This window comes from Mastigoproctus giganteus, unplaced genomic scaffold (genome assembly GCF_048544385.1).
Source record: "Mastigoproctus giganteus isolate SK-2022 unplaced genomic scaffold, ASM4854438v1 scaffold_15, whole genome shotgun sequence".
NCBI classification, from domain to species: Eukaryota; Metazoa; Arthropoda; class Arachnida; order Uropygi; family Thelyphonidae; genus Mastigoproctus; species Mastigoproctus giganteus.
In genome coordinates, this window is record NW_028328292.1 from 6,101,168 (window position 1) to 6,162,115 (window position 60,948).

Here is a 60,948-nt window from a genome sequence, read left to right on the forward strand (position 1 = left end):
CTTCGGTGGGTGGGCAGATACTCTCGTTGTGAGGTATTCACAAAATGATACAGTATAATTAAAATTATGCTAATTCATCTACCTGGTTAGATAAAAATTATGCAAATTGCACTAACCTATATGTCAGTAAATTAATTCGCAGTATAGGCAAAAATATCTTTTAATTTTCGAATATTATGCAATCACATGCGCAATATTACTGACAAAAAGAACTGTGTAGTACTACAGAGCTTTGATTTCTTATTTTTACGTGCTTTAACATGTATATTTAAAAAATGTACATGTAAAAGTAAGAATGAAAATGATTTATGAACAGCTTGATCGCTCATAAATTTCTGCTAAATTCTACAATAGTTATTATTAATGATTACTAAACACTTGCGTGGCGGATATTCTACATGGCCAGTGCATTCAAAGGTCTCCATGAACTGTCACAGTCTCTGAGATGAAGTTTATACAGAATGGTGGATTTTGAGCACGTTGGATAAAAGGAGTACTGCTGAGGTTCCAAATCCTTTAAAAATGTATTTGTAGGTTTGCGGTTATGCATCGTATTTAGGACAGTCACGGTATTACTTGGAAATACCCGATTTAGGCATTTGAGATGGATTCCACATACATATTCATAATTTGCAAAAGCGAATTATGAATTTGTATGTGGTAAATGAAAAATTGTAAAGCGGCGTCTTTTCTTAAACTTAAAGGAACGCCGACAAAGGGGAGATAAATTCATAATTTACTTTTGAAATTCTGCTCCGCTTTTAAACTTGGCAATCTCACCCATTACGAAGAGACGAAAGTAGAATTGATTTGAATTTGGCGCGTTATACGTAGTTCATGTCATACCCTTTTGGCGCTGTTGTTTCTCGGATGGTAATTCTCTTCTGTATCTTTATGGGCGTCATTTATTTTTATATTTCGGCTACCTGGTTGCACTGTTACCTGGTGCAGTTGGCATAGTGTTCATTTTTCTGTTTTAGACGGACATTTCAGTTTATATAAAAATTGTGGATTTGAGAATCAAACAACAAAGATCACATCGATTCAGCAACCCCAGCCTGAAACCGAATAACTGAACCACGTTGTGCAAAAGTGGATATAAGTTCCTGGCATCATTGCCTGCCGCGGATTCGAACCCTGACCTTTTCCACATCATTATCTGTGAGGTATGTGGTGTCTCAAGTGTTCATGCATGGCGAGCCGACAGACTTTATTCCGGTGGATTGTTTCCAAGAAGTTATTTTTTGGGCCGCTTAAAGGGAGAGTTCTGGAGATAAATGGCGGATTATTTGCACATTTATTCAGTTACATCAAAATCCCGTATTTAATTAAAAAAAAAAAAGGATGAATTGCGTTGGAGTACACACAGGCAGATTTCCAAGGAACAGAAACCGACTGGGTAAACATCTCTGAACCTACTGGGTCGGGAGTTTTGAATTTGAGAAATAAGTTAATGTTGAGCCGGCCAGAGAGCTGATAGGTTTTTTTGATCATGTTTCTTTGAAGCGTTGCTTAAATGGAGGTAGTCTCAGAGATTTATAGAGTTGCGGTCCCTAGCTATAATAATAGGGCGTGAGAGCAGCTGTGAATAGAAGACTGGTGGACGGAGATTGGGAAGATAGAAGAAAAAAATAAAAAGATTTGTTTGTAATCAATCGGCATCTATGGCCATAGTGCGCCAAAAAATAAAGGAATGACTTCGATGTTAGGTTGAGGAGAACCGCTGTAATAACGGAATAAATCCTAAGAAGATAATAATATATATATATTTTTTTTTATTCCCGAGGGTTCTGATCAATGTTATATTTTCATCCCGTACAACACCTAAATCGATGTGGAATTTCAAACACGTGAATTTTGAGCTTATAAACTGATTTCGTCTTTCTCTCTCGCCTCTTGTGTTGAAGTTTTTGGAGGTAATCTGTGAGATAGGAAAAAGTGCGTCATTGCTGTTACTCCACTGGGGGTGTCTTTACGTTTGTCTTATTCAATTGAATAACTTCGGAAATAATTATATTTCTGCGTATCCATTCGAATGGACTTTGCGTACCACCAATTGATTACCAGTAACCTAGAGCAGTGGTTCCCAAACTACTGAGATCTACGTACCCTTTCAAAAAAAATAAAAAAAAATTTCCCGCTGACCATATATACTGTATATGCATATGTTTCTCTGAGAGTGTGTGTGTGTGTGTGTGTGTGTGTGTGTGAACACTGCATTTTCTGAAAGAAAAATTCAAACTTTTCTTTTTAAAACAACTCAACTTTATAAATAACTATTTATCATCGATTTGCTATACATAGAACAAATAATTTTACCAGTTCCAGCAGAGGCTTTATTTCGCGGACCCCCTGGAACTTGTCTACGGACTCCCAGGGGTTCGCGTGCCCCAGTTTGGGAAACACTGACTTAGAGGATTTTCGCTTCTTTACCTAGTGAAAAATCTATCAGGTTATAACAAGGCATACTAGTACAAAACTAAAAAAAAACAAAGCTGCTTATTTTAGTTTTAAATTAAATTAATTTGCAAAACACCTCCATATACAGTAGGTATTTTACGACCAGTCTGCAGCTTAGCATTGAAGGAAAAACATACGCGACACCCGCAGGAAACTATCTTCACGCTTACACACAAATTGGAACAATCTTCACATTACAATGGACTTTCGAAACAAAGTGATTACAGCCTGCTGGGCAATGAGTCTGCTGGGAAGTCATCTGCGACTTCCCCGAAGAGACGCCTGTGGCAGAAAAAGCTTGCTATTGAAATACAAACAAATAACAACAAATGGATGCCTCCTTTGTTGTGTTTTGTGTGTACGCACGCGCGAGCGTGGTTTTTGGCTAGACAAAACCAAACATATATATACACACACACAAAGAAAGGGGTAGAGAAAATTTTTTGTCAATTTAATTTTAATGTCAATTTACTTTAAGCGAGGGCTACAACAGAATAGCGTTTGAGTTTACTGTACATAACCCACGTGAGTGCTCAATACGGTGGTGGTGTTCTATTCTTATTCTTTCTATCTTGACCTTATGTGGTCGTCCCGGAGTATAAAAGAATTTATTTTATTAATATTTTCGACTACTCTTCTCACTACCAACAGTTCGCAAAAGTCCCGATTTTAAAATTCTGTACCCCTTTCACATTTTGCTGTTGGGTTTTAGGCTCATCGGCGACTCGGACCATATTGCACCATTATGTGCTATGTTTACTAGCGTGTGTTCGCGTGCCGATTTTAATGTTTTTTGGGATGAAAACCCTTCTTCCGCCATGGATCGATTAATTAAGCCTCGACTGAAGAGGAGTTTGAGAAATTCCTCCAATTATTGAGGAATGGAACCGAGACCTCTCTAAAGGGGTAACAAGTAGGGGAACCACTGTACGGCGCTTTTTACTGAAGTCCCTTCTTCATTCTTCTTCGGTTCTTTTGTTTCTCATAAAACTGTGCAGTCTTAATGAATGATTTAACTAGGTTCGGCTACAGATTGCGTTGTTCCGTGGGGTCGATTGAGTGGTGTCCAGTGATGCTTATTTTGTTCCACAGATACATTTTTTAGTGTATTTATACCAGGAATTAATGCTGCTATTTAACGCATCATTTCTATGATGAATAAAATTTGGAACTACCGAAACGTCACAAAGTGGAAAAAGTAAAAATCATCACAGACTTCAGATTTTATATCTATAAAAGCAAGACACCGTTATAAAACCAGAAGACCTGGTCAGCATATGCCCTCTCTTTCTATGCCAGGCTAATTACGGTAACAATATAAGGGTGGGTTGCAACCATGAATATCCTCCAGTTATCATTCTGAGGAAGGAATTATGTAATCATTCCCGATACAGTCAGTGATAATAAATAATTATTATTTTTAACAGCGTAGTATACTTCATCTTAACATTTAGTGTTTATGTAATGTTTTAGAATAGTTGTCAGATGTTTAATTTTTATTCTTTTATAAGAATTACTACTGTATTTGATGGAATCATTATTACCTCATTTTCAAGTAAACATGTGCTATATTTTTATTAAAAAGTTACTTTCACAATGCAAAGTGAATGATCTTTATCAGTGTGTTTAAAAAGTATGATACATCTCATGTAGTCCATGATATGTATCATGGAATACGCTGGAAGCAATAGACGCTAAGCTTCGTTCTCATTTCATCCTTTTGGTGAATGAAACACTATATTTTCTTCGCAAGATTCTATCAGTACATTATCCATACAGTCAGATTAGCCGAGGTTCAAGCGATCAGTGTTTGTGCAACAAAGTGTTACATATGCCTCGTGTTCAAATACACGTGATACCACAAAACAAATACTTGGTATCTATTTTGTAAATACCTCTTCTGATTCCATGTGGCTTTCCAGGACTATACAGTAAACAGAAAAAAAAATTTTACATGCCCTAATTTGCGAGATTATTGGCAAGTTTGTGGGGATGAGCATAGAAACTCAATCGACAATTCATTTCAATGATTGACAACAGAGGAAATAACCTAAGTACGTATTTGAAACCTTCATAGGGGCAGAAACATAACAACAAACACTGTCGACATATGAAAATAAATTAGTTAGAATTTAAAATATTAAATTAATAAAACTGCCAAAGATCTTATTTTCACGCATTCGGCGATCCTTCTAACTGAAACCCATAAATGCATTTTCTGATGGTTTAAAACCTATTTTCAGTTCTTATATTGTCTATCCTTTTTATGGCTTTTTAGTGGATTAACGTCAGGGATTTAATAATAAATAATGATTCCATCAAGGTCGAAATGTATCTAGCACATTATAATACAATAAACATTAGTTACTTCTAATGTTTATTTGGATGTTCTGTTGTTTAGTGATTCAGCTGCTGGAAATTTCTCTGCTGAACCAGTACACAAAACAAAGAATCACGTCTAACCGATGAGAGACCGTTACAACAGACGCCGAGGAATTATCTACGCGTCAAATACAATTGGTTTGTCCCAAAAAGGAAATGTTTCCGCAGTGAACCAGTCCACCACAGAAGACGCATGACATCTAGCCTTCATAATCCCTTTAAAACTTGTAGCTATGCCTTTGTCGTATTGGGATGGAATGTTAAGTTTATCTCTCATAAGAGTTTGGGGTTACTTTGATCTGAACCACGCGAAGGTCACATTGTCTCTAAGTAAACGTGTTGCAAACACTCAGATTCCACAAACACAATAGCAGTTGCGAAGAGGAGAAAACGAAACAGGATTTAGCTCTTTCGGTACCCGTTGTGATACTTTGTTCACCCCGAATGAATATAAACAAAGATAGTCTGAAACAAAAGTAGCACGTGACACTTACTGCTATAGGCGGGTCAAGAAATATCGGGTGATTTCTGATTTCATGGCTAACAAAAGAAATTCCTCTCCTCCTCTTTCTTATTGGCAAGTCAGAAAAATATAACGCATCAAAATGCGTAGTATAGTTTACCACTCACAGGTTTCTAATGAATTTGGTCGTGTATATTAGGAAAATGCAGCCCGACACAAACTTTTACGCGATCAAGGGAGAAATACTGGTACAATCCTCAATAGCAGTTGCGAAGAGGAGAAAACGAAACAGGATTTAGCTCTTTCGGTACCTGTTGTGATACTTTGTTCACCCCGAATGAATATAAACAAAGATAGTCTGAAACAGAAGTAGCACTAAGGCCTTGGGTACCTGCGTGTATCTTTGCACCTTACAAAGAAAGGGCTTAGGTAAACAAAAAGTGGAGGGGGGGGGGGAAAGATGAGTTTCTACTTTGCAAGCAGTGTGGAATCCAGAGTGTTTACATCGGGGGGAGGGGTTGTAAACTTCGAGGGTACATGTAAGGGGAATATATATTTTTATTATTATATGTAAATGTTACAAACAACTGTATATTTATTAATATTATAATAAGGTAATAGAAAACAAAAGGAAATAATTATTATATAACATTTAAATACTAACAGTAAACAATCAGTTCACGAAAACATTACTGAAAATATCAAAATCGCACTTTAAAATTCGCAAAAATCATACAAATTATAATCAAACGTTTAAGTATTATAATATTCTTATTCTTTTGCTTTTTCTTTGCATATGTATCAATCACGTTATTAATTTTTCTGCTTTATGCTTATCTTCATGCAATATTAAAATAAAAATTACTATTTTTCGCGGGGAGGGGGAAATTTTATTCCACCGGAGGTGAAACTCATCCCCTGGATTCAACATGTTTGCAAGTTATTTCTGTATAAAATATCTTAGTATCACAGTACTTTGTCGTATTGTATTCCATACTAATACGATAAACTAAGTGTAAGTTTATTGCTAATTTATTAAAGGAAGGCATGTAATAGCTCTGTAAATCTATTTGCTCTGTTTGAAAATCCTGGAACACCTCACGGAGGGAAGACAGTCTTACGTTTGCTCAGACCTACTCTTTACATCCTCGAATGAAAAGGTCTTTTTAAAAGTTCTTTGTTTTAAATCCCTGTACGCGTTACAGGTATTTAAATCCAAATCTTTGCTGTATGGGAAAATTTCCGTAATTCGAAGTAACTATGACTTTATAATATTTATCTTTATGATAATGGGAAGAGAACACCTTAATTCGAAAACACAGGTTATTATTATTAGCCAAATGGTGCAAGGAAACCTAAGGCTTATGCTGCACCAGCCAAAAAAAAAATTCCCAAGTTACCCTTAGAGAGAGAGAGAGAGAGAGAGAGAGAGAGAAGTAGAAAGGAATCAGAAAGAAAGAGAAGAATGATGATATTCAGTTCAGGACCCTGGGTGTGCCACGCCGATACTCACCAGATGTGAGCCCCTAGGGTGTTATCGGCCTAACTGCATGAAGAAAGCACCGTGATGATCTGCCCACAATTCACGCAAATTGTGGACAGACCATTAAACTATTTGGTTTAATGAATCCAGAACAACTACTATATATCGAAAGTGGACATAGTGTTGAGGGTCAAGCGGCACCGATGGTTGCCCACAACTCCGCTGTCTGTTCTCTTGTGTTGTCATACAGTTCACTATAAAAGCCAGAAAGTGTGAGTGATGTAATACAGTACGTGTAATGTACAGTGGCGAACAAAAAAAACTGCATCACCTTAAAAAAAAAAGTAACATTTGTAGTGAAACGTATAAGATATTGTTTGATTAGCCATTTTGTTTGTCACAAAGCATCAAATAACGCTTCTATTGTATCAGACAGTAATTGCAAAGTATTGCATCAGCCGTTTCTATAAATACGGCGTTGGAATGGTATTATACACGCTCATTAGTATCCTGTTTTGCGGAGGTGTAAGCATGGTCCCATATGATTAGTTGACACCAAGAAAAAAAAAAGTGTAGCTGTTGCTCTGTCCCAGGAAGGGTTTTCTACGCGTGCTATCGCTGATAAAATAGGCTGTCAACAGTAAGTACCCCTAGTGCTGAAATGAAAGCGTGAAACCGGCGACGTGAAGAGACCTGCATCAGGCCGTAAGAGAGTGACTACGCCTTCCCAAGATTGATATTTGAAACTGCTATGGCTTCGTAATCGCCATGCTAGTGCTCCTGATCTAAAACTAAACTTTGAGATGGCCTCTGGTGTTGAAACAAGTGCACGAACTGTCCAAAGACGGCTTTCGGAATGTGGTTTGTATGCTTATCGGCAGAAAGAAGCCTTTGTTGATCCAACAAATGAGGAAGAAGCGACTTGCTTGGGCTGAAACGCATGTGTCATGGACAAAAGAGCAAATGGGACACCGTCATCTTTTCTGACAAATTGATATTCAACCTGCATAACTCGGATTGGAAGCGATATATCAGAAGACGAAAATCGGAGGAATACCATCCCGACTGCATAACACCGACTGTAAAGTTCCGTGCCAGTCCGATGGTCAGGGGATGCATAACAAGCAAATTAAGTTTATTAACGGAACGGTGAATGCAGAAATCTACACTCTTATCTTGGAGGAGTGCCTGAAACCCGTTATTAGGGATCACCACACAGACGTCCAAAACTGCATTTTTCAACAGGACTCAGCACCTTGCCACACAGAAAAATTGGTAAATTTTATGCTATTTAGATTTAATGATGAGTTTGTCTTGTCTCACAAGGCTTAAAACGTACTTACACCAATATTTTCCCTCGTTTAAAGGTGCAGTCATACCTCAGAAATGCTGGCATTACAGTGTTGGACTGGCCCGAGAACAGTACAGATTTGTACCCTATTGAAAATTGCTGGTACATGACGCCGTCTAAAATTGCTCAGAAGAAGCCAACAAGTAAGATTCAGCTGCAGGAGATCATTGTAAGGGTGTGGTACCACGAAATTGGGCAACCGTATACCAAGAAGTTGATTAACTCTATGCCAGATCGTTGCAAGGCTGTAATTGCAGCTCGAGGAAGAACAACAAAATATTGAGGACTTATTTTGCTGATTTACAGTACAGGGTTCTTAAAATTAAAGTACCCCTATGTAGAGGGCTTTGGAGCGAGTTCTAAGGCTCGTACTGAAGATAAATTTGGACAACAGGTACAAAATGCGCATAAATTTGGACAACAGGTAAAGAATGCGCTCGCCATTCATTGGAAAAAAATAATAATAATAACAAAATTTGTCACTATATGGCGCTGCCATCCAATTCAAATCACTTGAACAGCGCTACAATTGTTCAATGTGTCCTCCATTTTGGTCAACAATTTCCATTCGAAGAACAGCATTTTTTACAGCAGAACTTAAAGTCAAATGGAATAGCCAGCACATGAAGTCTAATGCTCTCCTTCAGATCTGCCAGAGTTTGGCATCCTTCCCGATACACCTGGTTCTTCGAAAAAACCCACAACCAGAAGTCGCGAGGTCCGGTGATTGAGATGGCCAAGATGTCTGGAAACAACGGCTGACGACCCGTTCGTCTATAAAGTGTTCCCTTAGCAATCTTTGGACACAAAGGTGGATGTGGGGTGGCCCACCACCTTGCATGAATATGGTATCCTGAAGGCACCCACGTTGTTGCAGCTCTGGTATTGCGAAATTTGCCAACATTTCATAATATCTGTCCAGCGACGGAACAGGTGCGGGGTCCAGTCGGTATTACCTGTTCAAAAAAAAAATATATATGGCCCAATCATGAATGTGGTCGTAAATCCACACCACACTGTCAATTTTGGAGAATTGCAACTGGACTTCTTGGATAACTCGAGGGTTTTCTGTTGCGCAAATGCGACAGTTGTGCGTATTCACTTGTCCATTTAAGCAGAAGTGGACTTCATCACTCCAAAGGATGTTCCGTGAATGACAGTGGATATCATGGTCAAGTGATATCCACTGTCATTCACGCCAGAAACTGAAGCGCGTATGTAAAACGAATATCTGCATCACCATGCTTTAGCTGCTGTAGCATGTGCATCTTGTAAGGACAGTACCGCTATACCTGACGCATTAGTAGAGGAATACGACATGTCTACTTCACAAGAAACAGCTGACACACTTGCGCTACAACATGGAAATTGACTTCATAAATCCACGACACCCATAGCCACATCTTGAACACGAGACGAGTCCACTCGTTTTCGACCTCTACTTGGTTGAACACCAAGATATCCTGTCGCTTCAAATTTCGCAATCATTTTCCGGACAGCACAAACAGTCATAGGTCCACGCCTTATGCGCGTCTGAAGCCGGAATTCTGATAGCCACAGCTTCATTGTTGCTGTTCTGATAGTACAGCTTCACTAATAGCGCCTTTTCCTGCAACGTTGTTGGCATTGCTGCTGTAGTGCAGGCAAACATCTACTGTATGATTTTGAGGAGACTGCTTTGCTTTTATACAGTACAGTAGAGTTGCTGAGTAGTGGCGCTGCGGCAATAACTTGCGTTATTTGCATAATCGTAACTAAGATAGTTACGCGCCATACAGTGACACAGCGCCATACAGTGACATATTTTGTAACTATTTTTCCCCCAATAAATGGCTAGCGCATTCTTTATTGTACCTGTTGTTCCAAATTTCTCTTCAGTACTAGCCTTAGAACTCGCTCCAGAGCCCTCTACATAGGGATACTTTAATTTTAACAACCCTGTAACATAATACTATTTTGCGTTAACACGTTTGTACACGTAAATGCAATAAAATTGTATGTTTGGTTGTCGTGATTCCATTTGCATGATTTCTCATATTTCCATTAATTACGCATTTTATTCTTTCGGAAGATATTTATGGCATTTAGATATATTATGTGGAGTCTTTATTGAATTCATTACTCTGTCTATGCCGCCCCTGGGGCCGTCAGTTTTCCAGGGAGGGCTCACACACACACACACACACACACACACACGAGGAAAAAAAAAAAAAAAAAAAAAAGCCTTAATTCTAGGTAATGGCCTACATAATAAAACTAGTGTTCATATAAAAAAATTAATAATAATAAAATTTTGATAGTAGGTTAAGTGCTGGCTGACTGAAAAACCGGCATACCTTTGGATTTCGAAGTAATACACGATTTTTAATATTTTCATTAATTTACTGAAACATTAAAACAATTCTACACGAAATGTTGGCTCGGCTGTACATGTAAATCAGCTAAACTTGAGAATTAAGATATTGCATGTATTCTAAAATTAGGCGAACAAAAAATTTATTCATACATGCACCACTTTGCAAAATATCCTACCGGCGCCCACGACTAGGTGGAGTACCAAGTTAAGGTTAGATGCTTATCAAAATAAATACAGGCTGACATACTAAATTAGACTTCAATTTAATTAAGTTAACTGTAAGGGAAGGGGAACGTAATTAAGTACCAGGTGGAGTACTGCATTAGAGTTACATAATTATCTAAATAAAAACTGGTCGACATTAAATTAGAATTAATTAAACTAATTAGTAAAGTTAAATAAGAAAGAAACAAATAAAAAAAAAAAAAAGAAGCTGATTATGTACTAAGTGGTGTCCTGGGTAGGGATTGTAGTTCAAAACCCTTCATGTATATCTTATTGACTACCTAGCCACATAGGTAAGCTCAATGTTTAAATGTAATACTTAAATCATTTTATCAGGAATTAGGCACCATACATACAATACCCTTTTGTTGTTAAGCTTGCTTTTGGTATCATATTTTCAGGCGAATCACCATTTACAGTTTTTTCAACATAAGGGAGTGTTTACGATTGGTGAATGCCAAAGGAAGCACATCATCCTGACTGTCTTGTTTCAACTGTCAAACATTGAGGAGGATCAAAAATTGTTTGGGCAGAAATATCTTCGTATTCTTTAGATCCTATCATCACCCTGAACGGGCGAATTACTTTGAGTGACCAGGTTCATCCCATGATGCAAACAGTTTCCCACAAACGATGCCGTGCTTCAAGATGACAATGTTCCAATACACACAGCCAGATGCGTCCAATCTTGTTTTGAGAAGCATGCAACCGAGGCTAAGCATCTCCCATGGCCTGCACAATCACCAGAGTTAAAAACGTTATTGAGCCACCATGAGCATATTTGTAGAGGAGAGCGAGAAGTAAATTTCCTCCGCCTTCATCACTCAAGGAGATTGAAACTTTCCTCTACGAAGAATGGTCCAATATTCCTCTTAAGACAGTTCAAGATTTATTTAAATCTATTTCGTCTAGAATACGTGGAATAGATTCACATATGTAGAATACGTTTTAAAAGCAAAGGTCGCTCAATACCCTATTAGTGCGCGCCTGCAATTCTTATTATAGGTGTTGCATTATTTTGTCCACCTCTTGTATGTATCTCTTCACAAGCGACACCACGTTCACGAGTCTTACACAATAATAAATGCGAAGCATGCACAGTGTCTAAAGCTACCAATACTGCATTAAAACTACATTTAATCTATCTATGAATTTTGTTTTTCTAACGTAAATTGTATGGAAAAAAGAAATAATTGCCGTCTTTTTATTGTTCAGATTTTAATGAAATTTAGAAAGGCCAGACAAATAGTTTTAAAAAGGTTAAAATATATAAAATTTCATGTACACTGGGAATCCCTGTTACATGCGGACTTGGTAAAGACAATAAGGCACATATGCATGGATATATGCGAACGCGCCTAACCAAACCTGTCACTGGAAAAGGAATTACTGATTAAATAAATTAACCACGGAACGTTAGACTTTATCTTTACTTTTCACCTTTATAACCAACTTTCACGACATTCTGTGAACCCCTTGAATCTCAACTATGGCAGGCAATTCCACCATAGAATCTGGTAGACCTCCAGATAATGTGAAATGACTACTTTGCATATTAGTTGTAGAAGTATTCTTAATGTATAATCAGAGTACGAACTCTTAATTTAAAAAAAAACACATTTAATTTTAAATTGAAGTATTGCACAACAGCTGAACAGAATCGTCACAAAGAAAAAACCGACAATGAGGGAGAAAATTTAAAACCAACAACCTTATAATTCTAAAACTTTTTTTTTTGTTCGTTTCAATCTCATTCTTTTTTAAGTTTCTCCCTAAAAAGTACTCTCCACAATTTCCCATAATATTTGATTAGGCTGATATCTAAGGGATTGGCTGGCTAAGGATGGGGTATATAGCCTCCTATCCCTCAATATACATCCCTTATATTTCTAGTTAGTGGCATTGTGTATACCCTACTAGAAAGCCTCATTATTAGGGGAAGGGGGAGGATTACTAACTGATTTTCCCTGATTTGTAACAATATTTATGCTGACATACTAGATGGTCCGTGCAGCCAATATACAACTGAGGCATCCTCGGTCCGAGATGTAATCTTTAATTTATTCTTTAGGTTAGAGAGAGAGAGAGAGAGAGAGAGAGAGAAAGAAAGAAAAGAAAAGAAAAGGAAAGGGAAAAAAAAGGCGAAGAACAGCATGAATTTACAAATTATAAATTAAACAGCTACGTAGCTGTTAGAAATGAAATAAATGGTGGCTGATCGCTTAGACATGACGATCACTGCGATATCACTGTGGAGTATGTGGAATGATAGATTATAAATATTCATAAATTCACCAATCAGTATTCGCTGATTGCGTTAATAATTAATAAAAAATCAAATTTCTCAAAAAAAATCCCCCCCCTCCCACAGTTAATGCACTTATTACTATTACAACTGACTAGATTTTGCTAAAATGTGTATAGTATAAATAATAATAAAATAACAAGAATAAAAAAAAAAGAAGAAGAGACGAGAAAATACGAAACAACTCATTAAAATCAAGTCTGCGTACTATCACTAAAAATTCCTAAAAAAAATATTGAATATTCGCACTAATGTACTCACAAAAACTCAACCACAACGAAGCGAAGAGTACAAACAGCGATAAATCTGCAGTGAGTTGGGGGCGGCAATGTAAATATATCGAGTTGACGCATGCGTTTCTTTTTTTTTTTTTTTTCTTATAATAATAATAATGCTCGGGGCATTATTATTATTATTATAAGAAATGCTCAAAAACAGAAAGTATGCATACACCCTCAAAGAAGGAAGGAAAATCCTCTACACAGAGAAGGGCAACAAGATTGGTGAGGGGAATGAAGTGACCCTCTTACCAAGAGAGGCTTAAGTTCTGCAAATTGCAATGGGTGGAGACTAGGCACCTGCGCGGTGATCTGATTGTGGTGTATAAGGCCTTGAATGGGTTGAGCACGCTAAATTCTGATGGGATTCTTCCACTTGTTCAGATTACGAACCTAAGGGGGCATAAATTCAAATTAAGGAAAGACAGATGTAGAATAGATGTGCGGAAATTTGCCTTTAGCCAGCGGGTGGTTAATTGCTGGAACAAAATTCCATCTGTCGTTGTGGAAGTTGATAGGTTAAATAAATTTAAAGAGGAACTGGACAAACATTTAGAGGGAATGGTTATGTGAATTTTTTTTTTTTTTTTGACTGGTGCTGCATAAGCTCATACACTGCTTTCTTGCATCACATGCCACTACTAATACTACTACTACTATTACTACCTCTCACTGATGTTCATGGATGACGTCAAGCTCTATGCGACAACTCTAGTAGCTACTCAGGATCACCGAAGAATTCGGCAATGATATCAGAATGAAATTTGGACTAAACATATGTAAGACCCACCAAATGCATCAGGGGAAATTAGTCACCTGAAACTACCAGCTGCAGACTGGTAAAGAGATCGTAGCCATGACAGGGCGAAAGACCTAGAAATACTTGGAGACAATGTAGGCTCAGCAATTAGAGCACAAAGAGATCAAGACCTCCCTGATCGAAAAATACGATCAGAGACTCAGAAAACTGCTCAAAGCAAAGCTGAACGTAAGGAACACAGTTAAAGCTATAAACACCTATTGGTTCCCAGTGCTAAGATACTCATTCGGGATCATAGATTGGACATTGGATCATGATCATAGATCATGAGAAAGACAAGGATAATGATGAGTAAAAGCTGCCAACACACCCGAAGTTGGCAGTGGAGAGACTGACCATAACGCGAAGGAAGGGGCTTGATAGACCTCATCGAGCAACAGAAGAAAGCAATAACGAACCTGAAGAATTACTTCCAGAAAACACAGTGCCACTCTACCAGGCCATAAGGAAGATGGACAAGCGGCATACCCCACTCAACCTAAGAGAGGACCCCCCCCTCCTTCCAGAAGGCACAAACGAAACTAGAAAGATGGGCAAAACAGGCACTCCATGGTGGACACTGCATTGACCTCTATCAAGATCATACAGATAAAACAGCTTCCAATGTATGGATATCTAGTGGAACGCTTTTCTCTGAAAATGAAAGATTCATGCACACCATCCAGGACCAGGTAATCAATACCAGGAACTATAAAAATACATCGTCAAGGAGCCCGGAGTGACAGATAACACGTCGACGATGCTACCTGCCATCAGAAACGATCCAACATATCACCAGGATGCAAACGGATCACTCAGATAGAGTACACTCCTTGACAATACCAGGTAATAAGGATATATTTGTATAGCCGACGCTAGCGAGGGAAGTAGCAGATCGTTAAAGAAAGCATACTGCATTACAAGAACACCAATGAGCCAAAACATTATGACCACCAAGTCGTAATGCAAATTGAAGAAACTGCAGGTGAACTACGGAGCGTGCGCGGGGTCAGGATACTGTATAAAAAACATCTGATACTGAGCTCCGTTAATCAGTGTTACTCTTGTTCTTCAGATGGGAAAGGCAGGGGGATATAAACAAGTTTGACAAAGGCCAAATTGTAATGGCCAGACGACTGGATCAAAGCATATCCGAAACGACACTGCTGGTGGGATGCTCATGGTCAGCCGTGGTTAGTACCTACCGAAAGTGGTCCGAGGGGGGGAAACCCACGAACCTCTGGCGAGGTGTTGGATGACCATTGCTCATTGATGCTCAAGGTGAGCAAAGACTCTCCCGGATGGTACGTTGCAACAGAAGGGCGACTGTGGCGCAACTCGCCGGTAATTGGAATGCTGGTGATCGGAGTAATGTGTCACAACACACAGTACATCAAACCCTGATGAAAATGGGGCTGTGTAGCCGCAGGCCGCTCCGAGTGCTCATGCTTACCACGGTTCACTGGCGACAGCGCGTACAATGGACATGCGAACATCGAAACTGAACCTTGAGTGATTGGAAGAAGGTCGTCTGGTTCAATGAATCACGTTTCCTGTTGCACCATGTGGACGGCCGGGTACGTGTGCGTCGTTTACCTGGGGAATTGATGGCGCCTAGATGCACCATGGGACAAAAACATGCCGGTGGCTGTGGTGTCATGCTTTGGGCAATGTTCTGCTGAGATACCCTGGGTTCAGTCATCCATCCATGTGCCAGGCACTCTGATGTCTACCACCTACCTAAACTTCATTGCTGATCAGGTACACCCTTTCATGGCAACAGTCGTACCCTCTGGTGGTGCTGTCTTTCAGCAGGATAATGTGCCATGCCACACCGTGCCGATTGTCGAGTATGGTTCGCGGAACATGAGGAAGGCTTCAAAGTATTAACCTGGCCTCCAAACTCCCGAGACATCAATCCCATCGAGCAGCTGTGGTTTCTGTTGGAACAGCAACTCCGATCTGCACTCTCAACCATGGACCTTACAGGAGTAAAAGTATCTGCTGGTTATGTGCTGGTACCAGATATCAAAAGACACATTTAGGAATCTTGTAGCGTACCGTCTGGTACGAGTTGTTTTGGCTGCATGTGGAGGACCAACGTCATATTAGGTAGGTGGCCATAATGTTTTGGCTCATTGGTGTATGAACCTAAAGGCCATACTAGAAACAACTACCCACAAGCTGTACTTGTACCACGTTAGAATAATGGGCAAACCAATCCCGCACTATTGATCGGACATAATCCTTGTCGACAAGAAGGAAAAAGCTACCTATCTGATTGACTTAGCAGTGCCCAACACTGGCAACTTCCAGAAAATCCACGATGAAAAGATTAGAAAGTATACAGTCTTAAGACAGGCGATCTGAGGTATATGGCATATTCAACAAATATGGGCGTTCTGGACGATTTGTTGTTTGTTTGTTTATTTGTTAGAGGATTTTATGCGCATCAGCGACATTGGCTTTATTCGGCCGTATATATTGTATGTAATTTGCATATGCTCTGTGGTCCATTTTTCTGTTTGCTGAACAAAAAACAAGGGTTTCCAGGAAAAAATCCAGCTGTCCCCACCTGAAACTAACTCAGCCACGTTGTGAAAGAGGCCCATAAATAAATATGAAAAAGGCCCACATATATATACACTGAGTCATCACTGAATTATGACCACCTACCTAATGCTCCACAGTTCCTCCTTCTGTCCTGAGTAAAGCAGCTATCTGACGTGGCATAGATTCAACAATATGTCGGAAGCGTTCGGGACGTATGGTCAACCAAGCTGTGTGTAATGCTGCTAGCAATTCAGGTATGGAGGTGATTGGTGTATCCAGACGCCCGATATGCCTTTCCATAGTGTCCCACAAGTGCTCTGTGTGATTGATATCGGCCGAGTTCGGAGGCCAACCGATATGCTGGAATTCAGAACTGTGTTCCGCAAACCATTCATGCACAACAAGTGCCCGATGGCTCGTCGCATTGTCATCTTGGAAGACACCATCGCCATTCTGGAAAAAGTGTAGCCTAGCGGGGTATACACAGTCAGCAAGCAGTTGACGATAGCGGAGACCAGTGATACATTGTTCTACAAGCACCAGAGGTTCAAGTTCCTGCTAGTGAAACATGCCCCACACCATACAACACTTCCACCGGCCTGCACTTTTGATACCATGCATGATAGATCAAGAACCTCATGTTGTTGACGCCAAATCCGTACACGACCATCCACGGTGTGGAGTAAATAACGTGACTCATCCGACCATGGTATCAAAATAACTTGCAAGCTCTTTGTACCAAGCGAGTCTTTTACACCGATGAACCTTAGTTAGGAGAGAATGCCGTAGGGGTCGTCTGCTGATATAGCCCATATGTGCGAGGGTGCTACGCATGGTCATTCCAGATATTGTTCCAGGTTGGCCCATGTTATTTTCGGTAGTCAACTCTTGAACAGTGCTGCGCCTGTTCGCCTGTACGAGTCTTCGGATCTGGTGCTCACCTCTAACATCGACCTTTCGTTGACCTTTGCAGTTTTGCCGTCGGGTTGTTGTTTGACCATTTTGATGCCAGTCCTGGTACACTTTAACTACGGCGGCTCTCGAACACCCTCACCAGTTCAGCCGTTTGGGAAATCGAGGCATCAGCGCTTCTAGCTCCCGCTAGAAGCGCTGATGATAGATAAGGTGTAAGAGCTCTTCCACTCTTAACACCTTATCTATGCTAAGTAGTTCGACTAACTGCGTATTCTCTTACTTCACGTGGTCAACGGGTCGCATTCAGTTTTCATAGGGGTGGTCACAATTGATGAGTCATACAATGAACACCTTTGAACACCTACGCTTGTGAATCTTAACTGATGCAATCTGTAAGAAATATTGCCATATACTTACGTTATTCGGACGACAATTGCAATTTTAACGGGCGATGCAGTTTCTTTTAACAACAGTATATACAGTATATATATAATTTTTAACCACTAAATTCAGTCTTTTATCACTGTGATGGAAAACTTTCATGTTAATGTAGTGTTAATCTATTGCTGGTTTAACAATTATACATTATAGGCACATTAATAGTATTCTGTATTAATTTTATTTGATTTATGGTTTTATTTAGTGCCGGAGGCATTTCAGTCATTAAGGCCTGACTGTCTGCCTAACAATTGATGTGCTAGCGGTGGTGGGTTAGCCTATTGTTACACGTTGAATTTAAATTTAAATTGCTAAAAGAATCATTACAAGACAATAATAGATTAGTGGAAATAATAATAAGGTAAAGTTAGGAGAAATTAAGATAATTTAAGGAAAAAGATTAAGGAAATATTAGGGAACAGAATTACATTCTCTCACATTGTCATCTCTCTGCTACTGCCGCAGGGGCTTTGATATATATATATATAAAACAATAAAAATAAATTAGAATAGAAAAAAATAATGCCAGCAGCATGGAAGACAGAAGAGCGAAAATTGTCTGTAATATATCGCTGATGACCTAAAACCCTACAGTAATAACCTTTATCTGGAGATTTTTAATAGATGAAGAATCATCGCTGATAATTCAAATCAACAGTAGTCGTTTATCTTGTAGTGTCTCTAACATGCTGGTATTGAAAACAATCATTTAATAAATTCAGTGAAGTTCTGCTGCTGTGTGAGTGGTAGTTTAAAAATACCCTCAGAGTACTCGAGAGCTGTTCAGAGCGTGAAGAGCCCTCAAGTATTTTGGCTTGATTTTCATATTACATTAGCTGAGGCATATGATGCAAGAAAGCAAGCTTATACAGCATCAGCCAAAAAAACCCCTTCCCATTTCACCCTTCCGCTCCCTCCAAATGTTTGTCTAGTTCAGCCATAAAATTATTTAAGCTATCAACTTCCACAACAACAGATGGAAGTCTGTTTGAGCAATTAACTACCTGCTGGCTAAAGGTAAACTTCTGCACATCTATTCTAAAACTGTCTTTCCTCAATTTGAATCTACGCCCCCTCAGGTTCTTAATCTGAGCAAGCAGAAGTTTCCCATTAGCATTGCGCTCCTCAGACCATTCAAGGCTTTATACACCTTAATTAGATCACCTCGCAGGTGCCTAGTCTCCAGATGCTGCAACTTGCAGAACTTAAGCCTTTCTTCGCAAGTGTACCCCTTTGTTCCTATCACCAATCTTGTTGTCCTTCTCTGTACTCGTTCCAACAACTCTACATCCTTCCTAAAATGTGGTCTTCAGGCCTGTATGCAGTACTCAAGCTGTGGCCCGACCATTGCTTTATACAAAGGGATAATCACCTCCTTGTCTCTGCTAGCAAAATTCCTATATATCATTGACAAAACTCCATGACCTGCTCTGGGAGCCCAGCTGCACTGCTTACAAAACTTTATATCTAACTGCACAATTCCTCCCCAGGTCTTTTTCATTTTCTACCTCCCTGAGTGTAGTAGCTTTCTCTTGGGTTACTGCTACCCATATGCAGTGCTTTGCATTTGTCATTGTTAAACTTCAGTCGCCACTTCTCAGCCGTCTGCCTAACACTTCCTAACTGCATAACTTTTCTTAACTGCCTAACATATGATACCTTATTGATGTCAACAAAGCTCAGTACTGCTAGCCTGGACTATCACTCTGCCAGAGGTGTTAGACTTCGAAAGCCGGATCTGCTGAAGTGCAGTGGTGTGGTTGCTCCAGGGTCCCCAACGTAGCTGGAACTCCAGAACAATGAAATCATTGTTGGTTCATTGACCCTACCTGACCTATTTTTAGGTCCTTTAAAATGTGTTCTAGAGGTGATGAAGGAAAATCTTGGCTCTCTTCCACTCTTTACAATATGAATCTTGCAAAGTTTTTTAATAGTGGTTTTGTTTAGTTTCTTCCTAAGAGCAGGAACTGTAAATACAACTTAGGACAATATTTCAGCATAGAGTTAATTGAATTGCCATAATAAGAGAGAAAGAAATGTTTTCTATGTTATTTCGGTTTTTCTATCTGATTCTTATACAGTCCCGTAAAGCATAGGGAACTCCTCAGCAGCTGTGAATTAATCTGTCTTATTGCTAATTAAAGTATTTTAGCACTGATTAATAAATTGAAGCTGTTCCATCACTGGATCCCGTACAGATGTAGTGCACTGATTCAGTGGGGCTTTACGTTATTTCCTGTTTTGTTGAGGTCTATTAAATCGAGGGTTTACTGTAATGTTTTTATGCATTAACCACGATGATCTTTGTTTTCTGTTTTCTGCTGTGTTGTACACGAAGAATCACGATCGATAATGAAATGAAGGGTATTGTTTTTTCTATGTTGCTCCTCTAGTGGTAAAAAAGTGAACCATACAAACTTTTTTGGAGCCTGACTACTCTGTGCACAAGAGGGAGAGAATAAAGCGAGAGTAGAGAATTGTGACCTTGGGTGTCGATTCCGTTCGTTATAATGGGTCGACTCCCATGCTTCACATTGATAAGTTGATTTGTTCACGAAAGACGCATCACTTTTGTATTCGAATGGCGCAAAATGGGAAGTTGTGTGAACCAGCTAAAGAAATTGATATATATCGTGATACTCCTATTCGTCTCCTCGGTAAGAGAGCAGTATCGGCCAGTTCGTTTCAAGTTAGTTGAGATGAATCGTTCAAATTCAGAATGTCTTTTAAATATTTTTGCCACCATTCCGGTAAAATTATAAGATCGTGTAACATTAAACAATAACGTTAGACTAGCTTATTGCATCCTTGCTGGCCTTCGTGAAAAGCTAATACAAGAGCACGAAATAATCTTTACTCTGAGAGCAAAAACGGAAAACATCGTTTCCAAAGTGATTACCGTCCAAGAACAGATTCAGTTCGTTCTTGAATGTTATACTAATGATTAGACATGGGAATAGTAACAGGTAGCAACGTATTAGAATTACTCTTGTGAATAGAATAATTCTAATATATTATCCCCTTCCCCAAGAATTGCTTTTCCATGTTTTTTTACACTTGCTCTTTTTTCCCCCCCAAAATTGAAAGCTGAAAATGCCCTGGCCCCGTCCTCTTGTTCCCTTCGTGTTGCGTCACCGAACATCTATAATTTAAGTACTATTGCTGCAGTTTTCAGCTGGCCCTTGGGGCAGCACTGAAAACGGGATATGTGATTGAAAATTACGCTCGAATTTATAACTAGCCATTATATAGCATGCATGCATAGTACTACCTGCTACTATGCAACTTAACATCATAAAAAACAGTATTTCAGTTTGCTCAAGCTCTACACAGCACTTACCCCTCCAGATTCCCCACTGTTGTGAAGTTCGATTACACCGGAACATTCATAAATTATGTAGCGCTATTTTCATAACTACAACATTTTTTTATTGCCATCTATGTTATTAAATTATAAATTACCCTAGGTAAAGTTACATTAATATTCAGGAAAAAAATGTGTTGCAGCAGAATTCAGGTAACCATTCACTCCCATCCGTAATATGCTGTAATATTTTGTTTACTAGCACCAATTATTTGCAGATGGGCCCCTAATTTAGGGTTACCTGACGTCCTAGTTTTTAGGGCGGCCTCACGGATTTTACACTTGCGTTCTGGTTTTTTTTTTTTTTTTTTTTGTAATTTAAAAACATCTCATCATAAAATGAATTTTCATTAAATATTCTTTCATTAAACATTCTTGAAAATAAATTTCAAATATAATTTGAAAATGGATTGTAAAACATTTAATTACTTACTTTGTAATCCAAACTTACTGAAAATGATTGGCAGTAAAGATAAATATGTATTGTAATTTTTTAATAATAAATATAATTTTTAAAATGTTCTCGTTTTGTCCTCCTTTTTTTAAAACTAAAAATGTCCCAGTTTTTTCCTATTTTGTATGAACTTATAACATGCATATTAATTTATTAATTGAAATGCACTCTATAACATCAGGAATATGTGACTAATCAAACAAAAAAAATACCACCCAGATCAGTTTGCCAATAAATAAATTTTTTGTTATACTCCTAGATAGAGGAGTTTACATAGTATAGAGAGAATACAAAAGCATCATATATTATTGTGGATTATTGTGTGTGACAGAGCGAAACGGAAGACAGAATAAATAATGACAAGTTTAATACTAATTGTAAAACATATATTAAATACAAGTTGTATTTAATAATACTAACTATATACATACAAGTTGTATATTAAATACATAGAACTTGTACACATTTAATAAATGTGTGTTTTACAATTAGTATTAAACTTGTCATTATTTATTCTGTCTTCCGTTTCGCTCTGTCACACACAATAATCCACAATAATAATGAATCCAGAGCGCACAGGCCTCTTTAATCATATCATCATACATCTTGGGCTAGAACCACAGTTACTTGAAATGTGGGTACTACTGTACTGTTGCATTTGGCCACTTCTAGTTCCTAAACTATGATGCAGCATTGCAGGATCACTGCAATATGTGGGGCTGCTGGTGTAAGGAAGAAATTTGCAGCCCTCCCTCATTAAAAAAAGTTGGCTATTTTTGGTGAATTGAATGTAGTCCTCTTACAACACCCTTTATAAATTAGCTTTGCTTTGGCAACAATGTTTCATTTTATTAGTGGATGATTTATATATATATATATATATATATATATATATATATATATATATATATATATATATATATAAAATCAATTTTACCCTTTGTTTAAGCAAATATTGCAATTGATAATGTCAATTTTCAATAAATTAACCCTAAAATGGCAAGATAATGTTCATGTCAAGCAAAAGAAACAATGCAGGATGAAATAATTTTGAATGGACTTCAGTGGCAAGCTAACAGTGGGAATTATTTGATTCATCTTTAATGCATGAAGTGTTTTTTTTATTCAGTGTTAATTGCAGAAGCTATCTCACCAGGTCTGGAATGATATTCCGGAATGCACTAGACTGTCATTCCAGTTTGTCATACGTATCAGTAATGTCATGTACTGTATTATTAAAAATAAGGTATTTTATTAACAAGTGTTCATTTGATTCCTGGCCATTGGGTATCTTCCCTACCAAAATGACTGGCTGTAGTGGCATGCTTGCAAGAAGTCATGTGAATTGTGTGTTCAAATTTGTGTAACAGTCCAATAAAACAAAAATTACAGTAAAGTTATCAGTTCTTGTGTAGCTTCTGTTTTGTGTTAATATTAGTTATATAATGCAAGGAAGCAACAGGCTTTTTCTGCACCTGCCAAAAAAAAAAAAGATAATAATGAATAAATAAAATATATAAAAGAAGAAAAACTATGTATTTCTGTCCTCATGTTGGTGACTATCTAGCTGACCTTTGAATTTACCCAAGCTGTCAGCCTCAAATATCCATGGAGGTAACTTGGAGGGGCATTTTAAAAGTTCATGGCCCGAGTATGAAGGGTTTATATAGTGTCTGGTAATGTTACTTTTCAACATAGTTCCCTTTGGAGCCAATATACTTTAGCCACTGGTGCTGCAGTGTGTTAATCCAGTTGCAAGAATGTTTTCTCTTGGGCTTCGAGGAATACATCCGCTGCTACAATGACATCACTATCAGTGGGAAAGTGGATGCTAACCAGGTATTTTTTTCTATAGTTAGGAAGGAGGTGAAGGGCCTTTGGTGATAGATCTGATGAATATAAGGGAAGGTCTAAGATTTCAATGCAGGGTGAACAGGCACATTTTACTGGTGCAAGAAGACTCCTTTGCTGAGTTTTCTTCTTCTTCACCCTTTGCTGGGGTTTTTATTGTACAGCTCTGAAATCCATATGGATGTAACAATCTTAATGTTGAATCTGAAGGCTGAATATGAAAAAAATTAAATAAAACAGGTTTTAAAAACACACCTTATATTAACAATATGATGCACTAAAAAGTTGAAAATAAATATATATATATATATATATATATACACACACTGGTGTTCAAAGAAAGTGCATCACCCAGGAATTTCAAATTTCTAACCCTTTTTTGTGATGGTATGTTACATTAATGACTAGCATCACAAATAGAAATATAAACAAAAGATATTTATGAATAGTTAAGGCAAAGCTAAGTAATATTTGACAGGTGCTCTCAAAATATTCCAAAATGAGCATTTGAAACCTTTTATACGATAGTTTTGGGAAACACTACAATTATGGTTGAAAGTTTATCAGAAGCCCTGTTTGCTTCAGTTTATCATTTTAAGTGGAAAACAAAATTAAAAGTTCACCAGGTGCAAACTAATATTTAGTTGAACTGCCTCTGGCCCTAATGACAGTAGCACACCATCGAGGCATTGACAAGATCAATTTCTGAAGATAATCAACTGATAGTTTGTGGTTCCAAACATGAATTATGGCATCCTGAAGTTCATGAAGGGTCTTTGGTTTCTTTCTGGCAACTGCAGATTCCACACGATGCCAACAGTTCTCTATAGGATTCAAGTCCGGGCTAAGATTCAAGTTTCCAGCTAAGAGTTGTTTATTTGGTTTTTAGGAGCATTAGCAGCTAAGGCCATATTGCTTCGGGATATGCGGTGGTCATTCCCTGACCTTTCCGCATCTTCTGTGTTTGGTGGTGACGGGCTTGAATCCTGGTCTAATCAAGAAGCGTGTGCTACGCACTGCTGCTCCTTCCCACCTGACTACGGAGGCGCCTACCTAAGAATTGTAATGAACCGTTCTTCCAACCATTTTTTCACCTGTAACAAATGTAAACACATTACTGTCAAACCTCTAATGCAGAAACGAAGCTAAAGTAACTACAGAAGTGCCTATTTACACTTTTCGCCTGATGACAAGGAGCAGAGTCGTTCTGGAAGATGCAGTTACTTGTCAGGTTTAAATGGTCTCTAATGGTTGGCAGCAATTTGCCTTCGAATATAGCCAGGTATCCATTGGCATTTACAGAACCTTTTATAAACTGAAGGTGACCTACTCCGCGATATGAAAGGCACCCCCATAACATTTGGCTGGTAGGGAATTTCACTGTAGACACGATACAGTCTGTGGATGGTATTCTTCACCACATCTATGGCGAATCGTGTCTCCCATCAGAGCTATGCAGGTTGAATTTCTTCTCATCCGAGAAAATTACTGACTTCACTGCTCGGGGGTTCCATTTGGCATGCTCCTTACACCAAATTAATTGGGCCTTTTTCATTTTTTGTGTAGAATGACTGGCTACAAGTCCATTTTTGAAGAGGTGTCTTCTGACTGTTACTGCACTTGCTACCACTCCTGTATGTTCTTTCCATTCTCTTTTCAGCTCAGATGAAGCTTTACGGTTTTTAAGGCATAAGCGCTTCAAAATGCGGTCATGTTTTGGCGTAGAGAGTCGTTTACATCTGGTTCTTTTTTTTTTTTCCTATCGGCAGAACAAGTATTCTTGAGTTTGGAAAGAAATCTACTCACTGTCAACTGATTACAAGACCCTCTAGAAGTAGTGTAGGAAGAACATCCTTCCTCACGTAAAGCAACAATAGCACTCTCTTCGTGGTGTCAACTGCATGTAATTTGCCATCCTCACATAGTCAGGGAATGACTGGAACTCTTGCAGAGTGTGCTTATATAGCTGAAAGTAACAGCTGATGCAATATTATGTCATCACCTACGCTTGTGAATCTTATCTGATGCAATCTGTAAGAAATATTGCCATATACTTACGTTATTTGGACGACAATTACAATTTTAAGGGGTGATGCACTTTCTTTGAACACCAGTGCAGATATATAGAGTTCAAGTGCAGTTAATAAGTTTTCAAAAAATATCTATCTCATGAAGACAGAAACCGTACCGTTTTGTGTTTGTCTTCTGCACTCTAATGACAAAACCTGAACCAGATACACAAGTTACCACACTCATTGCATTTGAGACATGAGTGAAGAGAGAATAAATTTGAATTTAACCAGTGACAATGAATCCACCGAGAAACAGAGTTGGTTTAAAGGAGTATTTTCAGAAACAAAAAAAGAAAATGATGAGGACAAAAGTGAACATGAAAATAAAAAAATTTTAACTTCAGGATATACATATATATATATTTTGTTCTTTTTATTATTTTTCTTTTTTAAAATTTCTTCACTTAAATTATTGTAATGTGTGTGTGTGTGTATTAATAATTTATATATACAATAATTGAAACATAATATAACCGTATGATTTTATTTTCCTCCTCAATTTTCCTACTTGCACTTGCTTGTGCAGTTCTAAATTTTTCTTAAAATAACCCCTGACTGTCTGGCCTTTTTGAAGGTAATCCACTAGCAACACTCCATCAGCATCCCAAAAAACTGATACCGTCATCTTGCCAGCAGAATGAATCAACATGGCTTTCTCTGGAGGGGTGAAGAGCTGCGCTTCCACTTTGGACTGTTCCTTTGTAGCTGGCTGAAAGTGATGGACTTACATGTTATCCATGGTCACGTTCCTTGCACGGAAATTTGCTGGATCTGTTTGAAAATAAAACAGATGTTCGCTTGAGTTGACAACCCTTGTGTGTTTTTGATCTGCTGTCAGCAACTTTGAACCCATCATGCAGCGAGTGACCCAACGAGTGAGAATCTGTTGTTACGTGGTACACATGTTCAGACAAGATGTCCAAGATACTGGGAATGTACCAAACTCTCACTCATTGATCGCTCATCACCAGATTGTGCACACTGCCAACTTTTTTAAAAACCCCCAGCACAAAAGGTATTAGAATCTATAGTACTCAGTACAATGCGCCTGTTTGAAGGTAAAGAAGATGAAAGAACTGGAGTGATTAAGGTTGCAAGTCTTACTTCCACAGCATTGGTCATTTTCTAGACTCTCCCTTCCTCATTTAAATTCTGCTGCCCACTTCTTAACTATGGAATAGGAAGTGGCTTCCTTCCCAATGTTTTAACCATATCCTCATGAAATGCCTTTGGTGTTAGTCTCATTTTTCTCAAATATTAGATGACTGCAGGGTGACTGATTTTATCCACCTTCTTTTTCTTTCACACAACTTTGTTGACTTCAAGACCTGTAATTAAAAAAAAAATAAACTGCATGAAACTTGTTTGATTACTATTTGAAGTGTATACAGTAAGTACAGGAAATTTTAACAGTGTACCACTACCTATTCATACTCAGGCCACAAACTTTTCAAATGCCCCTCATATTTCAGTAATTAACAACTTCTGGACTACACTGTTGGCATTCTTAGTGAGAGGACGTGTTTTCATAGTGCTCCTAAGTCTAAAGTGCAGAGAGAGCATAGAGATTAGAGAGGTTAGATAATTGCTTTTAATTAATTTCTTTAATATATTGTAAAGTTTATTTTGATATAAGTTTTTTCCCTGTAATAGTTTGTAAATTTAATTTTTATAATATTATAAATATAATTTTTTTTAAAAGTTACTTTCTGTGATATTTAGTAAATTTAACAATGGTGGTGACAAGATCCACCTTGAGCACTTTGTCAGAGTATGTCGTGACTTGTGCAGAAATAGCTGATGGTGATTTTTGGCTTAATCACAATTTCATCGTTTGCAGAACCTGTGGTGGGTACTCAAAATTCGACCTAGTGGATAACCATAGCTCATTTGGCGATTATTTTATTTTTTTTGTCACAATTGTATGGACTGTACCGATCTAAAGTTAAAATTTGGTGCATTGTTAGAAGAATTTGAGTCACTGAAAAAATGGGTGCTCGCCTTTGAGAAAAGTGCAACTGGGAGCTCGTCAGGGACTCAAGACTCTAGTAACCTACCAAGTGATGCACTCCTGATTTGGGCCCCAGAACTGAATAACCAGATGCAAGCTGCTCTGGTTCAAAAGGACTTAGTTCTATTAGGAGACTCCATTGTCAGGAAATGGGAAATATTTTTTGTAATAAGGATAGGTGGACTAGAACCAGGGTATGTCTGCCAGGAGCAACAATTAATGTCACCAACAGATTGTCAGATTTTAAGGAGGTAAAGAGAATATTATTATTCACGTGGGGACTAATGATATTAAGCACACATGATCTGATGATTTGTTAGACAAATATGGGACCATGCTGAAGAAATGCCGCAAGTTAGGTCAGAATGTCTGTGTCTGCGATTCTGTCCAGGCTGGATAGGAGGGATTATATGCTGTGAAAGCCTTGTGGATTAACTCGAGGCTTGAAGGACTATGCAAGGCTTTTGGGGGGGGGAATTTTTATCAGCTTGTCCCGCACTTGTAGGTAGGAGGAATCTGTTTTGTAGAGGCAGGATACGTTTAAACAAAGGCGATGCAAGGTTTTTTGCCAGTATTATTGAGGATACCTTAAGAGTTCAGAGAAACTGCTAGTTTGGGCAGACAAGGGTAATATATAGGTACGTGTTTATTAGTCAAAGTAATGTTTGCAGATACCTCAGGAGTTCTTACCTGTTACTGCAACAGATCATATTAGCAAGATGTTCTGAGGACAGAAATGTTTAAAACGAGTGGGTAGCTAATGCCAGGAAAGCAAGTTTAAATAACTTCAAGGGATGTATCAGGGTAGTTAACTATACCAGAACACCAAGTCTTAATTGTTTATACAATAATGTCAGAAGTATTGTCAATAAAATGGGTAAATTCAAACTCCTGGTTAGGACAAGTAATGCTGACATAATATGGCTTATGGAAACATGGTGCCACCTGGAAATAGGGGATGATGAGTTTCAGTATGGTATGTACAATATACATTAGGAAGGATAGGGCAGTTAGAGGGGGCAAGGGTCATGCATCTTATCAAAAGCAGCCTGAGCATGATGAAAGCTTTCCTGGATTCAGACATTTCACATGCTAGTATAGAATCTATATGGTGAGAGATAGTTGGAAGCAAAGGTATAATGAGAGTAGGAGTAATCTACAGGACAGGTGATTGCAAATATTATGATGAGAGCCTCTACATACAAATAGCATGAGCAAGTAAGCATGAATGCCTTATTATGGGTGATTTTAATTTGCCTCTAATAGATTGGAGCAGATGGGAAGGAAACTCTGTGGGGAACAAAATTTTAAAATTGACTAGATGATTGTTATTTGTATCAACATGTCAGGGAAAGGACTAGGGAAAAGAATAATTTAAGGAAAAGAAATTATGAGAGCTTAAGGTGCTACATAGCCTTTATTATCTGTGTAGATATCTCACAGAGAGCGAATACAATTGAATTATGGTATATATACCTTTAAAACATTAATCACAAAACTCTTGAATGCATATATACCATTAAAAAAAACAGCGTGTGTACTCTGTACGCCCGAAAGATGTTTTATGTTATGTGAAAACATCCTTGGATGAGGTTAAAGGGTTGGGCCTTCATAGTCGTTGCATCTGCAGTTGGCAATTCTAAGAGAAGTAACAGATAACTTTCTGGAATGCACAATTTTGCATCATTTTCATACTATAATTGATCACAGATAGCACAAACAGTTCCAAATGTTTGTGCTATCTGTGAATTTTTCAGAAATTGTTGTTCAAATTCATTATAGGAATTACAATCATGTTGTTCTTGATGAACGATGATGTTCTTGTAAATGATTTCATGCTCAACTACTGTTTAAACTTGTGGAGGGTCTACAACAGGTGGTTGAGCTAAAATATGATTTTATTTCTTTTTGGATGATGCAATTGAAGCTGGTTGTTGCAGTGTACCATGTGTAACTGGTTCAGAAATCATTTGAAAATGCTCAGGTAATTCATTTGAACTCAAATTTTCTGGATCGAAATCTTCAGAAAGTTCTTGAATGTAATTTCATGATGTTGACAGTCCAGCTTTTTGATGAGAAGTTAATGTAGAAGGTTGATGTTGATCAAAATCTTGAGAAGCAGATTTCATTATACTCTGAATATTTTTTTTTGTCTTGTACATTTTTGAAATCGTTCTTTTGTCAATATGGGAGGCTTCTTTGGTGGCTTTGAAGCTTTTATTTTTGTATAATATTACTACCCGCTACTTACTCTACCAAATTAACTTTAGTAACTGACTTAGCATCATTTAGGAAATAATGTCATTTCTGTCTCTTAGTATGAACTATGTAACTTTTTATTCTCACACCTGCTACTTACTCCAATGAATCAATGTTAGTGACTGAGTTAGCATTGTTAGCGCCATTTAGGAAGTGACATTATTTGTATTATTTCCGTCTGAAAATTGCTTTTGCTTTAAATGTAGTAGGTGCTGCCAAAGATGTTTTCCCATCAAAATACCCCACAAGGAGGATTCCAAGTTGGATGAATAATAAAGTTGCCAGATTACTTGAGCAGAAAAAGACAGCATGGAAAAGTTATAGAGCAATAAAAAGTACTGAAGCCTATAACAGCTACAAATTGATCTGTAATAGTGCCACAGAAAAGGTTAGACTGGCAAAGGTAGATTGTGAGAAATCACTGGCAAAGAGAGAAAAGTGTGGGGATAAGAAATTCTTCACATGTTAAATGCAAAGAAGAGAAGAACAAATCAGATCGGACACTTATGTGGGATAGTATTAGATACCCCAGCTGATGTTGCAGATGAATCAACAGTTACTTTGCATTGATATTTACAGAAGAAAAACCCTTTGTCTATGGAAAATTATGGGAGTGAAGTTGAAAAATATGTAATTAATGATATTGAAATTTCGCATGATTATTTAATGAAAAAACTGTTGAGCCTGCAGGCGAGAGAGACTGCTGGGGTTGATGGCATATACCCTATAATTTTAAGGGAGGTGGTAAGTGAGTGCACTGAACCATTAAGGCTAATTGTGGGAGCATCACTGGACTCGGGAGTGATTCCATTGGATTGGAAAAGTGCCAATGTATTGCTAATACATAAAGGTGGCTCTAAGAGTGCAGTGAGAAATTACTGATTGTTAACAGGGAGAATCGTGGAGGCAATGATCAAGGGTGGAATTTGGGATCATTTAGATAGAAATGGAATTCTGAAGGACACACAGCATGGTTTTGTGAAGGAAAAATCATGTTTAACAAATCTGGTTAGCTATTTTGACAGGGTAATTCATGAGCTGGATTTAGGGAATAATTTCGACATTGTTTATTTAGATTTCAGCAAAGAATTTGACTCAGTCCCACATGAGCAGTTACTTTATAAGCTGGAACAGGTTGGAATCATTAGCATTAGTAAAGGCACATGATGGAAGAAAGCAAGCTTATATAGCATCAGCCAAAAAAAAACAAAAAAAATTCTCATTTCACCCATCCACTCGCTCCAAATGTTTGTCTAGTTCTGCCTTGAATCTATTTAACCTATCAACTTCTACGACAACAGATGGAAGTTTGTTCCAGCAATAAACCACACGCTGGCTAAAGGCAAATATCCGCACATCTATCCTACAACTGTCTTTCTTCAATTTGAATTTATGCCCTCTAAGGTGATTATTCTGAGCAAGAGGAAGAATCCTATCAGCATTGATCATGCTCAAACCATTCAAGGCTTTATACACCTCAATTAGATCACCTCACAGGTGCCTAGTCTCCAGACACTGTAATTTGCAAAACTTAAGCCTTTCTTTGTAAGAGCAACCCTTTGTTCCATTCACTAATCTTGTTGCCCTTCTCTGCACTTGCTCCAGCAGCTCTACATCCTTCCTAAAATGACTCCTCCAGACCTGTATACAGTACTCAAGGTGTGGCCTAACCATTGCCTTATACAAGGGGATAATCAACACCTTATCCCTGCTAGAAAAATTCCTGTATATCATTCAAAAGGCACCATTAGCTACACTTGCAGACCATCTGCACTGCTCAGAAAAGTTCATATCTGCCTGTACGATTACCCCAAGGTAATTCTTTTCATTCTCTACCACTGTCAGTGTAGTACCACACAGTTGATATGATACGTTACTCTGGGGTTACTGCTTCCCTTATACAGTACTTTACATTTGTCAATGTTCAACTTCAGTTGCCATCTCAGCCGATCTGCTCAACTTTTCCAGATCCTGTTGCAGCAGTGTACTGTCATTAGTGTCATTAACAACCCTGCCAACCTTTGTATTGTCTGCAGACTTGGACATTAAGACTGATATACTATCATCAGTATCATTAATAAATACAGAAAACAGCAATGGACCCAACACTGAACCCTGGGGGACTCCACTAATAACATTAGTCCACGAAGAGCAGTGTCCATTGATTACCACTCTCTCTTCTCCCACTCAACCATCCCTTTATCCATAGCAGCAATTTACCTCCAATGCCACACTGCTCCAATTTGTGCAGCAGTCTTCCATGTGCAACAGTATCAAAAAACCTTTCTAAGATCCAAATCATATGATATATGAAAGTTTTTCCCTGTATCCAGTTCCTTTGTGACCACATCATAGTATCCAGTCAAATTGGTCAGACAAGACTTCCCCTTAACAAAACCATGCTGTGTCCGAGCTATAACTGAAGTCTTGTCTAGATGATCCTGCAGTGCTTCTTTAACCAGTGCCTCCATTAATTTCCCCGGGACAGAAGTTAAACTAACAGGTCTGTAATTACTTGTCACCCTTTGATCCTCCTTTGTGAATTGGGATCACATTTTCACATCTCCAGTCCTTGGGTACCTCCCCTGAGTCCAAGGAAGCTCTCATAATTATGGATAAGGGTTTGCTTACTTCCTTTGCTGCCTCATTTAATATAACTGGATAGATACCATCCATCCCAGGTGCCTTTCTTATGTTTATCTTCAACAATTTCTCCTCCACTTTGCTCTCAGTTATTACGAAATCATCTAGCTCACTGCCAGAGTTTAATTCGCCTCTGGCATTCCCCTCCCTGAATAACTCCTCATGTGTGAATGTAAATGCAAAATACTCGTTTAGTTTGTTAGCTACCTGAGCAGGATGATCAACAGTAGAACCATTGATATCCAGTGGACCAATCTGATTCATCCCCTTCCTTCTAGAGTGTACATAAGTAAAGAACTCTTTGCTGTTTTTCTTTGCATCCTTTATCAAAGATTTCTCGTAATCTGCCTTTGCCTGCCTAATCTCCTTCATAGGCTTCTATATCATCCATTAATTTATATGTATCCCATGCATTTTTCTTCTCTGCGATATGTCAGATTAGTTCACCTGACATTCATTTAGGTCTAAACCTTGAACAATATTTCTTAGTTTGTATTAAAAGCCTAGTAGCTTCCAAGATTAATTCTTTGAATGTTTCCCATTTTGAATTTGCTGTTGGTAACATCATCAGTTGGTCTCACCGTATAGAATTTAAATACTGTCTCAGACCTCTGTAGTTGCCTTTACGAAAGCAAAAACCCTTCCCTTTACCCCTGATGGTAATTACCTCTTTGAGTAAATCTCACTTCAGCATACTGTGATCACTGCCACCTAGTGGTTCCTTTATCTGCAGATTCTTAATGCATGAAGAATCACTACTGATAATCCGATCAAGAATATTACTCCCTCTAGTTGCCACCTAAATTTGCTGCTGTAGAAAATAATCATCCAATAAATCCACAAAAGCCTTGCTAGTGTGTGAGTGACAAACTCACAAATTCCAGTCAATATCTGGGAAATTAAATTCCCCCATTATAAGACTCTCTGATTTACTGGCCCACTCTATTTCCCTGTACAGTTGTTTATTATACTCATCAGAGTCATTAGGCCTATAACACACTCCTACTCACAGGAAGAAAATCCTTAGATGCATAGCAGGATGGCTTCAGGGCAGGAGGCAGAGGATTGTGATAAATGGTTATTCTTCAGACTGGGTTAATGTAAGAAAATGTAAGAAGTGGGGTTCTCCAAGGATCAGTATTGGGATCACTGTTTTTGATTTTATTAAATGTCATCGATGAAGGGATTGAGGGTATGATGTCTAAATTTGCAGATGATGCAAAGATCGGTAGAGTAGTTAATGATCACAGACAAGCAGAGCTTCTTAAGAGTGACCTAGATAGACTTCAGGTATGGTCAGAAAAGCGGCAGTAATGCTTTAATTCAGCAAAATGCAAGGTCTTACACCTTGGGAACAGCAACACTAAAATAACCTGTACACTTTGTAGAGTTGAACTAAAGTCAGTAATAGAAGAAAGGGACTTAGGAGTTACGATATGGTCAGACATTAAGTTCTCTGAGCATTGTAGACAGGTTGCAAGGAAGGCTCATGGTATGTCCTATTGATGATTTATCGAATATTTTCTAGTAGAGATAAGGATGCCATAATCCCATTATATAAGACTATTGTTAGATTACACTTGGAATACTATGTTCAGGTGTGGGGACTGCACCTAAAAAAGATATTGAGCTCTTGAAAGAGTTCAAAGATGGGTAATTCACCTGGTGAGATCAGCAAAATGGTGTCCATATGAGGAAAGACTTCAAATATGTGGGTTGCACAGCTTGGAAACTAGGCACCTTAGAGGCAACTTGATTGAGGAGTGTAAGGCTGTGAGGCAAAAGTAAAATGAATGAAGATGAAATTTTCACAGTTATAAATAATTCTAGAACTAGGAGCCATAAATTCAAGTTATGGGGGGGAGATGTTTAGCTTGAATTTCAGGAAGTTTTATTTTAGCCAGCAAGTTATAAATTACTGGAATAAGTTACGTACATGGGTTGTTGAGGCTGATAGTTTGGGGAAATTCAAAGGCACCTTATGGCCATTACTAACTTCCTACAATTTAAGATGTGCAGTTTTTTCTTTGCAATTTGAAATTATGGCACTTGTTCTTTACTGTCTGTAATCATTTATAACAGTGAAAAATTTGTTTTTCTACCCACCCTCTCAGAGTGTTGTCATTTCCAAAAGAATGGTAATGACATTCTTTAGGAAATGATGCAACATCGACTTTGAAAATCTTTGGGTTAAACTGTAATGGAATAAAAAGTTGTCATCTCAGTATAAAAGGAATGTTGCTAAATTTTCCTTCAAATTACTTAGGCTTATTTTTTATTCAAATTACTTAGGCTTATATTTTATTTAAATTAATTAGGCTTGTATTTTATTCGAATTAAGCTAATTTTTTTTCTCAGATTACTTAAATTTTTTCTTTAGATTACTTTAGTAAATTTTCTGTATCCTGATTCATGAATACATTTGTCTTGTTTTATTATCATAAGATAAAAAATAGTTATGACAATGCATTTCACAGTACAAATTGTTGCAGGGTGGCCATATTTTGAAAATTGGTAAGTGGGACAACTTGAAATAAAATGTGTAGTATAGCAATTTTTCCTTCAAAAAGTAAAAGAAAAATATAAAATTACAATTAAAGTACATTTTTTTATCAATCAATCAATCATAGTATTTATTTGTTATATGATTGTTTTTAATATGTATTTGTCCTATATAAACTATAATATTATTTATAACAGTTATAAATAGCAAGGAAGACTACTTTTACTTTATATATTTTTCTTTAGATTTCGCTAGTTTTAAAATTTCTTTTCCTTCCGAAGATTTTAAAAAGTTTTTAAATTCTGAACAGGACACAGGTATAGTTTTCTTTCACCATAAGTTTGGCTTCTAAATTTTCTAATAAAAGATGCATTTTCTCTTTCTGCCAAGCAGTTTTCATTAAGCTGAAAACTCTTTCTGATGAAGCATTTGAATGTGGAGTGCTTAATATGGAGCTTACAATTTGAGACAAATTATTTGCCTCCGGAAATTTTGAGAAAAATTGCACCCATTTTTTATCAACATGCATTTTCTTTTCTTCATTACTCAGTGACGAACAAAATGCCTTTAGACTTAAAATTTCTTCAAAAAGCAAATACATGTATAAGTTAACATTTTTGATGTTGAATATTTCAACTAATTCTTGAATTGCATTAAATATTGGTGGATTAGATAATGTTTAATGTTGTAGTTTTTTTAATTTATTTTCATTAAAATCAAACCACTTTTCTAGATATGCAATAGCTTTTTGATGAAAATTTGTAACACCTAATTTGAATCGCTTAATTTCTTGATTGTTATCACATTTTCTTAATTCATTTCAACTAATGTACCATAAAGCTCATCATTTTGCCTTTCCTTCAAGAATGTTCTTAAATTTTCCACTATATCATAAACATCAAAAATTGTTGCATCCTCACTTTGTAATTTCAACGACATCTTTTGAAAAATGACTCCAACATTCGAAACGAATCCATGATATGCAAGAGAAGTCGTCTTCAAAAAATTTTTCTAATAAACAAACAATCGAGTCTTGACTCATAAAATATGACTTTACTGGTAGAAAATTTGAAATCAGTCTCAACTAATGGTAAAAGCGACATCCATCGAATTGGTATATGACCTACTACTGTAGTTCCATCCACTCCATTTTGGTCCATTCAGAAAACAATTTTAATTCTGCAGTTCTTTTTATAGAAGATGAAAACGTATTATAAATTTTAATAAAAATTGTTTCAGTATCTATTTTCAAGGTAGTAGCAGCTTTTTTATGGTGTTTGTGAAAAATTATGAGCATTACATCCTATTGGCATTAGATTTTTGTAATTCTGTGAAAATACTTTGATTTTTGCCAAAATTTACTGGTGCATTATCCGTAATACTTTTTTAATGAAAGTCCAGATGCTTCTTCAATTTTTATTTTCAAATATTAGCTATCTCTTTAGCTGTTTAACTTTCAAGAGAATAAAAAGCTAAAAAGTGAAGTCTTGAACACCTTGCAATTTATCAAAATATCTAATTATCAAATGAAAAGTTTTAATATTTCCTTTATTTGAAGCATCGATCATTATAGAAAATGGTTTTTCACCTTCCAATCTTTTTAAAATCATTTTTATTGAGAATGGGCCTAAAACACCAGTCACTATTGCATTGCCTTTTGTTTTTCCACAGCTCTATTGATTAGCAACCTTGGAGTCTGGAAACATTCCACTAAACAAAGTTCCAGCATATCCTGTTGAATGATAGCTTTGTGAATGTAAACAGGAATGGTAGCAAAATATTGTTTCAGCTATTACAATTTGACTTTCAGAACTACTATTTGGTGCCACAAAGAAGTTGGATATTTTTGAAGATTGAGCCAATGCATCTAAATTTGAGATATGAGCTTGTGTCATCTTATGTTGTTTAATATCATTTTCTCCACCCTGACTAATAATGAAAATCATATTATTACAAATCGTGCACTTTGTTGAATATTCACCTCATCCTTCACGTAACTGGCTGTATATTATTTCTCCATTCTTGATTGAACTTCATCATTCTTTTTGTTTTCTTTTTTGGAGCTTCTTTATCCATATTAATTTAAAGATAATATGAATTCAGTATTGTCTAAAAATAAGAAAAAATAATAATAAATAGTAATCCAAAAAAACTAAATTGCAAAAACTTTGAAATGGTTTTTAAAAATTATAAAATTGAAATCAAAAGTATTTTAAATTATAAACCAAAATGTATAAAATTTTATAAAAAATAACCATATCTTAATAAAATCAGAGGTTATTCACTGTACTTTACGATATCCTAAATGGTTATTACTGTTTTTTTATTTAATTTTCAAAATTACTTCACTTTAACAATTCAAAAAAAGGAAAATTCATTTGAGAATTACTAAAATAATGTATGGTGTAGATAAATTAATATGTTATACATATAATATAAAACAACAAAGAGAAAAGATTTCTCAATTCTCATTTTTCTCTTGTTATTAGAATTAATTTTTAACATCCATTAGATTCCAGTAAGAATTAATTAAAAATACTTAAATCAATAAATTAACAGTTTTTTTTTCTCTTATCGGGACAAATGATGGTATTATCAAGACGCGGGATAGAAGTTCTAAATTGGAACAATCCTGGCCATATCGGACGGTTGGCCACCCTGCATTGTTGGATGGCACACTGGTGTCTGACCTGTTACTGGTGTTGGTGTTAACATCAACAGACATCTGGATCATTTATATTAAAAACATTTTTAGCATATTTTTTTCCCTTTTTTCTTATTATTTTATATATAATTTGTTAAATTTGGAAAAAAAAGTGGATAATGTGGAAAATCTTGAAAGGCTCAGCCCTGGAGGGTTTTTCCTCCCCCAGTTCTCTTATAGCCAGTCTACTCTCAAAGGCATGCATTTTGCTATTTTGTTGCTTTATTTAAATCAGTATTTATATTTTTGTTTTGTTCTCCAGGCTATGCAAATGAAGTGGGAGAGTCATTTCGTGCTTTAGTACATGTGAATGTGGTACGTGCCAGTTATGTGGTTGCCAGTGGCTATGTGTTGGCAGACACAGCTGATAAAGTGAAGAAAACCAAAAAGGTACAATCTAATGATTATCTTTATTTGTGAAATACATTTTTTTCTGTGCTGTTTATTGTAATTTTTTTCTCTCCATTGCTATATATGAGGTGTGGCAATAAAGTATGCAGACTTGTGCAATAAAAAGAACACAAAGTGAAAGTACTCTTTAGTCCTTGACCAAAGAGGCTGTCAGAGACATTCTCTCAGATATTCCAATCTGGTCTTGCTACCTGGGAGTCTAAAATGCTGATGGAAATGATATTTGGGTGACACTCAAATCAAGTGGACCTAATTTCGGTGAAGTCTGGTCGGGCTTTAACACCCAAATCTTCTGCTTGTACCTTCACGATGATGGAACTGTTAATAACTCTGGGTATAACCTCCATGTGCAAGTCCTGAAATATGCCACCTGGCATACTGGAGGTGACCACTCAGGTGTGAACCAACATAAGCAGGGGTTAAGGTGTGGCGCCCACACCACACAGAGGAATGCTGCCCCTCTGTGTTACAGGCGATACTAGGTGGTAGCTGACTTTTATCAACCAGTACAATACCTGGAATTGTTTTCTCTTCTCCAAGTGCAATATTTTACATTTGCTATCATTAAGGTTTAGCTGCCATTTTTCAGCTTGTATTTACAGTCAATTCAAATTCTTTTGAAGCAGCATAGCCTGCTTCTGATCATTAACTATTCTTACAACCTTTAAATTATTGGCAGACTTTGACAGCTTCCTCTGTATTCCCTCATCGATATCATTTAGGAAGATAAAAAACACGAGGTCCACACTGATCCATGAGGGTACCCCACTTTCTACTGTAGGCCATTCTGAAGAATACTCATTTATGACCATCTCTTTTTCTTGCCTTTCAACCAGCATGCAGACTTGTGCAATAAAAAGAACACAAAGTGAAAGTAGTCCTTGACCAAAGAGGCTGTCACAGACATTCACTCAGATATTCCAATCTGGGCTTGCTACCTGGGAGTCTAAAATGCTGATGGAACTGATATTTGGGTGACATTCAAATCAAGTGGACAATTAGGAAGGATGTAGAGTTGCTAGAACAAGTACAGAGAAGGGCAACAAGATTGGTGAGAGGAACAAAGGAGGTTAGACAAACGTTTGGAGTGATTGGATGGGTAAAATGTTTTTTTTTTTTGGCTGATGCTCTTATAAGCTTGCTTTCTTGCATCATATGCTTTAACTAATGCTAATCCCTAATCCATTGATGAATTTTCCCTGTTATTGCAATCTGCTTTAATTTATACAATAACCTCTTATAAGGAACTGTGTCAGGATCCTTACTAAAATTCGATATATGTCAAAGTTGTTTCTTGCGTTCAACTGCTTTTCTAACCTTGTCATAGCAAGCTACTAGATTAGTCAGGCAAGATCTCTCCTTCACAAAACCACGAATAGACCCATTTAAGATGTTATTCTTGTTGAGATGGTCCTATATTGTGTCCTTGCCATAGATTCCATAATGATCAACCACAGAAGTCAAACTCACTAGTCCATAATTGGCTATCGCTGCTTTAGCTTCTCTATTATGGATTGGAAAGGCACTGGCACTTCTCCAGTTCAAGGGAATAATCTTTGAATTTAATGATGATCTTATTAAAATTACTAAGGTCTGGATGCACTCACTTGCTATCTTTTTTAGTATAATCAGGTATACAACATCTGCTTCTGGGGTTCTAGTCTTTCTCAGTAATTTTCAGATAGTTGCTTCTCTGATATTATGTCACTTATTTTTGTTATTATTATTAGTAGTAGCACTGGATAATGATGCAAGCAAGCAAGCAAGCAAGCTTATACAGCATCAGCCATTGGAACCATCAGTTACTGTCTGGCTGAAAGCAAATTTTTGTACATCTATCCTGCAGCCATTCTTTTTCAATTTAAGTTTGTCCTCTGTTTGTGTTGTCCAAGAAAGGGTTAGATTACCACCATCATTAGGTTTACTCAATCCATATAAAACCTTAAATACTTTGATTAGGTCTCCTCAAAAATGCCTATGCCTAGTTTCCAAGCACTGCAATTTACAGAAGTGAAGTTTTTTGAGATGAGAGTGCCCCTTTGTGTTCTTGACTAATCTGTTTGCTTTATTCTGCACCTGTTCCAAGAGATCCAAATCTTTCTTAAAACGAGGCTTTCAGACCTGCATACAGCACTCAAGATGTTGCCTAACCATTGCCTTATACAATGGGATAATCACCCCTTTGTCCCTGTTAGAAAAGTTCCTATATATTATTGCAGCACCCCATGAGCTGTTTTAGCATCCCATCTGCACTCCTCAGAGAACTTCATATCAGGTTGTACAGTTACTCTTAGATCTCTTTCATTCTCAAACAACTTCAGTGTAGTACTACCTGATTGGCATGTTATTTTGGGATTACTGCTACCTATATTCTCAATACCTTGTATTTACTAATGTTAAACCTCAGTTGCCACTTCTCAGGCAAACTGCCTAATTCATCTAGGTCTTGCTGCAGTAGTATGCTTTGATTCCTGTTGTTAACCACCCTGCCAACCTTTGTATCATATGCAAGCATAGATGCTAAGCTTGATATGCCTTCATCAGTGTCATTAATAAATACTGCAAACAGCAACTGCTCAGCACTGAACCCTGAGGGACTCCACTGGTAAAATGAGTCCAAGAAGAGCAGTGCCCATTTATAATCACCATCTTCTGCCACTTAACCATCCTTTTATCCATAACACTAACTTTCCCCTAATGCCATACTGCTCCAATTTATACAGCAGTCTGTTGTGTGAAACAGTGTCAAAAACCTTACTGAAATCTAAATATACGATGTTAAAATTATTGCTTGCATCCAGTTGCTTTGTTACTGTGCCATAGGTCAGACAGGATCCCCAAAAATCCATGCTCTGATTTCCATATAATTCCATTCCTATTAAGATGATCCTGCATTACTTCTTTAACCACTGGCCCCATTATTTTCCCTGCAACAGAAGTAAAGCTTACTAGTTTATAATTGCTCACTCTTTGATCTCCATTTGTGAATAGGAGACAATTGCACATCTCCAATCTGTAGGAAGCTTCTCTGAATCCAATGATGCTTTCATAATAATGGCATGGGTTTGCTTACCTCCATTACTGCTTCTTTTAATATAATTGAATAGATTCCATTAGCCCCAGGTGCCTTATTTACTTTTGGCTTCAGAAATTTCTCTTCCACTTTCTTCTCAGTAATAACAAAATCATTTAGCTCCTAGTTATAACTTGGTGTACTTCTGGTATTCCTATCCTTGAAAACTTCTTCACCTGTGATTGTAGATGCAAAATATTCATTTAATTTGTCAACAACCTGAACAGGATTATCAGTAATTTTGCAACGGTTCAGCTTGGCTTCACTTTTTCCCCGTGGCAATAATGTGGTTTCAACAGTAAAGGTAGTTGAAAATGTGTTCAACTCAGCTGCTATTGCAGCTGAATTATTGATAATACAGATAAGGGTCTACAAAGTTTACTTTGTCTCTTTGCATTCTTATACAAGAATTCTCTTTCCCAATTCTTGGTTCTCTTTGCTAACAATTTTTCATATTCAGCTTTGGCAAGTCTTACCCCTGCCAGTAGTTTTTATTACATACTAGCTTATAGTTTTCTTGTGAAGCAGCATTACCTGATAGCCTGTAATTCTTGCATGCTTCTTTCTTTTGCTCGGTTAAGTCTTTTGCCTCTCTGGTCATTCATTTTTGCATCATTCGTTTGTGTACTTAGCTGGAATAAATGGTTGTGGCCTGTGGGAAAAATTCTTTAAACAGTTCCCATACTACATTACTATCAAACAGCTTATTACAACTCAAAAAATATCTGCATTCATGGTAGTAGTTACCACCCCTTCCTCTAATTACAGACCTGTTAGTTTAACTTCTGTCCCAGCAAAAATTATGGAGTCATTGGTTAAAGAAGCAGTGCAAGATCATCTAGACAAGACTGCATGGCGCCTCTCTAGCCAGGTGGGCAGGAGCAGCAGTGCGTAGCACATGCTTCTTGATTAGACCAGGGTTCGAGCCCGTGACCGCCAAATACGGAGGATGTGGAAAGGTCAGGGAATGACCACCGCATATCCCCGGAGCAATATGGCCTTAGTTGCTAATGCTCCTAAAAACCAAATAACAAGCAACAAACAAACAAGACTGCAGTTATAGTTCAGACACAGCATGGGTTCGTTATGGGGATCTTGTCTGACCAGTTTGATTGGTTACTGCAATGTGGTCGCAAAGGAACTGGGTGCAAAAAATAACTTTATCATATACTTGGATTTCAGGCAAGCTTTTGATACTGTTGCACATGGAAGACTGCTGTACAAATTGGAGCAGTATGGCATTAAGAGCAAGTTGCTGCTATGAATAAAGGGATGGTTGAGTGGGAGAAGTCAGGGAGTGGTAATAAATGGAACTGCTCTTTGTGGACTAATGTTATTAGTGGACTCCCCAGGGTTTGGTGTTGCCCCGTTGTTGTTTTCTGTATTTATCAATGATATTGGTGAAGGTATATCAGGCTTAATGTCCAAGTTTGCAGATGATACAAAGGTTGGCAGGGTTGTTAATGACAGTAATGGCAGTGTGCTACTGCAACAAGATCTAGAAAATTTGGGCAGATGTGCTGAGAAGTGGCAACTGAAGTTTAACATTGACAAATGTCAAGTACTGCATATGGGTAGCAGTAACCCCAGACTAACCAACCAACTGTGTGGTAATACACTCAGAGTAGTGGAGATTGAAAAGGACTTGTGGGTAATTTTGCAGTCGCATATGAAGTTTTCTGAGCAGTGTAGACAGGCTGCCAGAGAGCTCATGGGGTCTTGTCAATGATATACAAGAATTTTGCTAGCAGGGATAAGGAGGTAATTATCCCCTTATATATGGCAATGGTCAGGCCACACCTCGAGTACTGCATACAGGTCTGGAGGCTTCATTTTAGGAAGGATGTGGAGTTGCTGGAATAAGTACAGAGGAGAGCAACGAGACTAGTGAGGGGAAAAAAGGATGCTCTTACCAAGAATGGCTTAAGTTCTGCAAATTGTGGTGTCTGGAGACTAGGCACCTGCAAGGTGATATGATTGAGGTGTATAGTTGATGGGATTCTTCCTCTTCTTCAGATTGCACACCTGAGGAGGCATAAATTCAAGTTGAGGAAAGACAGTTGTAGAATAGATGTGCAGAAATGTGCCTTTAAAAAGGTGGTTGATTGCTGGAACATACTTGCATCTGTCATTGTGGAAGTTGATAGCTTAAATAAATTTAAGGCAGAACTAGACAAACATTGGAGTGAATGAATGGGTGAAATGGGAAGGGTGTTTTTTTTTTTTATGATGCTATATAAGTTTGCTTTCTTGCATCATATGCCTGTACTAATGCTAACAAATCAACCTCAGATATTTAACAAAACTAAAAAAAATTCCAACTGAAAGTTACGTGTTGTTAAATCAAGTTTATGGGGAAGATACTATGTCAAGGGCTCGTGTTTTAATGGCATAAAAGATTTTAGGAGAAGAAAATGTGGATGACAGTGAATGACCAGGCTGTGGAAATGATGAAAATGTGGACCAGGTAAGAACATTGATTAGAAGTGATTGTCATTTAAGCATTAGAATGATTGTTGAAAATTTAGGCATGAGAAGTCTCCAAGTTTGTGAAGATGTTTTGAAAAAAATTGAAGAATGTCCAGACTTCTTGAGTACTGTAATTACTCGCAATGAAACTTGGCTGTTCCAGTATGATCCAGAAACTAAAAGACAATCAATGTAATGGAGGACAAACAATCCCCCAAACCAAAAAATGCAAGAATATCAAAATTGAAAACCATGCTTCTTATTTTCATCAATATCAAAGGAATTATTATGGCTGAATATGTCCCACCAAATCAGACTGTCAATCAAAGATACTACATTGAAGCTCTGACAGGGCTGCCTGAAAAAATTCAAAGGAAGAAACCTGAATTGTAGACGTATGGATTATGCTCCAACACACAGTGTTCTCACTGTTCTCCAATTTTTGGCTTAAAAAAAAAAAATAAAAAATAAAAAATCGGTGTGTGAAAATACACCCTACTTGCCAGACTGTGACTTTTTTCCTCTACCCTAAACTGTAAGTGTACTTAAGGGAACCCATTTTCAGTCCATTGAAGACATCCAGAAAGAAACAACTGGTGTTAAAAGGGCTTACAGACAATGACTTCCAGAAATGGCTGAATATGTCCCACCAAATCAGACTATCAATCAAACATACTACATTGAAGCTATGACAGGGCTGCCTGAAAAAATTCAAAGGAAGAAACCTGAATTGTAGAAGGATGGATGGATGCTCCAAGACAATGTGCTCATTGTTCACCAATTTCTAGCTAAAAAAAAAATCCATGTGTGTGAAAATACACCATACTTTCCACCCCTAGCACCCTGTGACTTTTTTCTCTACCCTAAACTGAAAAGTGTACTTAAGGGAACCCATTTTCAGTCCATTGAAGACATCCAGAAAGAAACAACTGGTGTTAAAAGGGCTTACAGACAGTGACTTCCAGAAATGTCTGTATGTTTGGAAGAAATGTATGGAATAGTGTGTGTGAAAGACAAAGGTAATTATTTTGAAGAGGATAATTTGTAAGGTACGAAATATTTCATTATATTTATTTTATAGCAACAGTCTCATTATTTAATAGCCACACCTTGTAGCTGTTGTGTTCTTTTAATTCCAAAATGTATTTTGTCATGTGTGCATTGATCATTATGAAATATATTAAAATAACTGTCTACAATTACAGTAGAACCCGGATAAGAAGTTTTCCAATGGACTGGAGGTTTAGAACTTCTTATGTGGGAAAACTTCTTAGAAGGGAAAATGACCTAAGGGTGTGAAATATTAACTACACAAATAACTACACACAAAGGAAAAGATACACATACATAAGTTAAAGGTGATTGTTTTAAGTACTATTTCAGAATTTATAAATATTTTACTTTGCCTATGGGGAAACATTTTTAAACTGAGTATTTCTAATTGCTTAACATTCTGTTCATTAAACTCATTACCAAGTTGGAAGAATGAGCTCCTTTGGAGTTTTAAAGTACCTTAAAACAGGGGTGGCGAACCCATGGCATGCATGACCAAAGTGGCACACATACAAATTTTTTTGGCACGCAGAATTTAGAGAGTCTCAAAAAATTTCAAATGTCATGCAGTGAATTGTTTGAAGTCGGAGTGGTTGATATGTACTGACGAAATTGTGAAACGAAATTAAGAAAAAAAATTCGTATATCTCACACATTTATTCAGAATGCAAGTTATTGGTAAAGTTATGTGAGATATATTTATTATCCACATTCAGTATTTAGTGTGGCCTCCACTACCAAATAGAATCAGGCACAATATGGCCTTAGCAGCCCTTGTGCCATTAAACAACATATCAACCAACCAACCATTGTCAATTACAGTTTGTATGTGGCGTGGACAGTGGAGTATTAATTTCCATAAATATTTTAATTGCTATTTGTCCTTTACAGATTGCTTAGAAGGTCAGCTCAACCAGCAAAGAAAGAAAAATGGTCAAATGAAGAGGGGAGTAGCAGAGAATTTCAAGAAACTTGCAGTGAAAGATTTGGCATGTTTAAGAAGGATAATAAAGCATTATGCATTTTGTGTTCTGGGCATGCGAGGGTAGTTTTTTTTTTTTTTTTTTTTAAAAGATTTAGCCAATTTTGGCATGCTGCCTTAAAAGGTCACAATTTAACTCCAGGGGCTCATATCTAGTGAGTATGGGCTTGGCACACCCAAGGGTCCTGAGCTGGATATCATCATTCTTCTCTTTCTTGGTGATTCCCTTCTACTTCTCTCTCTCTCTCTCTCTGGGTAATTCAGGAATTTTTTTTTTTTTTTTTAGCCTAGTGCAGCAAAAGCCTCGGCTTCCTTGCATCATATAGCTAATAATAATATTAATAATAACCCCAGGAATAGATAATGTCCACAACTACTGGTACAAGAAGCTCACTTGCACACACAAGCACCTGGCAGAGCAGTTCACCCGAATGATAAGGCACCCAGAGACCACCAAATACGGAGGATGCGGAAAGGTCAGGGAATGACCACCGCATATCCCCGGAGCAATATGGCCTTAGTTGCTAATGCTCCTAAAAACCAAACAACAACATATCTGAAGCCTAAAGAAGATACAAGAAACTTGTCAAAATATAGGCCAATCACCTGCCTCCCAACAATGTACAAGATCCCAACCAGCTGCATAACCAGGAAGATATCAGACCACTTGGAGAGCCAGAACATAATGGCCGAACAGCAGAAAGGATGCAAGGAGCAATTAACCATAGATGCTGTGGTTATGGAGCAAGCCTACAAGAAGTGCCACAACATATACACAGCCTACATAGATTACCACAAGGTCTTTGACTTCGTGCCTCATAGCTGGTTAATAGAGGCACTGAACATCTACGAAGTCAATCCGATAGTGACAAACTTCTTAGGAGAAACGATGGTGAAATGGAGTACCACCATTAAGGTCGAAAATATCAAAACTGGGCCAATTCCTATCAGGAGAGGAATCTTTCAGGGAGATTCTCTGAGCTTAGGGCATCTGTCTAGCACTTAACCCACTATCCACCATGCTCAACAGTAGCAAGTACAGATATAACATTAAACAAGGAAGGAAGAACTGTACATCCTCACCCACCTGATGTACATGGATGACATCAAGCTCTATGCGGGAACTGAGAAGCACCTCCAGCAACTACTCCAGATCACCGAAGAATTCAGCAGTGATATTAGGATGGAATTTGGTCTAGACAAATGCAAGGCACACAGATTGCACCAGGTAAAATTAGTCAAACAAAACTACCAGCTGAAGACTGGTAAAGAGATCGAAGCCATGGCAGAGGAAGAGGCCTACAAATACTTAGAGATTGATACAGACTCAGCAGTTACAGCACAAGGAAATTAAGGCCTGCCTGACCAAAAAATACCATCAGAGACTCAGAAGCCTGCTGAAAGCAAAGCTGAATGGAGGGAACACAGTTAAAGCCATAAACACCTATGCAATCACAGTGCTAACATACTCCTTTGGGGCATAGATTGGACTAACACCAAGCTGGAGGATATCATGAGAAAGACAAGGACAGTGATGACCAAGAGCCGCCAACACCACCAGAAATCAGCCGTGGAGAGACTAATTGCCCGGAAAGGAGGAAGGGGCCTGATAGACCTCATTGAACAACAGAAGACAGCAATTTCTAACCTGAAGGATTACTTCCAGAAACACACAGCAGCACTCCACCAGGCCATAAGGAAGATAGACAAGCGGTATACCCCACTCAACCTAAGCGAGGAGTCTCCTCCCAACCAGGAGGCACAAACAAAGCTAGAAAGATGGGCAGAGAAGACACTCCATGGCAGACACTACAATGATCTCCATCAAGATCACATGGATAAAACTGCTTCCAATGCATGGCTCACGAGCGGGACGCTCTTCCCTGAGACTGAAGGATTCATGCTCGCCATCCAAGACCAGATAATCAACACCAGGAACTATAGAAAATACATCGCCAAGGAGCCCGGAGTGTTCAATGACACATGTCAACAATGCCACCTGGCCTCAGAAACGATCCAACACATCACCGTGGAATGCAAGTTACACTAATAGACATGGGACTGAGTACACTCATAGACACGACCAGGTAACCAGGATAATACATCAGAAGCTAGCAAGGAAATACCAGTTGATCGAAGATAGTGTACCTACTACAAGTATGAACCCCAGGCAGTACTGGAGACCCCAACCCACAAGCTGTACTGGGACTGCACCTTAATAACGGATAGGACAGTCTCGCACAACAGACCGGATATAATCCTTGTGGACAAGAAGGAAAACGCTACCTGTCTGATTGACATAGCGGTACCCTACACTGGCAACCTGCAGAAAACCCATTGGGAAAAAATCAGGAAGTACACGAACCTAAGACAGGAGATCAAAGAGATGTGGCATATGCAACAAGTAATGACCATCCCGATCATCGTATCAACCACAGGTATGGTGCCAAGGACCCTACATAACATCCTAGCAGCAATAGGTCTCCCAGCTCTCTCTACAAGGAACTCCAGAAAGTTGCAATCCTTGAACACCTATAGGCTAATCAGAGAGTTCCTTGACCAACAGTAACGCCAGACATAACAACTACCCTGTGTATTTGGTAGAAATACCCGTCATGAGGTGGAACCCCCAATCAGGGAGAAATAATAATAATTACAATAAGACAAGCAACAATCCAGTAATTCAGAACTGTTCACAACCGCCAGAACTTAACACTTAACGTGGTCTACATATCCAGTTATGGATATCGATGAAAACAATGCTGCTAATGCTCCTAAAAACCAAATAACAAACAAACAAAACAAAACAATTGCAACACATCACTTCCATTAAATCAAAATGTTTATACTAAAAAGGTTTTAGCGCTGAAAGCCTCAGATTACAGAAAATTCGCTAATCGAACAAGTTCGTGCAAAGGGTCTTGAGCTGGATATCATCGTTCTTCTCTTTCTTGGTGATTCCTTTCTACTTCTCTCTCTCTCTCGGGGTAACTCGGGAATTTTTTTTGGATGGAGCAGCATAAGTCTCAGGCTTTCTTGCAACATATGGCTAATAATAATAAAAGCATCGTTTTAGTATGTAGAATATCACCGACCGAATTAGGTAAAGTGTTATCGTTTCTGTTATATCTCATATTGTGAAGGCCTTCACAATGAGTTGCCCTGATATTGAACTACCTTGAATTAGCAAAATTCTGACAATCAATTCTCGAATTGGCAACACTTTGCCAATGGATGGACAGTATCCGCCGAGAATCCATTGGCGAAGTGTTGCTTATTGGAGGTAGTGCAATATCAGGGAAACTCATGTTGAAGGCATTCACAATGTGAGATACATGAATATCAAAAACAATGACATTTCACCTACTTTGGTGGTTTCAGAATAAAATGCTTGGCACTAACTTGTTCGATTAACAAATGTTTATATTGTTTAATTTTTTTTAATATTAGAAATAAATAATTTCTATATTTAAAAAACGTATTAAGTGGGAAAACATTATTATAATAATACACTATGGTATTCTTTATCGTGAACTTTTTATGCGGGAAAACTTTTTACCCGGGAAACTTCTTACGTGGGAAAATAATACATTACAATATATAGAGTTGAAATTGGGACTTAAGAAACCAAACCTAGTACGGGGGAAAACTTCTTATGCGGGAATTTCTTAACTTGGTTCTACTGTATTTATTATTATTTGGGGCAGGGGAGGGGATCACCAATAGGACTTGCACAAAGGTGTCTCATAAGCAAGTGGCATTCCTGTCTGTATTGATGCATTTGCTCCTGCTTGTCTGCCTGCTCAAGTTGCTTAAAGAGATTTTTATTCCGCCCTTCAAAATAGTTTGACTAGTAACGCCTCCTCTATCATCTTTTCTTTATTACTAGTCATTTCACACCACACAAATTCAGCATCTTCCTGGACCTTTTCAGGCAGTAAGGACTTTTTTTTTTTTTTTGCATTCAAGGAGCATGACCCCCATCCCCACAAAATTATGCTTCCCTGCCTTTACCGAACACATTGTACTCCTCACCATAATGAAATTTGCCATCCCCTTTCTATCTTGGGATTGTACCATGTTTTAGTTATTCCTACAATATCAGCCTTAGTTGATTTGATCAGGAATTTAAGCTCATTCATTTCATTTATGACACTCCTAACATTACTATACAGACAGGTTAAGGTTTGTGTCATTATGTTTTTTTTAAAATTTTACTGCCATAGTACGTCTCTTATAGTTATTTACCCAAGTCTTTTTTTCTGTGGCATATAACTTCTGGAGATTGTGTTCATGGGATCTTTCCATGTATATAGAATTGCAAAGTATCCCACAAACACTCAAGAAGGGTGCAGGTGTAACTTTTGATACCCTTAATATGATTTTTACCAGCATCTTCCCAGTCTCCCTCCACCATTAGCAGTTTCCCTGACCCTTAAGACCTCTTCTATCTATGGCATCAGCAAAGATTCTTGCATTCTCCTATTTAAGTGAATTCCATCCTTACAAAATAAATCTCTTATGTTAGCTAGGGCAAGCCAAACTGGGAAAATCTTCCTGCCATAAGCCTTGCTGAGGCCCTCAAATATCGGCTTAATCCACAAGGCTTTCAATGTATAGTATCTACTGTCATAAATGGGCAGAATTGTAGACAGTAACATTTTGATCTCTCTCTTGACCAAGTTGTCAGTTCATTTTTGTTTTAAGCCATTAGTACACACATGTATATGGTTGTCTAACCATAAGCCCTTTAGTTCCCTTAAGAACTGATAACTTGTTAATAACATAAAATTTAACACCTGGCAGATACCCTGCTTCCATTCCATCTGTCTCGATTTCAAAATACATTTATAATTTCTCAAACAGTTGAATGTTATTCTACTTGGGACCAGAGAACTCTCCACCTGATGATCCATTCCTGATGTCTGATCCTTTGAAAGAGCATCTCTTAGCTTAGTAATGGACACTTAAGTAACTGCCAAATCTGCAGATTTGTTACTTTCCAGGACAACAACTTGCTGTCCCAGAGACACATTCTAGTCCATTAGCAAGTCAAGTTTGGACTTAAGATTGTTGCAGTCTCTCTATACCTTGAGCACAAAAATGTATCATTATTAGTTGGCAACAGTTTGTGCAAGAAGACAGACCATAACTCACAGGTGAATCACCATTAAAGTGATCTCACTTCTGTCAAAAGAAGGAAAGTGATCGGCTCTGCAACTCTTTCTGTGTAAATCATGCAAATCTCTGTTTGTATGATATTATTTGTAAATACTGTAAATAGATGGCAGGGTTGCCAAACAATTGGGTGGGACTATCTAGTACAATAAATGAATAAAATCCTGAGACAGGCTTGACGTTTCTAGTTAAAACAATATCTAGGCAATAAAATTTGATTGAAATCACAAAACCATCACAATCAATAATCAATATTATCTATAAAACACTGTTTGCAACCTTATATTACACTTAATGAAATGTTTTTTGGTATAGTACCCTACTTTAACAATTTTGTGTTGAATGATCCAAAAGTTCGAGTGTCAATAGTAATTGGAATCTCCTGCTGCTGGTTATTTGTAGGATAACACTTATTACACTGATTTAAGTTTCAGTACTACTAAAGCACTACTAAACTACCAGAAACCAGTTTACAGTATGCCTAGAGTATTATTTATAGTGCTGTTTATATTCAGTTAAATATGCTATTTTATAATTTTACAAAGAAATGTTTACTTACAACAGTGGGTTTTGGCATTGAAAATCACCATTAGCAACAGCTGTTAATTCAAACAAGTATATCTTCTGAAATACTTGCTTGATTTAAGTAGTAAACCTGGCTGCATGATCAGCAGGATAAAATTACAAGATGAAATAAAATTTTGATCACAAGTAAATGGAAAGTACCAGTTCAGAAGTAATACCTTATATTTTTAAAATCTTTTCTTTAAGAAAAATAAATCCATGAGGGCTGTTCAGTAAATAATGATTATAATTTTTCCTGAACAATCACACTGCTTGCTATTTCTAGCTAATCTGCAGAATTTAAGATCAAATCAAGCTGCATCACATAGCAACTGCATGGTTGACTCGTGCACATGGTGTGACCTTGGTGGTCAGTCAAGTTTATACATGTTCAGTTTCACCTGCATAACAATGGATGTGACACACGAACAAGTATGCTGCTCTCAAAATTTTGTTTCCATCTCAAGAAAACATCAACTGAAGTATATGAAATGAGCAGTTCAATAAAGAATGATTATAATTTTTCATGAATAACCACACTGCTTGCTATTTCTAGTTAATCTGCAGAAATTAAGAAAGGTCAAACCAAGAAATTAAGATCAAACATAGCAACTGCACGGTTGACTTGTGCACATGGTTGTGACCTTGGCAGTCAGGGTCAGTCAAGTTTATATTTGTTCAGTTTTGCTTACGTAACAATAGATGTGACACGTGAGGAATAGTGTGCTGCTCTCAGATTTTTGTTTCCATCTCAAGAGAACATCAGCTGAAGCATATGAAATGTTAAAAGAAGCTTATGGTGAATCTACACTTACATATATCACAGCTTGCAGGTGGTTTAGAAAGTTAAAGATGGACATGTTTCAATTACAAAAATCGGTAGTCCTGGAGCTCTGACCACTGTTGTCACCACAGAAACCATAAACACTGCTTCTGTAATTGTGAGAGATGTTGTATAACAGTAAGGCAACTGACAGAGACATTGAGAATATCAGTAGGAAGCATACATGGTATTCTCCATTACCATTTGCGTATGACACGTATTTGTGCATGCTGGGTTCCAAGACTACTCACGCCCAAGCAACCGTAAGTTTGCATGGAGGTTTGTCAGGAGCTACATCGGATGGTCACTGAAGATGGTGAGATTCTGCACAAAGTGATAATGGCAGATGAGACATGGCTTCGTCATGTTGACCCAGAGAGTAAGCAAAAGCTGTAGCTTCTGCAGGAAAAGTTATGGTAATTTTTTTTTTTTTTTGACATTCAAGGAATGGTTTACCAGCATATTGTGCCACATCATACAACTGTTATGGGACCTTACTACAGAACTGTACTGCACATTTTGTGGTATCATGTTTGTTACAGATGACTGCAATTGCATGCAGGTGGATGGATGCTGCATAACAATGTAAGACCTCATTTTGCTCATACTGTCATTGAGTACTTAGCCAGCATTAATGTCAAATGTGTTCCTCATCTGCCCTGCAATTTTTTTTATTATTTTTTTTATTTCCAAAGTTGAAGAAGCTGCGAGGAAAACATTTCCAGTCTTCAGAAGAAGTTGTAAAGTCATCGGAGGCAATTTTTGAAGAATAGCAGAAACATTGGAGTAAGTGCATTTCATCAGGTGGGGACTACTTTGAAAAGGACCATCAAAATATCGATGATTAACAAAGGTATATTGTAAAAAAAAAATTATCATTCTTTATTGAACAGCCCTCGTAAATGAAAAATCGATAAAATAGAATTTATCATCAGAAGGTTATTTTGAATTTCCTGGAATGTGAATATTTTAAATGAGGCATGGCCCATATAATCTGTGCACAAAGTTTAGCAGGATCCCATAATCTGATATGTAACTTGTGCTTAATCATTGGAAGGATTTTATAATACAATTTGTCCAACTGCTGGATCCTATTCTTAACAGGGACCTAATGCTTTTTTAACATAAGGTAAAAGTTGATTTCTATTTTAGAAGCAGCACTCAACAATATATTTTGTCTTTTTCAGATTGTAAGTTGAAATATGAAATAAACAGCTTCCACATCAACATGTAAGAATAGTATAGTATGACAGTTCATTTCTGTATAAAAGTTAATCCCAAAACCCTGAAAACTTTAACAAGAAAGATATAAATAACATAAGATACACATAATTCCAAGAATAAACTTCAGCCAGTTTTCCTTCAAGGAATGACTATGCTTTGTCATTAAATCTAAACACTATACATTTTGAAAATTTTATATGCAACATTGAATAATGTTGCTCATATAAAATTTATCTATTTTCATGTGATACTAATATGAAATTTTTATGCAAAACTCTCAAAATTTAAAATCTATTATTTTAATAAATTGTCATTAGTTTGAATTAAAACTGCAATCTATAATTGTAGGTTTTGGGGTGTCTATTTACAGTGCTCAATGTTGGCTTCATTTAGGGCAGGATTGTGTCTGAGAATCTAAGAATTAGGTGTAATCCATGAATATAAAAATTTGGAATAAGATGTAGTAAAATGGGTGATATATTTATTTCTCAGTCCATTTTTGAATGCCAGTAAATTTTGGTGAACATAATGTGCAGTGTCAAAAGACTGATTCACCTTGTTAATTGCAGTTTCCACATATATAACTGAAAACTCTATATTTCTTCCAGCTATCTATTTATAAGCAAGTTATAGTATGGAATGGAATACAAATACCAGGAAAAAGTTGAAACCAAAATGAAATCTCTACAAACTATAAATAAGAAAATTATTCAATTTTTAATTGCCCTCATTCAAAACATGAAATTTGCAAGTGACAAAAGTTGTTAGAATGCAAATTAAATTACTACTTGTGTAGTAAACTTGCTAGATATGACTATCAAATGTATTTCAAATATTAAAGCATTTGGGATTTTCATTTTCAGTTATACTTGCAATGAAGATATGTCTGAATGCACTTTTGGAATCAGGAAGCAGCATTTTTTGTTTTATATTATTTAATTAATTAATTTTCCTTTTTTTTAAATTTATTATTTCTTTCTTTTTTTTTTTTACTATTTTTTTGTCTTAGTTGTCAAAATGATAAGAAAAAGAGGATGAGGAAGACAATTTTGTCAGTTAAGAAAATTGCTTGCTGCTTCCAGGTTGCAAAGTAGCCAGTCAGCCATCTCAACATAATTCACACTTCTTCACAAACACACTGACTTGGCATTAGTGAGTCCTATTCCCAGTACAGAGTTATAAGGTGGAGATGGACTAGCATTCAGGAGTTGCCCTACATCAGAGATTTACAGACATGACATGTCCAAATGCACAAGGTGATATAAAACACAAGCAAATGTGATTGTCTAAAGCATGCCAGAAGGGTTTTACTTAAAAGAAAAAAAAAATTTTTCAATATAAAAAATGGATTTTTCAGTTGATGTTCATGATAGATTGAAAATAAAGGTGACTTCAAAAAGTGGAACGATTTTGAATTTCTTGGTGATTTTTAAGATTATAAAATGGAGTTGCCTTTTTCAAATCTGTAGTGCTCAATGAAAAAAATTGCCACCCCTTCTAGCAGTTTTAATATTCTTTATTTAAAATACTTATTCAGTGTGAGGTGGAAGATTTAAAGGAAAAATAAACTTGACAATAATAAATTACTTTTCATGGAATAACTTAACAAGTTATCTTCTCTCTCATGCCAAATTTTAACTCAACTTACTTTTATCAGCCAACTAACTAACTTGATTTTATAAAGTAACTTATTCATATTGATTATTTGACATTTAAATAAATTGTTCAAATTGTTTTGGTAATTTACTTCTGGATAAATTGAAATCTCTTCTTGGTAAACTGACATATGTCTCACTCTGTATATTTATTGTTGTCCTTTCTAATTGAAACAGTTTTCATTTAGGTATTGGATCCAAATGATCCTCAACGTCAAAAAAAACTTGCAATATCTGCTTCTGATGCCTTGATTTGGCAGAGTTTGGCTTCAGTAATAATTCCAGGCTTCACTATCAATCGTATCTGTGCCTTGTCTCTTGGCCTTATGCAGAAATTTACAAAGTTTCCCTTATCTACAAGAAAATGGATAACAACAGCAATAGGACTAGGATGTATCCCTTTCATAGTGAAACCTATTGACCACTCTGTTGATGTCATGATGAATCTCTCTTTCAGGAAATGGATCGTGAAAGAGAAACCAAGCCTTGATATCAAAGAATTTAGTAATGATTAAGGTAAACTTATATATAAAGTAGTTTAATATAAATAGGATTACTTATTAGGGTACACAACAATGTAGAATAATTTATATATATTTAATTTTGAAAACTTGTTAAGGTGTATCCATTACTGTGATACTTGGCACAAAGTGCCTCTATTTCATTTAAGAAATTACTTAATAATATATCCAAAAAACCAAAGCAAACTATACATCTTATAAATTAATATAAGTTTAATAAAAATAAGCTAGGAAAATTATTCCCTGATATAGTGATAACATAATTAACAAAATCTGAGTTTAAACTTTAAAATCAAACTTTAAAGTTTGTTTTAGTGGCTGGTCCATGCAGTCTTTGGAATCTGTGGGCTGCATATACTCCTATTCTATAAAAATATAAATGAATATAAAAGTAATGTTCGTGATTTTTTTCTAGGATAAACTGAAAATTATTGATATTAGACTTTATTGTATGGAGTGAGGGACATTACATTCGTTGTTTAATTGTTAATTACACTTCCAGGTAGGTAAAACCTACACTCAATGTGAATTTAACAAATTAATTAGTTTATTTATCTCTGTGGTACAGGAAATATTTCACATTAAATATGCTAAATTAATTTGCTGAAGGTTCTGAACTCACTTACTTTGGAATTGAGTTTTGAAGACTGATGAGAAACGTGTACTCAACTCGCTAGTTTTATTAGGTCCAAAATCTCAAAAATATTTGGTATATATTATTATTTCTACCAAAAAAAAAAAAAAGAAAAAAAAAAAAAACTTCAGTAGACCATTTATTTATTCCTGTTTATCTAGTTTGTCTTTCACACTCTACACTTCTCCGCTCACCTTTTATCCTCTTCACTTTTGAATGAAAGTTTCAGTTGTATTTATTTTTTCAGTTTTAGTAATTTATTTTTAATGATCACTGAGATTTATTTGATCACTTATCTTAATCCATTAGTTTTAAATTTCCAGCAGGATATTTTCCTTATTTAGTTTTCATTTTCCTTTAAATTCTATTTTTCCAAAAGGTTTCCCCTCCCAGATATGCCAACTATGACATCTGGGTTCTTAAACTCCATAGCAAAAATATAGCTTCCTGGTTTTAAATTTATTTTCCTCCACTTTTGTAACTTGTTTGTCACTCTTGAAAAGCAGAATCTCAAAGTGAATTCAGAAATGCCACCAAAAAATTAATTTTTTGGTGGCATTTCTGTTGTTTGTTATTAATTTAGTGCACGGTTTTGAAAATTTGTTTCCCATATTATAGAGATCAAACTAATTATTTTGTTAATTTAATATACTCCCATATATTAGCATTTTTCATAAATAAGAATTACTTTATATTCTTGTAAAATTAAATTGAAAAATTTATTTTATCAAACAGTAATACTATATTAAAAATTACTAAAGGGAATATACAAGTTGTTCATATGCATTAATGTGCAATAGTTCAATTTAAAAAAATTCTAAAGGTTTTTAATGTTTATTAATTAATAAATGTATAAAATATTTAATAGAAGAATTTATAGGTTTATAGCATTTGTGTCTTTCTAGGAAAAAATATTGTTAAAAATGGAAGGATAGTTGCAAGTTTTTCCACAGAATGTAATACATTAGTTAGAATAATAGTGGATGTGTCAAATACAGTTGAAGTTAGCTATTATTGTAACTTTTAAAAGATGCATGTTAGATGGCAAAACAATAATTTTAAGTGTAATCAATGATCCACTCATAATAACACAGATGTATTGACTGCTAACAGTATTTAAACATGAACCAAAAGCTATATATTTCAACCCACAGATTTTAACAGTTAAAACGTACAATCTCAGGTTGGTTTGTTGGACAGGTAGTCATTACCAATGAGTTTTGGACATAACAAGTCTTCCTTTCATACTAGAGAATTCACATTTAGTAAAAAAAAGCAGCTATCATAATAATACTTACAGGGATTTTCTCCAAATGCAGTCATAAAAAAAAAAAAAAAAAATCAGACAAATTTTTCTCCTAGGGTGGCTTCTTTCATTGTTCAGTGAAGACCAAATGAAGCTCATTTGTAACTGGCATGACAGAAACTGTGTGCATTCAACATTATAGAACTGGTTTTTCTCAGCTTGCTAAAGGTTCTGATATTTTCCTGAACTTTAGTATTGCAGAATGCTTTTTTTTTTTTGTCAAAAGGCATTCTATGATCATTTTGGGGATAGAATTCTTGAATATTTTCTAGAGGCTCAATGTATTCCCATCTGTTTCTTCTACCTCATCTTCTGTGGTGGTTCACTATTTGAAGTGTTTAATTTTTCTTTAGTTATTCTTTCTCATTTTCCCATCATCTTTATTCACATGTTGGTTTAATTCCATATGAAAACCCATTTTTACTTTGTCCAGAGCTTTATATCTGATAAGAGCAATTTATGTAGTTTTGCTTTTCCTACTCCTGTTAAAAAATTTTGTGTAAAATACATCCTTTCTTTCCTATACTCTGTTTTATCCTAAGTTTACACTGAAGAAAAGCCTATCTTAACTAGTTTACACCTGATTAATGTACTATTCTGACGTGTTCAAAAATAAATTTAATGTTATATAAATTTCAATCTATACATTTTTATAGGAGAACTGGCATTACAGCAGCCTGAGCACAACAAATTTTTTTACAGATTCAGAAGTTATGCATGCTAGTATAGAATCTGCATAGTGTGAGTTAGTTGGAAACAAAGGTATAATGAGAGTGAGAGTAATCAACAGAACATGTCAGGGAAAGTGCTAGGGGCAAAAATATTCTAGATCTGTTCATTACCCACGAACCGGATGATAGGGCTGATAGTACAGGAACCACTAAAAGGAAGTGATCATGAAATCCTATGTTGGACTAATGAGGAGAGGTAGCAGTTGTTAAAAGCAAAGGAATACACCTTGTGTATATACTATTAAGAAATTTTTGTAAAAGAATAAGAGAAGTTTACCTCAATATGACAGTAGAACACTTCCGTATGATACTCTCCAGAAATTAAAACAAAAACAATTAAAAGATCGAAAATCTTACCTTACAGTAAGAAATAATTAACAATAATTAAAAATCAAATGAATACAATTAAAAATCAATTTAATGCAATTAGAAATTAAGTAAAAAATTAATTTAACGAAAAAAAATTGCAAAACGATTTTCCTTCCTGAAGCTGAATGCTTTTTGACCGTATGTCGTGATCACAGGAATGAAAATTACAGAATAGGGGTGAGCATGGAAATTAAATAGGGATTATTTGTCTTCGCGCATGCGAGTAAAGGACCACGAGTTGGAGATTGGATATGTCTGGCAAACATTAACAGAATTCTCATGTAATTTAATTTTGACAGTTTTGGCAATTAATAGTCTCGTATAATTACGTTAGACACTAAGTATTTTGGCCTCGTTAAATAAGTGTTTTTCATTAACAGCATGAAAGGCTAATTCTGATGCTGCTGAACGAGAAGCACAAACTGAGGTCGCGTGTTGATTAACACAAAAATTCAGAGGAAACCGCGTAGAACCCTGATAAGATGAGTCGCAATCACTGCAAGAAATGTATACTAGGTCATTTTTAGGGCGCCTCTGTAGCCAGGTGGAAAGGAGCAGCAGTGCGTAGCACACGATTCTTGATTAGACCGGGGTTCCAGCCCGTCACCACCAAATACAGAGGATGCGGAAAGGTCAGGGAATGACCACCGCATATCCCGGAGCAATATGGCCTTAGTTGCTAATGCTCCTAAAAACCAAACAGACAACAAGGTTTCTGAGATAGACGAATAATAAATTAGCCAGTTTAGTAGAGCAGAAAAAGATGACATCGAAAAGTTAAAATGATTCAATGATTCACTGAAGCCTAATTAATAATAGCAGCTACAAATTGATCTGTAATAGGTACCACATAAGAGGTTAAGCTGCAAAGGCAGATTAAGGAAAATAAATGGCTAAAAGAGCAGAGAGCAGACACAAGCATTTTTTCACATACATGAATACAAAAAGAGGAGGAGAATGAATCAGTATGGACCCTTGTGCAATGAGTGCAGAAGTCTTAGATAACTTGACTGATTTTGCATTGATATTTACAGAAGAAAGTCCTTCCAGGAGAAACTGTGAATAAAGCTGGGAAGTGAAAAATTAGTGATACTGAAATTTCCAAAGATTTATTAGAAAAACTTTGAAGCTTAAAGTTCCTTGAGTTGATGCCATATACCATATAATTTTGAGGGAGGTGGCAAGAGTGCATTGAACCATTAAGGTTAATTATGAGGTCATCATTGGACTGAAGCAGTGCCAACATATCACCACAACACTAAGGCAATTCTAAGAGCGAAGTGGGTAATTATTTAGTCCAACTTCAGTGGTAAGGAAAATCAAGGAGGCAGTAACCAAGAGTGCAATACCAGATCATTTGGATAGAAATGGAATTCTGAAGGAAACAGTATTTGGCAGAGTCACTCATGAGCTGGATGTAGGAAATAATTTCAACATTGTTTACTTGGATTTCAGCAAAGCATTTGACTCAGTCCCACACAAGAAGTTATGGAATAAGCTGTAACATGTTGGAATCATGGAAAATCCTTAGGTGGATTGCAGGATAGTTGCAGTGCAGGAGGCAAGGGTTGTGATTAATAATTATTCTTCAAAATAGGTTAACATAAGAAGTTTAGTTTCCTGTAACTGTAATCAATCCTTTTTGACTTTCTTAAATAAATGAAGGAATAGAGGGCTGATGTTGCTATTATTGGAATAGTGAATGTTCGGTGCCAAGTAATGCTTCAGGACAACTGACTTCAGAAATGGTCAGAAAAGGGGTAGCTGTTTTAATGCATCAAAATGCAAGAGCTTACACTTGAGGAATAGTAACCACAAAATAATTTGTACACTGGGTGGAACAACTGAAAACTAGAGGAAAAAACTGAAAAAAATAGAGGAACAAAGGAATTTGGGAGTTATGATATGGCCAAGCCTTGCCAGCAGTCCACACTGTTTTCCAAGCAGTGAGATCAGCAAAAGGGCATCCATATAATTAAGGACTGAATATGTGGGCTAGAGCTTGGAAACGAGGCATCTTAGTGGAGACTTGATTGAGGTGTATAATTCTTTGAGACATGAAAGTAAAATTTTCACTGTTTTAAAT

General features: G+C 36.8%; 1 protein-coding gene across 1 annotated transcript; it reads left to right on the forward strand.

The window, feature by feature from the left end:
- The first annotated feature begins 20,474 nt into the window (after nt 1-20,474).
- Nucleotides 20,475-55,852, forward strand: LOC150074923 (mitochondrial fission process protein 1). The gene is made up of 3 exons (XM_090389341.1): nt 20,475-20,665; nt 38,132-38,259; nt 55,490-55,852. The coding sequence occupies exons 1-3, from the start codon at nt 20,533-20,535 to the stop codon at nt 55,814-55,816; spliced, it is 588 nt and encodes a 195-aa protein (XP_090245467.1). The 5' UTR covers nt 20,475-20,532; the 3' UTR covers nt 55,817-55,852.
- The last annotated feature ends 5,096 nt before the right edge of the window (nt 55,853-60,948 follow it).

Bases quoted from the DNA above. Each gene is read 5' to 3' on its own strand.
- LOC150074923 (XM_090389341.1), top strand. From the start codon at position 20,533: ATGCTTCACATTGATAAGTTGATTTGTTCACGAAAGACGCATCACTTT. The intron at 20,666-38,131 runs GTAAGAGAGCAG...TTTGTTCTCCAG, and splicing joins TACTCCTATTCGTCTCCTCG to GCTATGCAAATGAAGTGGGA. The intron at 38,260-55,489 runs GTACAATCTAAT...GTTTTCATTTAG, and splicing joins AAGTGAAGAAAACCAAAAAG to GTATTGGATCCAAATGATCC.